Raw genomic sequence first — 72089 nt, 5'->3', positions numbered from 1 at the left:
GATATGAGCAGAGAAGTCATGAGCAGGCTGAGCATCCTGTGTTTGTTGTAATTTGACACAGTGTGAACATTCACAGAAATGTGTTCCTCCCACCATGCTCTCCCTTCCTTAATCGTATTGAAAAATGTTTCTCAGCATGGTGGTGGAAGGCGTATGTCTGAAAGCTGAAAATGTCTGAATCTCCTCCAGTCAGTGAATGCAGCTTGTGACAACACAGGAGTGGAATCTATTCAAGACTGGTTTGAAAATGCCAAAGGATTCTTTTCCTGTTGTCTAGAGATGGAGAGGATTGCCTGTGATGTAAATGAAGTCCTGTGGCCTCTGTAATATACTCTGTAATATATTAATATATATTTAAATGTACTAATAATAACATTTAATAAAGTTTAAATAAATCTTAATTGCCCCCTCATCCTACAAGTGCTCATACATGAGAATGTCTTCATTCATAGGTGGTACCTCATGAAGCTGGTTAAGAGAACACCAAAGGGTGGCTTTGAAGAACATTATTTGTTTAATTTTGTGATACCGTCACTGTTTTTCTAAAATGTTGAACCCCCCCCCCCCCCCCAACACACACACATAAAAACAATAAGAGTAGGTACACAACCCTGTTTTATACAGTACATAATTATGATTAAGAATGCTGTGTGTGAAAAATTAATTACTGTTTTTTAAATGAGTCTTTTGATTGAAATATCACATCCAACCTTCTCTTTCTCTCTCTGATGTAGATGGCCAAGAGTGTTGATAAGTTACATTATGTCCATAACCGCACATCCTCTAACTAAACCACACAAATGTATCTTCATAAACACTGTGAGAGATCTCTAATCTGTAGAACACTCACTAAAACACTGATGTGCATCTTGACTCTAAAATACTGAAAGTGAATCTGTTGGCAGGCATTCTCCGTCTGAGAGTTTTCTCATTAATATCAGCAAAGGCTTATCATACATGTTATAACATTGCATATCATATAATTAAATCATAATCCTCTGGATTATAGTTCATCACAGACTTGGTGTGTGTGCATGTGGCTACATCAGGGTTGGTAGACAGGCAAAGGTGAAAATTCAACTAAAGCGCCTCCATATGACATACAAAATCTATTTTGATACTCTGTTGCATTTTTATGACACCACTGCTGTGGTGTAATAAAAGTTTAATAACATACTGCACAAAACATAATCATCCATTACACATTATACATGCACATGCACACACTATTCTAACCTTTCTGGTGTTGGCACAGATTAGATGGTCAGTTTTTCATGAAAGTGCTGCATGCATGATACAATATTTAAATTTTTACACTTGGGACAAAGTTATCACATACTAACAGAAGCAGAGGAGCGGTAATAGTACAAAGAACATAATTCCGCATAGGTCAACATTATATCGTCTGTTATATCAAGACAATATTTTGGGCGACACATATCTAGATACAGTTGTCTAGTAAAGGCTTGTATCTGTCCCTAAAATACATTAATGAAGTTTTAGGGTAGTGCACAGGCAACATGGTCAGATTGGCTTCTGTGTTTTGACTGTTGTATTTGGCTTTACCGATACCTTAATTTCACACATTTTGCAGCATGCAGAAGTCCAGGAAGCAACACTGATAAAGGCGGAAGTTAATATTGACACATGACAGTTTCTCTGAGGCAAAATGAATTCATCTGTATGAACTGATTCACCATTCACTGTAAGATCATAATTGTTGAAGAGAGCAGAATGGAGACGACTGAGAATTTATATGCAAACACAGAAGTTATAGAGGTCGACAGGTATGATTCAGAAGACAGTGAGAATTCATATGAAGACATGAAGGATGAACTGGACAGTCACACGACCAGAAACAAGGGAGCTGAAAGCTCAGGTGAGTGTATTCATATATTTTCTCTCTCTCTCTCTCTCTCTCTCTCTCTCTCTCTCTCTCTCTCTCTCTCTCTCTCTCTCTCTCTCTCTCTCTCTCATATTTATATCTTTGTAACAAACTATTCAGCTAGACTCTGAACAATACTTTAGATGATGCATGTTCACATCATCTCAATCTCTGTCCTGAATTGCAGTGAAAAAGGTTTTGTAAATCGTACCAAACAATGAAATATATATTAATATATCATCAGCTTATATATTTGTAGAAAAAAGCAGACCTACAAAGAGAGTGCAACAAAATAAATGAAAATACTCACAGCAGGGTGTAACTTTTCATTTAAAGCATTAACATCAGTGCAGTATAGGTCACCTTACGTAGGTGTTATTAACACCAGTCATCATATTACTTTAAACATTTGAAGGAGTGTAGTGTAGTATCAAGTTTTACAGGTCCCACATACATACTTACTGTTATGGTTGCAACAGAACGCAATAGGGAGGCTGGACACAAACACTTAGAAGAGCAAGATTTATCCAGAGTTGAACAGATCCGGAATCATGGCCAAACCTGCAAAACAAAAAAAAACAAAACAAAACAAACACACAAACAAACAAAAAGTATGAAAGTAAAAGAACAGGACCAGAAACACAAACAAGCAAGAAACTAACAGGAAACAAGGCAGAATACCAAATGAAACACAAAAACAAATAAATGGACAGCTTACATGGACAGCTTATCAAACAATGTCCAGCAATAGGGTAAGAATCAAGATTTAAATAGACAGACTAACAAAGGCAAACTATGAACAGGTGAAACCAATACATGATGAATAAAACTTAAACAAAGAGAGCACCAGGAATGGAGTGAAAACAAAGAGAACATAACAGGGTTGTCAAGGGAACCACAATGCCAACGAGGGGAACCCTGAGAAAGGATTATTTTAATTAGTTCTTTAAAAAAACACATACGACATTGTTTCCAATTATGCTGTGATGTTAGCAGAGGGGAAGGATACCAGTGGTCTGAATTCCCTGATGTAACCTTCAGTAGTCCTCCCTGTTTCGCATGTAAACAACTGATATAATTTTTTAATTCTTATTTTTAAAAATGATTATCTTCCAGCTTCAGGAACCAACACTGCAAGGAGCCGATGTTCCAGACTGGCTTCAGTTTGTCTGGGGTTGCTGTGTGTTCTCCTGCTGGCTGCCATCACAGTGATGTGGGTTAAATTCACTGCAGAGAGAGACCAGTTCCAGACCAGTTACAACAACCTGACTATAGAGAGAGACCAGTTACAGACAATACTCATCAACCTGACTATAGAGAGAGACCGGCTACAATCCAGTTACAACAACCTGGCTATAAAGAAAGATGAGTTAGAGACCAGTTACATTAATGTGATGAAGGAGAGAGACAAGTTACAGAACAGCCAGAGAAACAAGAGGGCACAGTAACAGAAGGAGAATGACAACCTGCAGAAAAAGTTGGCAACTGTTGGTGAGTAACCAAAACAATAAATCAAAGCAAACTAGGAACTTCACTCAGTACCAAAAAGAAACCCTTATGCTCACTAATACACTAATATTGCAGAGTGACACGTGACTCTGAGTCAACTTGGAAGGTACTAGAATTTGTTCTAATAACCTTGCTAGAAGATGGTCCATCTGAGTATACACAGTCTGAGTACATCCGTCTTTTATATATTTAAAATAAAGTTAAAGTCAAAAGTCAAGGTCAAAGTCAGCTGTATTGTCATTCAGACTATACAACAAGTAGTGCACATCTGAACGAGTTTGCGTTTCTCCAAACTCTGATGTGCAAATATACACTTTACATAAAGGTAAGTGCATGAGACAAGACACAGTATAAATACACAATAAAAAAAAAAAAAATAATAAAAAAAAAATACATATATATATATATATATATATATATATATATATATATATATATATATATATATAGTACAAGTATATATATAGAAATTACTGACATTGTTCCAGTGATTATTGCACAGTGTAACCAGTATTATAACTCAGTACTGGAAAATGTTATATAAAGTTATGTACAGCCAGTACCTAGTTATCATATGTGGTCCCACGAATGTCATTAAGTCTTCACCTGGGACTTCATACAGTCGTGTTAATCTAGGACATTTACATTTAATAAGATGTAATATAATGTAATAATAAGCAATTAAATGGGATTTTTCCACTTGTACCAGTTCAATACACACTAATATGCAAACATCATGTCAGTGTCACTGCAGTGCTAAGAAATCCACCACCCAGATAATGCTGCTCTGCTGTTGTGTGTGTGTGTGTGTGTGTGTGTGTGTGTGTGTGTGTGTGTGTGTGTGTGTGTGTGTGTGTGTGTGTGTGTGTGTGTGTGTGATAATGCTGCTGTGTGGTAGTTGTTGTTTTTGTGTGTGTGTGTGTGCGCGTGTGTGTGTGTGAGACATGTCTGGTTCAGGGCGTGCGTGAGGTTCCACGTGCAAGCCTACAGAGGAGGTGCTAAGCAAAATGTGAAAATAAATTGGAGTGGGGTCATGCCAAAAACAAACCTCACAGTTGGAAAGTGGCAGCTTGACAGTGATGGGAACTTGCAATTGTCCAATTATAAATCAGTTACCTTAAGTGAGCTACCATGTCTAAGTACAGCAGTCTGAATTGCCTTTGTGTATAAATGTGTTCCACAAACCAACTTCCCTCTGTTCTATTCTATTCCATTCTTTAGAGAGATTTAGGTGGCTCCCATAATCACTGTGCGCAGAGTGTGAAGTTCTCTAAGGATTTCATTTATTTCAGCTCCTGAGAATTTTATGCAAAAAAAACACTGGAAGATTGATATGATACAATAGAAAAAGTTGTGCTACATGTTTATATTGGAGACAGAACTCCCATGATAAAGTAGAGCTACACAGCAGATCTTTTCCTCATGTAACCTACTGGATAGTGTGACACAGACCACGAAGCACATTGCACAACATGACCCATTCAAACTCTTTTTATAATGTCCTCCTCTGAAGGACTCAAAAATGAATGATGCATGATAGCAACAAAAGAAAAAAAATTGCCTATATTACTAAACAGCGCATGGAGTAAAGCTACATACTAGCCTTCATATATGAGGCTAATATGCTACATTTTTATGGTTGTTGATTTGATTTTGTCTTTATTTTAGAGCAAATAGACCATGAATCTACAGGAGAAATTCCCCACCAAAGGAAGCACTTTCAACACGCTGAGGCTAAAGGTTTCTTTATTCTTAACTGCGAGTGGGGAGTCAAGCTGTAAGAAGAGTCTTCACAACACATCTCCAAACTACACATATCTACCAGTTCCATTTATGACCACATGCTGATGTCACCCCAATTGACACCTGTCTCTTCATAGAATGAATGTCCTCACTAATTAAACTCCACAATGAAATTAATTTGAACACGCCCCTTTCATTAAATGAGTCAATTAAACCCAATTAGCAGCATGCATGTTGATTGCGTTGGATGCCCATTACTCGGCTACACCTAGTCCTGAATTTTTTCCCATGTTGTGTGATCTTTTCTACCAAAATCAGTAACTAAATACCTAAGTGATGTTAGACTGCTATTATTTTGCACATAACTGTATTTTTGATCATTTTACTCATTATAAAAAATACAAGTGAAGAAAATAAAGAAAGTGTGTCTTTTTCAACATTAACGTACTGACCGGAGGAATCAGTTGTTAATGTATTTATTAAAAATAGGCTATATGTTGGGTGGCTCATGATTGAAAGGGTCACCTTAAAAGATACATATGACACTGTGATTGTGGTCAAGTAACTTCAAGTTGGGACAACAATTCCATCTTCATTTTTCACGATTTTTATTTAAGGAAATTATTTGTTTTGCAGTGCTAGGGTTGACACGACTTCTCTTACTGATAATGTCCTCCCAACCTTACAAAAAATATGCTTTCACTGATGTTGCTGACAAACACAGATATACAGATGCAGATAAACTGCTGATTTTTCCCACCAGTATTCTACTGGATCTTCAGGTCTGCATATACATCTGTGAGGTATGTGATCTGTTTTCCAGATTTTCTACTGGGAAAACATTTTATGGTGGAAAAAGATCTTAAACCTTTGCTCAGTGTAATGCTTTGTGTAAACCCTGAACTTTTTTAAAAAGAAAGTTTCATACCTAGCAATACCGGCCTATAGGTCTACACCTTTATACAAGGGATATAGTCCTGCCCAGCTTCTTATGGGAAGATGTCCATCCATATCTGACATTTCCTGTCCACTTTAAAGAATGGGAGAAAAGGAAGTCAGATGTGCAGATCTTTAGTAAGCACCACAGAATCAGAAAGAGTCAGCTACATCTTGTAAGTGAAGTTTGGACTACAGACTCCAAGGTGTCAGGAACTGTACACCATTCTAATGTGATCTTATCTGGTGGATGCACCCTTTGGTACTGTATGGCAGAACTGCTAACACCTGATTTCTGTGAGGAAAAAGTGACAAGCTACAGCAACCTGAGGAGCCTGCTACACCTCATCGCCTGCATCTCCAGAGTGTATGCCCAGAACTGGTGAAGCACCACTACAGAATGCAGAAATCAAAACTAGATCTGGGTGAACAATAGTGAGGCCAAACAGACTGGACATATAGGAAAAAAAAAGAGAACAGGGAAAAACAAACAAAAACAAACAACTGTGGGCCAACTTTGAACACAATTATTACTAGAAAACGCAACAGTCTATCCCATAGTTCTGTTAAAATGTAGTAACAGTATGGCTCAAGCAGTTTTGGAATATACTTTGTGATAGTTTACTTAAACATCTAGAATGACCAGAAGTAGAAATAGTACATCTATATCAGACATCAGAGTGAGGTAATGGAAACTGATGGGAAAAGTTTAATTATTTCTGAACAAAGAAGAAAGACCCAACTTAGACTTACAATACTATATCTGTTACAACAGTGTGTGTATATATATATATATATATATATATATATATATATATATATATATATATATATATATATATATATATATATATATATATATACATACACACACACACACACACACACACACGTCACTTCCTTCCAGGAAGAAGAGTGTGAAATCTTTGTAACAGCATGCAAGTAAAATGATCAACACTATTCCATTTAGGCTCATCTTTCAAATGCTTTCTTAAAGGAGGTTTTCCTTATTTTTCCATATTACATTCTAAATATAGCTATATATACAAACATTTAGCACAGCCATTGTATGTTTCAGCTCCTTCACCAGATCAAGAATAAATTTGTTAATTTTATGCAAAATATGTGCATTAATTACAACCAGGTCTAGGAGGTTGTAAAAACACCAATACAGGCCAATGGTGGGTGCCTCTGTAACGGTGAGCTGTAAGGAGGCGGATGCATGTGGGAGAAGAGCGAGAATTAATTAGGGCAAATCTAGAGTCGTTGTGAGAGTAGTGCAGGGTCATTGAGCTAATACGGAGCTTTCGAGGATGCATGGTCCAACAAACAAAAACACACAAAGGCAAACAGGCTATAACAAAGATGAGAGAAAACTCGGGGCTAAGAAACACGAACGCTAGGATACACGAAGCACAAACTTACGGGTATACAGAGACGGGCTTTCAAAAAAAACATCGAACCTAACAACCACAATGAACACACGCACCGATTCAAATAAACAACAAGTAGCCAAGACACAGGGCACACAACAGGGTTTAAATAAAACGAACTTAATTAGGGACAGGTGTAGAAAATCAAACGGAGAAAACGAAACTACAGCATGGTACTAAAATACACAAGACAGGGAAAACACGGAACACGGAGGATAGGAGGGACTAATCGTAACAGCATCCCTTTACCGAATACAGCCATTTAATCTATAACATCAACGCCACATTTAGTGGTGTTGTTTCAGGTAGCTTCTTTGCACCATTATCAGTTGAAACTGTCCGAAGCGTCATGCTCGGGATGCATACATTTGGTTTTAGGTTTTCCTCGATAAATCATCTGTTATTTTCCTGCCCTCAGCAGCTTGGTGGAAAGTGATTCAGACTGTCCTGTGTACATGGGGTATCTCAGGTGTCAGCAGTGTCCCAAAAATGGTGGTTGTGTTCACCCAAAGGTTGCTTGCCAGTACAATGGGGTGAAGAAATTGTCTGACGTTACATCTCGTACTTTCCACAGCAAAGGTTCCATGTTTAAATGCAACACAGTGTTTTCTGATAACCGTTGACCAGCCGCTCTGCTGCCATACACCCCTAGATAGGAGGGAATTGTGTTCAGCATATATTTTGTTTCAGCATGAGCAGCCACACGGAATTTAATACCAAATTTATCAGGTTTATTGGACATGTACTGAATCAAACGACACCACGCCTTGTTAGCGATTTTTTAAAAGCATGTACTAGTACAATATAAATGTTGAAAAGGAGAGAAGATATGAAATTGTTCTTTGTGCATCCAAGTTCACTCAAAAAAAAAAAAGGAAATTATTGGAAAAAGTAATTGAAAACATGCCAAAATCACCGATTTATACCCAATTATTTTACATAATATATGCATTCACATAATAAATGGTGGCTGATGGCCCTCTGATCCTTGGAAAGAAGGAGGGGTTATGTCCTTGGGATTGAGAAATTTCCTGCCACGAAGTGTTAATATGATAAATACCAATCGCAGAATTCATGCAAACTGTTAAGCATTTATTAGGCAAAGCATGACACACTCAGTTTGAACTTTATTTGATTAATTTCATTTCTATATTTAAATCTTTATTTATAAAACTATGTAATGTGGGACATTTGTGGGAAAAAAAACCCTTTTTTTCATTACACAGACACATTTGGACCTTTATTTGATTAATTTCGTTTCTAAAAGTGTTGTTCTTTATTGATTTCAAATAAAGATTTATTTACAAGTGAACCTTTTTCGACACCCTCTGGCAGAAAAGAGAATTACAGCTTTGAAATACAGGCGATGACGGCAATTTCACTCAGATAAGGGGGAAAACAATTTAAACTGGCTTGCACAGGAATTACTTTAACAATTTAAGGATAATAATTTATATAAAAAGTACAATTCTAGGGGAAGTCATGAAAGGGGGCCTCTGGAATTTGATACAGGGAAAACAATTTAATGAATTTAATGGGGTTCGCTGCAGTCAAGTGACTGGCATCAGCACTTATAGTGAGACGTCACAGTGATCAAACGACCGCCTCTTGGCGCTTCTGGTTAACCTGAAGGAAGGGCCTCACTATTATACTACTATTATAGAAAAGAGCATAAAGAAGTATGAAGAAATTACATCGAAACAGCCGCAAGTTTGCATTTGTTAAAATTGTGTAAAACATTGATTATGCAATAAAATTGTAGAAATTATTCTTGAATTTATGTTTCTGAAATCAGGTCAGGCAGAAATGGATGTAAATGTGGAATTCTACCACTAACCATTCTGCTGTATCTTCCAGGTAGGATTTCACTCTTCACTGTTTTTGATTTATTTTTTTGGTGGGGGGAGGGGTTCTGTTTGGAACTTCTACATTTAATACACTAATGTTGCATTCACAAATATGGCTCACAGATATGGCTCAAAGTCAAACCTTGCTCTAACCTCGACTCAAACTCAAACCCTACTCTAATCTGCCCATCCAAATGAATGCCTAGTTATAGGTTACTGATAATAGTCTTTTGCAAGCTAAGAATTTGTCAATGTGTAAACATGTCTCTTTCCAAATAAATATTTTAGAAAAGGCAAGGTTTTTTAAATTATAAATTGCAGTCTGCTTATATTTTGTATGTGATTCAAGGTCAATGTGTGCGATTAGAATGTACATTTTAGATAAAGGACAAGTTCCCAATGTTGTTTTTGCACTGATGTTGCTACCAGAAGCAGTTTGGGACTTTGTGGTGAGTGATGTGACAGAGGGTGGTTTTTACACACTTCAGCAATCAGAAGCTCCGGTCTGTGAGATTCTGTGGTTTATGGTCTAGCTAGTTTTGGTCCTAGACACCACAAGAATGGTGTGTAGAGTTGACTGGGGCAGATGTACCAGGGCAGAAATTGTGGTAAAGGTGGCATCCTATGATATTGTCACTAGGCTCACTATGAAACTGAGCTTTTCAGTGCAAACCATTCTACTGCCTATGTTTGTCAAGTTTTATTTGTCACGTATAAAGTCAAACATGGTATAACTCGCAGTGAAATGCTTTTGTAGGTGCTCCTTCTGAGCTGAGGAAAGATACAGGAACTACAGTATATGTATAATATGTATATATACACAATGTCCTTTCTGCAAGTCAGGAAGTTCTGTGTGAGTGATGTGCTCTGCTGAACGCATCACCCTCTGTAGTGCTTGTCTGTCCTTCTTGGTGCTGTTCCCAAACCGGGCTGTGATGTTCCCTGTGAGGATGCTCTCAATAGTGCAGGTGTAGAAGTTCCGCAGCACTTTGGAGGGCAGTCTGAAGTCTTTTAGACGTTTGAGGTGGTAAAGACGCTGACGAGCCTTCTTTGCCAGGGTGTGTTGGGACAGGTCCTGCGAGACGTGAAATCCAAGGTACCTGAAACTGTCTACTCTCTCCACCGTGGTTCCATTGATCCTCACAGGTTAGTAGTGCTGCTCCTGCTTATTGCTGCAGTCCACAATCAGCTCCGTTGTCTTGCTGACGTTTAGGAGGAGATTATTTTCCTGGCACCAGTTCTCCAGATGTTTAATCTCCTCCAGGTAGGCCCTCTCGTCATTCTCTGGCCCACGACGATGGTATCATCAGTGAACTTGACAATGAACCTAGAGCTGGAAGTGGCCACGCAGTCGTAGGTGTACAGTGAGTAGAACAGAGAGCTTAGGACACAACCCTGGGCAGCTTTGGTGTTGAGGGTGAGAGTGGATGAGACACAGTTGCCCACCCGTACTGATTGTGGTCTGTCTGTTAGGAAGTTGGTGATCCAGTCACACAAGGATGGATGCAGTCCTATATCCTCCTACTTAGTAGTGAGTCTGGAGGGGATGATGGTGTTAAATGCTGAACTGTAGTCGACAAACAGCATTTTAAGATAATTACCCTTCCCTTTGTCCAGGTGGGTCAGTGTGGTGTGAAGCAGATGTGTCTATGGAGATTGTATGGCTGTGTGTTTAATTTGAACACCTTTTTGCAAAGGGTGTGTCCTTAACACCTGAACTCATGAATAATTCAGTCGTGTCAACATAATTGTGGTCATATAGTGTATATAATATATTGTTCTGACACATTAAAATGGAACATGTGATCATTCAGAAAGTAAAGCGTAGAGAATTTAAGTTCAGATGTAGACTACACAGGGCGTGTCAGTGATAATAAGACCACAGCAAACAGTTCAACTCCTTATATAACAGGCCTGAAACACAGACTCAGGGGAATATCACCTCCTGTGCATCACAACAAAAGCAGAGAAATATATAATTTCAGAAGCAATCAGTCTAACAGTTGTAGGAAATATCAACAATGCTATAATATGCTTAGTGATTTGGGATATTTCTATGAACTTGTAATAGACTGTGTCTCCATCCAGACCTGCAGGCGAGGATGACCTCTGATCAGAGTGGAAAGACAGTGAACCTCAACTGTAGCACTTCCTGCCAGCTGACCTCTGAACCTGATCATTATTATCGGTATAAGAACAACATTTACACACAATTATTTACAGCTTACAAAAATATTCAGGAGTGTTAATGGCTCAGGTGTGGTAGGAGCTGTTACAGAACAGGTGGAAGGTTGAAATTGGTAGTAATATGGTTTTCAAATGCAAAATTCAAATATTTTTATCGTTTCCTTGCTGCAAACTATTATTATCGATATTAATACATTAGATGGTCCAGGAAGCACGGAGAAAGGCCTGGATGAAATCATAATGTTGATTTTCATCAGTCTTTCTGGCTCTAGTACTCATTATAGGAACTCTGTGGGCGTGGTAGGTAAACACTGCAGTTTGCCATCTTTAAAGATGCATTCAAATAAATGCTTGTTTTTGTTCTGTATGAATATTGTGCTGTTGATTGTGTACTCATTAGGAGAAACTCCAGCTCAGCTAAAGGCCACAAGAGGACTGGGGCAGGTGAACAGGTAAGCCTGTTTAAGACCCTTTCCAGCCCATTAATGCCATAACTGGAGTATAAAGCCAGTCCATGACCGCTGTATTTACATTCATACTGGTTTACCAGAGCCAATCAGAACACTCTGCTCAGTTTGGCAAGGCCAAGGTAAAGCAAGTTTATTTGTACTTTTCACACACAGGATTCAAAGTGCAAATCAAAGATAAAAGCTTATTACAACGTGAGATCTATCACCTCAGGAAGAACTTTGCCACATACACTGTGTGCACAATTATTAGGCAAGTTGTATTTTTGAGGATGCATTTTATTATTGAACAACAACAGTGCTCTTGGTCACTCCAAAATGTAAATAAACTTCAAATCTGAAGATTTAAGGAAGGGAAAGTGAAGTTTGGGCTTTCTTAGGAGAGTATCTGCATGTACATAATTATTGGACAACTATTAGTGTGCAGAATTATTATGCAACTAAATGAAAAACAGAAAGTTTCCCATCTCACTTGTTTATTTTCATCCATTAAAGTGAGAATAATCAACAAACAACTCAAAATGTACAAATAAACATTTCTGACATAAAAAAAATAAAAAATCAGTGATCAATATAGCCACCCTTCTTTTTAATAACAGTCATAAGCCTTCCATACTGGCTAGTCATGCTGTGGAGTACTTCGATGCATTGTCCCACATAAAAATCATGGTATACTTGAAAGATAAAGACTTTTTCCTGTACCACTGCTTGAATAAAGTGTCTTCTAAAAACCGGAAGTTGGTTTGGGAGTTGATTTTGAATCCATCTTCAAAAGGGTGCAACTAGCTCATCTTTAACAATACCTGCCCATAGCAGTACCCCACCTCCATCTTGCTGGTGTCTGAGTCAACGTGGAGCTCTGTGCCGATTACTGATCCAGCCATGGGCCCATCCATCTGGTCTGTCACGAGTCACTCTCGTCTCATCAGTCCATAAATCCTTTGAAAAATCTGTCTTCAGATATTTCTTGGCCAAATCTTGGCGCTTCACCTTATGTGGCTTGTTCAGTGGTGGTCAGGTTTCAGCCTTCCTTACCTTGGCCATGTCTCTGAGTACTGAACAACTTGTACTTCTGGGCACTCCAGGTATGTTGCAGTTCTGAAATATGACAGCACAGGAGGATAATGGGTTCCTGGCTGCCTTATATTTGATTTTACTCAAATCTTTGGCAGTTAAATTTTTTTTTTCAACATGATTTCTTGTGACCCTGTTAACTATTTGCAACAAAATGTTTGATGGTTCTGTGATCATGCTCCAATATCTTAGCTATTTTAAGAGTGCTGCATCCCTCTGAAAGACTCCAACTTTTGACTTTTCAGAGTCAGTTAAATCTCTTTTTTGGCCCATTTTGCCTGAGGAAAAGAAGCTGTATGATAATTATGCACAACTTGATATAGGGTGTTGATCTCCTTAGGCCACACCCTCCCTTATTTCACAAATAAACATCGCCTTATATGCTTAAATCCAATAAGTATTCAAGTGTATACAGCTTGGAGTTGGAAAATATGCATAAAATAATCATATGGTTGAAATACTCTATTGCCTAATAATTGTGCACACAGTATAACAATAGGAAAATGTTAGAAAATGTATTAAAATTAAAAGTAGAATATTAAAATAAAAGTTAACATATATTTAAAGATATAAAATGAAATATTAAGCGATAAAATAAGATTGAATTTTAAAACACAAAATGATGCAATAGTGCCATCTAAATGAAAAACTACTTAAGTTGGGGTTTTAATTGTTTACTACTTAGAATTATATAGCCTTCTGACAAAAAAACATGCTTTATTTCCCACGGTAATGTTTTCTCTCAGAGTGATCCCATGTCAGCCCAGGCCATGATCTCAGACGCCTTAAAGAAAGCCTCATTACCTGGTGATGGTGAAATTCAGTATGCCAGCATTCATTTCATACCCCACTGCAGACAGGAAGAGTCCTCGCTCCCTCCTTCCAAGCTTCCTATAGACACCACAGAGGGAGACAGTGTTCAGTATGCTGCTGTGAACTTCAAACGGGACACTACTGCCACACAGTGAGCAAATCATATCATTATAATGACAATAATTCCAAAGTGCTTCTATGATGCTAGTTTATCATCATCATCTACATTATGTATAAAGTATTGACTTCATACTATAGGTTATCCTAGGCCATTTCTTTATGTTTCTTAATTGAGGAAATGTAACATCTCAGACCTAAAGTCAGATCCAAAACCTCATGCATCTTACTGCATGTACCTTGTTTCCTTATTTGATTGCTTCTGACCTAATATATATTTGGAACATCTATTAATCAGTTCTATACATTGATTTCAATTCAAGATGTTCAAGGGAATTTCATTTCAAGCTGAATTATTTTATTCATTGTTTGTGTAAAGAACCCTAAACTGCACATGCGTATGAAATGTTTTTCATAAATAAACTTTGTTTAATTTGAGTGTATTTTTCAGAGCTTTGGGATGAAAGGCAGGTCCTATAATCACTGTCCTCTGACCGTGAAGGGAGTACTCTAATTATTTCATTTATTAAAGCTCTCGTGGTTCCGGGCTTTATGCGTTTGAATTTAATAATGGGCATTCGTCTTTCTTCTGAAGCCTTATTTGAATATATCTTATACAGTGCCGTGCATGTTTTTCTGGGATTAGTAACAAAATGTATTTTATCTGCTTTATTCCCTATGGAAAATATCAGTGTGTTCACCTCATGTTCTTTCAAACCTCAGCCCATGAGTCACGTCCACAGACCTGAGCATTCCCCATTGTCATGGCACCCAATCACTTCCGGGTTGTCATTCGTCTCCATGGTTCCCTGTCTCCTCCCCTTTCATGCCAGCTGTTCCTAGTTTGTCCCTGATTGTAGTGTTATAAAGCCCCCCCCCCCTCCCTAGGGGTCTTGTTTGTTGGTCATTGTCTTTGCCATAGAGTGTCTTTCATGGTTTCTGGTTTAATTACCCTTGCTGCATGTTGCTTTCCTTGTTTAGTTCTCTTACCCGTATCTTCGTCGTCAATATTGTTTGTTCAACTTACGTTCTGTTAGCCTGTTTGTTCTTCATTCTATTCTATTGTTAGACTATGTCAGTTATTAAACTTATTTTTTATATATTCTATTTAATCCGTTTGGTTCGTTATGGCGTCGTCACTACGCACGTGTGTTTGCTCTCCACCCCCTCCATGATTACACCATAATTGCTTGCAACTCTAAATATTTAAAAATCACTGTAATAGATTCTGCTGATTTTGAAAAATTAAAATATCTGTTGAAGATTGATATGATACATTGGAAAATGATGTGTGTTGTCACAGCACAAAACACAAAACCTGTGTGAGCTCACCCATTTCAGCTCTGTCCAAGATGTTCTACTCTGAAAGACTCAATAATGAATGCAAAGTGGCCAAAAAAGCCACAGTTACCAAACAACACATGGAGCAGAGTTATATTCATATATGAGGCTAATGTGCTACATTTGTGTGTGTTTACTGGTTTGTATTTTTATTTATTTTAGATCAACGATCATGTATCAGCAACTGAGTTTTCATGGAATGTGGTTCACTGAGGGCGCACATCTGACAATAAATTACCATCCTACATTAATGTAGCACACTGCCTTTTTTGATTCTTCCTTTTTATAAGACACAATTGAACCATGATGTTTTTTTTTTTTTAAATTTCATACTACTTCATTAATATGTAACTACCCCGTACACACGCTGGATTAATTGTCTACGCAGTTATAAAGATGAATGAAATAATTTACTACTCATGTCAAGGTCAAAACAAAACCGAAAATTTGTCGTTTTCAATAACACCCACATGGGAGCCTTTAACACCAGAATGATTAAAGCTACGAAACATTTTGTAAACCAGCCACCCAGCAGCCCACTCCCCTGCTGAGAAGCAACTAGTGCCTGTTGTCTTGGTAATGACACCCACATCCACAGAAAGCTTGTACAACACTTAAAATAACCAATGTGACACCTGTAAGGCAAGCTAAGTTTATCTGAATAGCACGTTTCTTACACAACATCCAGATATTACAATCTGCATATGTGTATTACTGAGCTAGTAGTGCAACAGATAATTTGACAAATTGCTATGTTGGATAAGAAATGTTTGGTTTGAATCCCATTCATTACAAAAACATTGTTCTTACTGGAAATGTAAGACCATGTTTTATTCTCATCAAAACACTTACACTTATCTATTCACTTCCGCATGACTAAAATGGACTGTTCTACAGAAAACGGTATGACTGTGGATTGAGTTTCTACTAGTTTTTCTGAATTGCTACAACAGTACACCCCCTTTTTCAAAAACAAAATCACTGTCAAACTCTCAAAACTTCATTATTATCAAACACAGTTGGTAAAGCTTTAAACACTTTTCATGTGGTTAGACACAATTTGCAAATCTGAATCATCCATTTTTCAAAACCCTAAACACACTCTCATTCACAAAACAAATTTAGCAGTTTGGTGAACTTTGACCCAGAATGACTCACACAGGCCCCACAAGTTAAAGACAACTAACACACTGTTGTCATCGTTAACACACCACCACTCAAAATTGAGAACATGTGTTGAACCCAATGAGTAAACAGGCTATAAAGCAAAGTCAGCTACAAATGGCATATGTGATTTCAACACTGGAAGGCAGAAGAGGAAGAGGAGTGCAGGTCAGAGGTGATTGGGGAGGAGGAATACAATGAGGAAGACCATGACCAAGAGCCAAAACCTCAGGAGAAATCATAGCACCAGTCATAGACCATATTCTTTTTCATGGATTGAGTATGAGGGAAGACGGACTACCTGTTCAGCCTCATTTAAGTAGGTTCTCAGTGCCTTCCATAGTCAGGACCTTCAGAGAAGTAATCAGGTAAAATTATTGTAATTTTTGGGAAAAGTCTTCTTTACAGTAATATACTGTGTATAGGGTATTCCATAATACTATACAGTATTAGTGGAAACATGCCAGTGCAAGATTACAATAACAAATTGATCTTTTTGAAGAATATAAAGACTGCCACATGAGGGTGGAAGGACACATATATTCCCACAAAACCAGGAGACTCTCAATGTTGATATGGTTCTTCAAGATAATGCAATTTGACTGTGTGAAATACAATAGCAAGTTACTGAAGACAACTTGAATTTTGAAGGAATCAATAGAGTTTTTCCACAATTGACCATGTCCTGCAACACAACCTGATAAGTATTAAAAAAGCCTAAGGATTACCATTTGATAAGTATGAAACAAGCCTGGCATGTAATGTCATTTACAAAATGAACATAGTCTAGTTTCCCTGTGTATAGAGAATGTATGAATCGGACTCCATGGTGAGGCATCATGAACACTTCTTGGATGAAGATGGGTTCAGTGTCGTAAAAAGAAGAAGGAGACATCACAAAATCATTGGTCAACATGCCATGTATAGGTGTCTGAGCAGGGTGGTAGCAACGTGACCATATGTGCTACCATCAACTGTGCACTTCTCCACCATATGACTTTATGGCCATACAACACTGACCATATAATAACATTTCTAGATGGTCTACAGGATGCCTTGCTCAGATAGTCTGCAAGATGGCGCCGGTGAGGTCGGCTGCCGTCACGACTTCTCTGTCCACACCTGGCACTTTATTCGCTCTTTTCGCTCTTCCCGCTATCCCTGATATCTCCACAGCCCTTCTCTCTACACCACGACGTGCATCTCATACAGCAGAGATGCTCTTCTTTCTCTTAATCTAGGAAGGCGGTGGGACCAGACGGTATCTGTGGGAGAGTCCTCAAAGCTTGCGCAGCCCAGCTAGCCCCGGTATTCACTGACATCTTCAATCTCTCCCTGACGTTCGGTACCGTCCCATCCAGCTTCAAGCGATCCACCATCGTCCCTGTCCCAAAGAAACCTCGGCCCTCCGGCCTCAATGACTACCGCCCTGTTGCCCTCACATCAGTCATGATGAAGTGTTTTGAAAAGCTAGTCAGAGACTTCATCACCTCTTCACTGCCAGCCTCCATGGACCCACTGCAGTTTGCATATCACCACAACCGCTCCACTGATGACGCAATTGCACATCTGCTCCACACCACACTGACCCACCTGGACAAAGAGAGGGGTAACTATGTTAAAATGCTTATAGTTCAGCATTTAACACCATTATCCCCTCCATACTCACTACCAAGTTGGAGGACCTGGGACTACATCCATCCCTGTGAGACTGGATCTCCAACTTCCTAACAATCAGTACGGGTGGGCAACTGTGTCTCATCCACCCTCACCCTCAGCACTGGAGCTCCTCAGGGTTGTGTCCTAAGCCCCCTGCTCTACTCACTGTACACCTACAACTGTGCAGCCACTTCCAGCTCCACCATCATTGTCAAATGTGCTGAGGATACCGTCGTCATGGGCCTCGGACAACGATGAGAGGGCCTACCTGGAGGAGATTAAACACCTAGAAAACCGGTGCCAGGGAAATAATCTCCTCCTAAACGTTCAGCAAGACAAAGGAGCTGATCGTGGACTGCAGTAAGAAGCAGGATCAGCACTACCAACCTGTGAGGATCAATGGAACCACGGTGGATAGAGTAGACAGTTTCAGGTACCTTGGAGTTCACATCTCGCAGGACCTGTCCTGGTCCCGCCACACCAACTCCCTGGCAAAGAAGGCCAAGGAGACCAGACCAAGGCCAGGAGGATTGTGAAGGACCCCACCCATCCTAACAACAGGCGCTTCTCGCTGGTGAGGTCAGGGAAGCGCTTTCGCTCCCTGAAGACCAATACAGAGAGACTGAAGAGGAGCTTCTTCCCACAGGCCATTCAGGCCCTGAATCAGGGCAACTGATAAACTATGGGGACCACCACCACTGTAAATCTGTACATTTGTAAACTGGAATTATACATTGTGTGCATACACATATATCCATATATACATTGTACATTGTGTATATATACATATTATACATATATTGTACATACATTATTATATATTTTTTTGTATATATATATATATATATATATATATATATATATATATATATATATATATATATATATATATATATATATAGATAGATAGATAGATAGATAGATAGATAGATAGATAGATAGATAGATAGATGTATCTTTCCTTATGCACACCTGTTTTTTTTCCTCAGTTTGGACAGAGCATTCTCAAACCATTTCACCATGAGTTAAACTGTGAAATGGTTTGAGAATGAACTTGATATGAGCAGAGAAGTCATGAGCAGGCTGAGCATCCTGTGTTTGTTGTAATTTGACACAGTGTGAACATTCACAGAAATGTGTTCCTCCCACCATGCTCTCCCTTCCTTAATCGTATTGAAAAATGTTTCTCAGCATAGTGGTGGAAGGCGTATGTCTGAAAGCTGAAAATGTCCGAATCTCCTCCAGTCAGTGAATGCAGCTTGTGACAACACAGGAGTGGAATCTATTCAAGACTGGTTTGAAAATGCCAAAGGATTCTTTTCCTGTTGTCTAGAGATGGAGAGGATTGCCTGTGATGTAAATGAAGTCCTGTGGCCTCTGTAATATACTCTGTAATATATTAATATATATTTAAATGTACTAATAATAAAATTTAATAAAGTTTAAATAAATCTTAATTGCCCCCTCATCCTACAAGTGCTCATACATGAGAATGTCTTCATTCATAGATGGTACCTCATGAAGCTGGTTAAGAGAACACCAAAGGGTGGCTTTGAATAACATTATTTGTTTAATTTTGTGATACCGTCACTGTTTTTCTAAAATGTTGAACCCCCCCCCACACACACACACATAAAAACAATAAGAGTAGGTACACAACCCTGCTTTATACAGTACATAATTATGATTAAGAATGCTGTGTGTGAAAAATTCATTACTGTTTTTTAAATGAGTCTTTTGATTGAAATATCACGTCCAACCTTCTCTTTCTTTCTCTGATGTAGATGGCCAAGAGTGTTGATAAGTTACATTATGTCCAAAACTGTTCAGCACATCCTCTAACTAAACCACACAAATGTATCTTCATAAACACTGTGAGAGATCTCTAATCTGTAGAACACTCACTAAAACACTGATGTGCATCTTGACTCTAAAATACTGAAAGTGAATCTGTTGGCAGGCATTCTCCGTCTGAGAGTTTTCTCATTAATATCAGCAAAGGCTTATCATACATGTTATAACATTGCATATCATATAATTAAATCATAATCCTCTGGATTATAGTTCATCACAGACTTGGTGTGTGTGCATGTCGCTACATTAGGGTTGGTAGACAGGCAAAGGTGAAAATTCAACTAAAGCGCCTCCATATGACATACAAAATCTATTTTGATACTCTGTTGCATTTTTATGACACCACTGCTGTGGTGTAATAAAAGTTTAATAACATACTGCACAAAACATAATCATCCATTACACATTATACATGCACATGCACACATTATTCTAACCTTTCTGGTGTTGGCACAGATTAGATGGTCAGTTTTTCATGAAAGTGCTGCATGCATGATACAATATTTAAATTTTTACACTTGGGACAAAGTTATCACATACTAACAGAAGCAGAGGAGCGGTAATAGTACAAAGAACATAATTCCGCATAGGTCAACATTATATCGTCTGTTATATCAAGACAATATTTTGGGCGACACATATCTAGATACAATTGTCTAGTAAAGGCTTGTATCTGTCCCTAAAATACATTAATGAAGTTTTAGGGTAGTGCACAGGCAACATGGTCAGATTGGCTTCTGTGTTTTGACTGTTGTATTTGGCTTTACCGATACCTTAATTTCACACATTTTGCAGCATGCAGAAGTCCAGGAAGCAACACTGATAAAGGCGGAAGTTAATATTGACACATGACAGTTTCTCTGAGGCAAAATGAATTCATCTGTATGAACTGATTCACCATTCACTGTAAGATCATAATTGTTGAAGAGAGCAGAATGGAGACGACTGTGAATTTATATGCAAACACAGAAGTTATAGAGGTCAACAGGTATGATTCAGAAGACAGTGAGAATTCATATGAAGACATGAAGGATGAACTGGACAGTCACACGACCAGAAACAAGGGAGCTGAAAGCTCAGGTGAGTGTTTTCATATATTTTCTCTCTCTCTCTCTCTCTCTCTCTCTCTCTCTCTCTCTCTCTCTCTCTCTCTCTCTCTCTCTCTCTCTCTCTCTCTCTCTCTCTCTCGCTCATATTTATATCTTTGTAACAAACTATTCAGCTAGACCCCGATCAATACTTTAGATGATGCATGTTCACATCATCTCAATCTCTGTCCTGAATTGCAGTGAAAAAGATTTTGTAAATCGTACCAAACAATGAAATATATAATCAGACCTACAAAGAGAGTGCAACAAAATAAATGAATATACTCACAGCAGGGTGTAACTTTTCATTTAAAGCATTAACATCAGTGCAGTATAGGTCACCTTACGTAGGTGTTATTAACACCAGTCATCATATTACTTTAAACATTTGAAGGAGTGTAGTGTAGTATCAAGTTTTACAGGTCCCACATACATACTTACTGTTATGGTTGCAACAGAAAGCAATAGGGAGGCTGGACACAAACACTTAGAAGAGCAAGATTTATCCAGAGTTGAACAGATCCGGAATCATGGCCAAACCTGCAAAACAATAAAAACAAAACAAAACAAACACACAAACAAACAAAAAGTATGAAAGTAAAAGAACAGGACCAGAATGCCAAAGAGGGGAACCCTGAGAAAGGATTATTTTAATTAGTTCTTTAAAAAAACACATACGACATTGTTTCCAATTATGCTGTGATGTTAGCAGAGGGGAAGGGTAACAGTGGTCTGAATTCCCTGATGTAACCTTCAGTAGTCCTCCCTGTTTCGCATGTAAACAACTGATATAATTTTTTAATTCTTATTTTTAAAAATGATTATCTTCCAGCTTCAGGAACCAACACTGCAAGGAGCCGATGTTCCAGACTGGCTTCAGTTTGTCTGGGGTTGCTGTGTGTTCTCCTGCTGGCTGCCATCACAGTGATGTGGGTTAAATTCACTGCAGAGAGAGACCAGTTCCAGACCAGTTACAACAACCTGACTATAGAGAGAGACCAGTTACAGACAATACTCATCAACCTGACTATAGAGAGAGACCGGCTACAATCCAGTTACAACAACCTGGCTATAAAGAAAGATGAGTTAGAGACCAGTTACATTAATGTGATGAAGGAGAGAGACAAGTTACAGAACAGCCAGAGAAACAAGAGGGCACAGTAACAGAAGGAGAATGACAACCTGCAGAAAAAGTTGGCAACTGTTGGTGAGTAACCAAAACAATAAATCAAAGCAAACTAGGAACTTCACTCAATACCAAAAAGAAACCCTTATGCTCACTAATACACTAATATTGCAGATTGACACATGACTCTGAGTCAACTTGGAAGGTACTTGAATTTGTTCTAATAACCTTGCTAGAAGATGGTCCATCTGAGTATACACAGTCTGAGTACATCTGTCTTTTATATATTTAAAATAAAGTTAAAGTCAAAAGTCAAGGTCAAAGTCAGCTGTATTGTCATTCAGACTATACAACAAGTAGTGCACAGCTGAACGAGTTTGCGTTTCTCCAAACTCCGATGTGCAAATATACACTATACATAAAGGTAAGTGCACGAGACAAGACACAGTATAAATACACAAGAAATATATCTAAAAAAAAATTAAAAAGTTAAAAAATTATATATATATATATATATATATATATATATATATATATATATATATATATATATATATATATAGTACAAGTATATACATATATTGCAAATAGGAATAAAATACTGCACATTATATATAGAAACTACTGACATTGTTCCAGTGATTATTGCACAGTGTAAACAGGATTGTAACTCAGCAATGGAAAATGTTATATAAAGTTATGTATAGCCAGTACCTAGATAGTTATCATATGTGGTCCCACGAATGTCATTAAGTCTTAACCTGGGACTTCATACAGTCGTGTTAATCTAGGACTTTTACATTTAATAAGATGTAATATAATGTAATAATAAGCAATTAAATGGGATTTTTCCACTTGTACCAGTTCAATACACACTAATATGCAAACATCATGTCAGTGTCACTGCAGTGCTAAGAAATCCACCACCCAGATAATGCTGTGCTGCTGTGTGGTAGTTGTTGTTTTTTTTTTTTGTGTGTGTGTGTGTGTGTGTGTGTGTGTGTGTGTGTGTGAGACATGTCTGGTTCAGGGCGTGCGTGAGGTTCCACGTGCAAGCCTACAGAGGAGGTGCTAAGCAAAATGTGAAAATAAATTGGAGTGGGGTCATGCCAAAAACAAACCTCACAGTTGGACAGTGGCAACTTGACAGTGATGGGGCTGGAACTGGCAATTGTCCAATTATAAATCAGTTACCTTAAGTGAGCTACCATGTCTAAGTACAGCAGTCTGAATTGCCTTTGTGTATAAATGTGTTCCACAAACCAACTTCCCTCTGTTCTATTCTATTCCATTCTTTAGAGAGATTTAGGTGGCTCCCATAATCACTGTGCGCAGAGTGTGAAGTCCTCTAAGGATGTCATTTATTTCAGCTCCTGAGAATTTCATGATGGTCATTCCTCTTTTTTGAGAAGCATTGCTTGAATACTTGGTCATACATACTTGTTTTAGTCATACAGAATATTTCCTCTATTTTATTCCTTATGAAAAATATCAATGCATTCACCATGTTTTTAAAACCCAACCCAAGATTGCTTGTAACTCAAAATACTTTTAAATGTTTGAGCCATGTTTCAAATTTTGCTGATTTGGGAAAAAAAAACAACCCTGGAAGACTGATATGATACAATAGAAAAAGGTGTGCTACATGTTTATATGGGAGACAGAACTCCCATGATAAAGTAGAGCTACACAGCAGATCATTTCCTCATGTAACCTACTGGATAGTGTGACACAGACCACAAAGCACACAGCACCACTCCCCGCCATTGGTGAGTCAAGTTGTGAAAATAGTCTTCACCTCACATCTACAAATTACACAAATCTTTCACTTCCCTTTATAACCCATATGCTTGCGTCATCTGCTAAATTTATAAAATAGCTTGGTAGTTTCAAGTTCAAGTTCAAGAGGTTTTATTGTCATTTCAGCTATATACAAGTACACAACAAAAACGAGACAGTGTTCCTCCAGGACTATGGTGCAACATAAAAACAACAGTGCAACAGACAACATGCTACACAAGTGCAAACACTCCAATATAGTGCAAAATGTCATTAAATAAACATTAAATAAACAATAATAAATACAGGACAGGACAGGAAAAATACAAACTACAAAATGAGTAGACAGTGCAATTTAGTACAGTACACAGTACTGGGCATATGTAAAGTGAATTGTGCAAAGAAATCAGTGACATGCTACCCTGAACATAGCAGTCACCGGTAGCAGTCAGAACAGTTCAGACTACAGTGCTGGTTTAGTACAGTACTCTAGCAGCAAGTAGAATAATGTGCAAGACTGCAACAGGAGTGCATAGTTTATTTGTGTGAGGTTTGACTTCAGCACTACTCCGATGCAAAACAATGTGTGTGTGTATAGATATGTATGTATATTATGTATGTACGTATGTACGTACGTGCGGGCGTGTGTGTGCGTGTGTGACTGTCTATAAGCATGCATAAAAGTGCCCATTTTGGAATCTGAATTGGAATTGGAGCTAGCCAGGGTTCAGGAGTCTAATGGATTCTGAGAGAAAGCTGTAGCACAGTCTAGAGGTGCGGGACTGGATGCTGCGGTACCTTCTTCCAGATGGCAAAAGGGTGAACAGTTCATGTGAGGGGTGCGTGGGGTCTTTCACAATGTTGGTGGCTTTCCGTATGCAGCGTGTTATGTAGATGTTCGTGATGGAGGGAAGAGAGACCCCATTGATCTTCTCAGCTGTTCTCACTATTCTTTGGAGGGTCTTGCGGTCAAAGGCGGTGCAGTTCCCAAACCAGGTAATGATGCAGCTGCTCAGGATGCTCTCTACAGTACCTCTGTAGAAGGTAGTGAGGATGGGTGATGGGAGATGGGCTTCCCTCAGCTTCCGAAGGAAGTAAAGACGTTGCTGGGCTCTCTTGGTGATGGAACTGGTATTCAGGATCCAGGTGAGGTTCTCCGCTATGTGAACACCAAGGAACTTGATGTTCTTGACGATCTCCACTGAGGAGCCGTTGATGGCAAGCGGGGAGTGATCTCGCCTTGCTCTTCTGAAGTCAATAACCATTTCTTTTGTCTTGTAAACATTCAGATACAGGTTGTTGACCTTACACCAGCTCACCAGTTCTTGCACCTCCTCTCTGTATGCTGACTCGTTGTCTTTGTTGATGAGACCCACCACGGTCGTGTCATCAACAAATGTGATGATGTGATTCGAACTGTGCATCGCTGCAGTTAGTAATGGCCTGAATGCCCTCCCACATGCACCGTGTGTCACCAGTGTCTTTGAAGTGTCCATGGATCCTCTGTGCGTGTGCACGCTTTGCTTCCCTGATCGCACGTGACAGTTTGGCTCTTGTTTTCCTGAGAGCCTCTCTGTCACCTGTCCTGAAGGCTGAGTCACGGGTCCTCAGTAGCATGCGCACCTCAGCAGTCATCCATGGCTTCTGGTTGGGGCGTGTGGTCATGCTCTTGGAGACAGTAACATCATCAATGCACTTGCTGATGTAGCCAGTCACTGATGCTGTTGTATACTCTTCAAGATTAACAGTGCCACCGTCAGTAGCAGCCTCCTTGAACGTGATCCAAGTCGTCTGCTCAAAACAGTCCTGAAAAGCATTATAAACACGGAGGTGAATTCCCGCGGTAAATAAAAAGGTCTGCATCTGACAATAGCAAACTCCACCAGCGGTGAGCAGTACTTAACGACATGCACAGAGTTTTTACACCAGGACTCATTGATATAAATGCATACTGCTCCGCCGTTTTTTTTTGCCGGAGAGCGCATTGTCTATCGGCACGGATTAAGACTAATCCATCCAGATGAATGGCGGCGTCTGGAATACTGTCGCTGAGCCATGTTTCAGCAAAGATTAAAACACAGCAGTCTCTGAACTCTCGCTTTGTAGTCTGCTGGACTTTGATGCAGTCCAGTTTATTATCCAAGGAGCAGACATTTGAAAGGAATAGAGATAGTAGAGCTGGCCTGCTAGGATTAGCTTTTAGCCTAGCACGGACCCCAGCTCGCTTCCCCCGCTTCTGCTTCCTTGCACACCGCTTGCGGTGTCTGCCCCTTCGGCATTCGGACTTAGGCGACGCCGTGGTCTGCAGGCCTGGTACGCATAGCAACCCGAGCTCACAGAGCGTCTGAAGCGCGCCGTCGTCCAGGTAGGTTTGTGCATTATGTCTTAGGTGTAGCAGGCTATGGCGGTGGTATACATGGAGTTTGGTTGTTTGCATGTATGTGTGGTTTAAGTTGCTGTAAAAAAGTAGTATAGACGACAGATAGTAGCACAATAGCACCATTATCGGACCTGGAGTGGCCGCTGCGTGCTACCGCGCCGCCAGTGCAACACTGGTATCTCTGGTTTCTCAGAACACCATGTGTATCTTTTCTATTGCTAACAGCAGCTAATTATGTTACTGTTCGCACTGACAACATTTAATATTGGAACGAAATCAAGCATGCATGCAAAGAAACTGTTAACACTGAATCTGTTAATAATGTTTAACGCTTTTTTTTTTTTTTACACTTAAACAATCTTCTATTGCTGACATGATTCTAATATACTCTTCAGTCAGTATTGTTTCCATTCCTTGCTTTGCTGCCAAACAAGCTTTAAATTTAAACTCTATATGAATCTGTTAACACTGAATAGATCAATACATTCTCCACAGATCACCAACTGGCGCGTGCAGATTCTCTAGAACTTGGTCCAGAGTATACAGCTAAAACTGGTCCGTCTCTCTCACTGATGTATTGATAGTTGACGTTTGACAATAAAATAGCATCCTGCAGGAAATCAGTCTGATACCTTTTCTAATTCTTCATAGACTATTGTTTCTCAATATTGCACTTTAACATATTTTGTTATTGTATAAACTACTTTATATTAAATATCCCCCTCCCACCATTGGAATCAGATCTTATCTGACTAATCTTATATAAGGATCTGCACATGGTTTCTTCCAGGGGTCATATACCCACAATATCCATAAAGGAGCCCTTACACATTAGCTCAACAATTAAGGTAATGTCCACCTGATGGATTCTTACATTCCCTAGAGAAGGTCATGGACCTTCTCTAACACATAACCTTGGTGTTGCCAGTACATTACTCTATGTACAATTCAAATCCCCCCTGTGTAGCTATTTCAGCCAACAGTAATGAAGCCAGGCCAAATTTTACACATAGTAGACAATATTACCAGTGAATGCCTGGGACATAAATTGGAGCTGTCACGTTCCCTAGCTCGAACTCCAACTCCCAGCATTCATCTGTTGCCTGCTCTCCTGTCACTCACCTGTCTATTTATACCCATCCATTTCCCTGTGTTCTTTGTGAAGTATTTCCATGACATGTATGTGCGTACCAATCATTCTCTGTCTGACTTTCCAGTATTACGACTTGTTCTGTTTTTGGATTATCATCTCAGCCTTGTCCCTACCTCGTTTGTTTAGATATAGAAATAATTTCACTTCAATGAGGAAATAAATAAAAAAAAGGCTTATAGTTGTCATTCAAAGTTGTTGCAGTCCAATACAAATGCTGCTATGTAAGCCACACGCTCTAAGCACATAAATTTACACTGTTCCTAGTGGGACTTCATTTGATGCTAGACCTTTTCTCTGAGTTACACTCTGAACAGGTTACAACATGAAGAGATAACATTTCAAAATTCAATTAGTAGGTGACGTTAAATAGTGATGTTGACTCTGAATCATTGAAACCATTTGAGCAAAATGAATCAATCGACTCTAATGGTTAATTTGTTTTGCGACCTGGGATTCACACTTGACCTGATGTCACACACAATAGCAAGAAACCTTTAATACATGAGGTGACATGACTGCTCGGCTGAAAGTGTAATGCACGTTGAATTATTTCATATGTTAAATATGCCTAAAATGCACTACAGAGCTACAGCACTACAGAGACTCATGAAATAATCGTATGTTTACTGACTTGTCTATGTATTATGCATACATACATATATATATATATATATATATATATATATATATATATATATATATATATATATATATGTGTATATATATATATATATATATATATATATATATATATATATGTGTATATATATATATATATATATATATATATATATATGTATATATATATGTATGTATGTATGTATGTGTATATATATATATATATATATATATATATATATATATATGTATATATATATGTATGTATGTATGTATGTGTATATATATATATATATATATATATATATATATATATGTATATATATATTTATGTATGTATGTATGTGTGTGTATATATATATATATATATATATATATATATATAGTCCCCTAAACAACCTTGCCTACCTCAAACTTGTCAGCCACATATAATTAGGAATTCATGCAAGCTTTGGATCATTCATGTGATCTAGAATGACCAGTGTCTGATAATCCTTAAAATGTCAGAGTGAGTTAATGGAGACAGATTGAAAAAGTTCTGCCTTCTTTTAAACAGAAAACAGAAGTACATTAGACTTGCATAACTATATCTGTTGCAGTGGTATTTATTTACCTTACACACACACTTCTGACATCTCACTTCCTTCAAGGCAGAAGACTAGAAGTCTTTGCAACAGAATGTAAGTAAAATTATCAACACTGTTCCATATACAGTCTTCAAATGCTTTCTTAAAGGAGGTTTTCAGTAGGAATATTATATTCTAAATATAGCTATATATACAAACATTTGGTACAGCCATTGTGTGTTTCAGTTAATTTCTTATAAGAACCTGATCAAAACTGTCTGAATGAAGCTGTGGCCTATTATACACTTATTAAGGGATTCCTACATAAAAGCTTTGTCTGTCTGTATTAGTCTCACTGTGTGTCTGGATCTTTGCCAACTATGATCTGTTTCAAAGGCTACACACTATGTAAAGATCCACATCTGCAATATTCTGTCAATAGTGTTGGAACTGGTAGCTGCCAACACATTTGATTAACTAGACAGTTCCAGTATGAGAGGCTTTGAACTGTCACCGTTATTCAAAAACACTTTTCTTGGGCTGTCTTAATTTCATCTTTATTTCTTAATTACGTAAACAAACACCCCCCCCCAAATTATAGTTCATAGCACATCAGGTTACAGATACAGGGACAATAATTTAGAGTTTTAGCTTCTTTTGTACAATTCAGAAATCTCAGATGGTCACTTAGCAGCTCACACTATAATTCCATCCTTGAATTGTTCTATCCTGAAGCAAGGACCTCACAAATCCCACTGTAGAAAAACCATAAAGAAGAAATGACATGAAGAAATTGCATACAATTACATTTCCACATTTGATGTAAAATGTTGATTATGCAATAAAATTGTTAAAATGACTATACATTTTCTGCTTTTGAAATCAGGACAGGCAGAAATGGTTTTAAATGTGTACTTCTACCACTGAGCATTCTTCTGTATATTCCAGGTAGGAATTCACTCTTTAATCTTCCTTTATTTCGCGGGGTGTGAGGTGGGGGGGGGGGGGGTGATTTTACATTGTATATAATAATCTTCCAATTTTTGCATATGACCCATAGGAGTATAACACTCTGACTGCTAGCTAAACAAAATACCTACAACAAGTGTTTAATTTATACCAAATTTGTCGTAAGGTCACCTCATAGTCAGACCCTACAAAAAGAGAGCCCCCCCCAAACTTCTGGAACCCTGCTCTAATCTAAACTCAAATTCAAACCCTGCTCTAATCTAAATTCAAACCCAATCCCTGCTCTAATCCTGCCATCCAAATGAAGGCTCAGTTATAGGCCACTGATAAGATTCGTTAACAAGCTAAGAATTTGACAAACTGTAAACATGTCTCTTTCCAAATATATATTTTAGAAAATGTGTGTGTTTTTTTTTTTTTTGGTAATAAATTGCAGTCTGTTCATTTTGTGTATGTGATGCAGGTTCAATTTGTACATTTTAGATAAATAAATGACAAGTTCCCAGTGCAATTTTGCACTGATGTTGCTTCTAGATGCAGTGTGAAGATTTATGTGACAGAGGGTGTATTTTCACACACTTCAGCAGTAAGTAGCTCTGCTCTGTGAGTTTCAGTGATTTATGGCCTTGCTAGTTTTGGTGCTAGACACTTCTATTCCACAACAATAGTGTTTAGAGTTCACTGGCGCTGATGTAGCAGTGTGTGGTGGAACTCTGGAAATCAATCACACCTCAGTCAGAAGACAATATTTGAATGCTTTATTAATACGTTGTGCACAAGGGACTCAGGCTCTCTCACAGAGAACTGTCAGGAGAGCGAGCCCTGAACATCATCACGCTTTCTTATAGTTCCTCTCCACCCTCATGTTTTCCCTGCCCCCTTTGCTGTTACTCAATTGCTCCCTTCCTGGTAGGCAGCCAGCTCACTCTTGCTGTCATATTTGACATCTGTAAGCATGAACATGGTTCCTGTTGTTCAGATCTTGTGTTATGTTCTACCAGGGGTGAGAGACAGACTAATGTTCAGCAATTATTATACTCAGACATAAGCGCAGACAAATGAATAAATGCTTCAGACCAATGTTGCCATAACATTGATATGTTGGACAATATAAAGTAAGCAATGTGTGTAAAATTCCTTCACGCAGGGCAGAAATTGTGATAAAGGTGGTATTCTATGAGAGTGCCACTGGACTCACTAAGACACTGAACTTTTCAATGCAACCCATTCTACTGCCCATGTTTGTCTATGTAGACTGTATGATTGTGTGCCTAATTTATACACCTATTTGCAATGTGTGTGTCCTTAACACCTGAACTCCTGAATAATTCAGAGTGTTATCCACAAAATTGTGGCCATATAGTGTATATAATATATAATTCTGACACATTAAAATGGAATATGTAATCATTCAGAGAGTAAAGAGTAGAGAGGTCATATTTGCTCTCAGAATTCAAAGTCTGTTAAATTCTGTAAGGTTGTGTTAGATTTCACATTCGGGGATTATTGTAGATATAAAGGTGCACTGTTTCAGTTTCAGGTACTCTGGATAAGAGTGTCTCATGCCTTCGTCAGACTGTCTGTGCTCTGCGGGAGTCAGAAATAATTCTGAGATGCAATTACCCGAACATCAACATAAAAAAGAAAATCTGGATTAGCCCAAAACAGAAAGATACATGGAGGGATCAAGAACATCCAGAGGATTTAAGTTCAGATGTAGACTACAAAGGGCGTGTCAGTGATACTAAGACCACAGCAAACAGTTCAACTCTTAAAATAACAGGCCTAAAACACACAGACTCAGGGGAATATCACTTCCTGCTCATCACAGCAAATGAAGAGAAATATATCAGTTCAAAAGCAATCAGTCTAACAGTTGCAGGTAATATCAACAATGCTATAATATGTTTAGTGATTTGGGATATTTCTATGAACTTGTAATAGACTGTGTCTCCATCCAGACCTGCAGGTGAGGATGACCTCTGATCAGAGTGGAAAGACAGTGAACCTCACCTGTAGCACTTCCTGCCAGCTGACCTATGAACCTGATTATTACTTTTGGTATAAGAACAACATTTACCTACAATTATTTACACCTTACAAAAATCCCAAGCCTCTTGTTTTGTCTAGTAAGACTGATTCTGGCAACTACTCCTGTGGTGTTAACAGCTGGAATATCAAATCCCCTGCAGTTGGTGAGTGAAATGCACCAAGAAAGAACATTTCTCTTGAGCTTTTGTCCGATTATTGTTTCTGTTGATTATTAGCTACTCACATGATACAGTAACAATTTGGGATTCTTACAGAAGTCTCACTGGGTGTGAGTTACAAAACAAGAAATAGTGAATATAACATTCAGATCACCACTCAGTCTGGAAGGATATTTTCTGCTTCTCCTGGAGTCACAAGTAAGTTCCAGGTTTTACACTCATTGCCACATTTATATTTATTTGACACTTTTATCCAGAATGACTCACAATTATGACTGAAAACAATTTGAGTAATTGAGGGATAAGTGTGTTACACAGGAGCCCACAGAGGCAACCTGGTGGTGGGTCTTGAACTGGCAACCTTTTGATTAGTAGGCCAGTAACTTTAGCACAGAGCTACCACATAAAGTTAAAGGGGCTGCAGGTACAGGACTGTACCGTGAGAGAGAAATTGATGATATGGAGCTCTGTTGTCCTGCTGCAGTGTCTATGAATGTGGATGTCAGGATACAGTGTGAATCCTGCAAGACAGTGTATCCAAACCAGTTTTCTAGACCCCACAGATGGCCCACATGTGTTGTTCTTACCCAGCTCCCAATTCACCTGGAGCAGGTGTTCAGGAGTCTTAATAGCTCAGGTGTGGTAGGAGCTGTTACAGAATAGGTGGAAGGTTGAAATTGGTAAATTGGTAGTAATATGGTTTTCAAATGCAAATATTTTTATCATTTCCCTGCTGTAAACTGTTATTATCAATATTACTACATTGGAAGGTCCAGGAAGCCCAGAGAAAGGCCTGGAGGAAATCATGATGTTGATTTTTATCACAGTCTTTCTGGCTCTAGGACTCATTATAGGAGCTCTGTGGGTGTGGTAGGTAAACACTGCAGTTTACCATCTTTAAAGATGCATTTCAAATGAATGCTTGTTTTTGTTCTGTATGAATATTGTGCTGTGCTGTTGATTGTGTACTCAGGAGGAGAAACTCCAGCTCAGCTAAAGGCCACAAGAAGACTGGGGCAGGTGAACAGGTAAGCCTGTTTAAGACCCTTTCCAGCCCATTAATGCCATAACTGAAGTATTACTCTGCTCAGCTTGGCAAGGCCAATCACACACAGGATTCAAAGTGCTTCCCATCAGATGTAAAATAATGTAAAACAAGATAAAAACTTATTACAACCTGAGATCTATCACTTCAGGAATGACTTTACCACATACACTGTGTGCACAATTATTAGGCAAGTTTTATTTTTGAGGATTCATTTCATTATTGAACAACAACCATGCTCTTGGTCACACCAAAATGTTAATAAACTTCAAACCTGAATATTTAAGAAAGGAAGAGTGAAGTTTGGGCTTTCTTAGGAGAAAGTGTGTACTTAATTATTGGACAACTATTAGTGTGCAGAATTATTATACAACTAAATAAAAAAAACAGAAATTTTCCCATCTCACTTGTTTATTTTCATCCATTAAAGTGAGAATAATAAACAAACAACTCAAAATGTACAAATAAACATTTCTGACATAAAAAAATAAAAAATCAGTGATCAATATAGCCACCCTTCTTTTTAATAACAGTCATAAGCCTTCCATACTGGCTAGTCATGCTGTGGAGTACTTCGATACATTGTCCCACATAAAAATCATGGTATACTTGAAAGATAAAGACTTTTTCCTGTACCACTGCTTGAATAAAGTGTCTTCTAAAAACTGGAAGTTGGTTTGGGAGTTGATTTTGAATCCATCTTCAAAAGGGTGCAACTAGCTCATCTTTAACAATACCTGCCCATAGCAGTACCCCACCTCCATCTTGCTGGTGTCTGAGTCAACGTGGAGCTCTGTGCCGATTACTGATCCAGCCATGGGCCCATCCATCTGGTCTGTCATGAGTCACTCTCGTCTCATCAGTCCATAAATCCTTTGAAAAATCTGTCTTCAGATATTTCTTGGCCAAATCTTGGCGCTTCACCTTATGTGGCTTGTTCAGTGGTGGTCAGGTTTCAGCCTTCCTTACCTTGGCCATGTCTCTGAGTACTGAACAACTTGTACTTCTGGGCACTCCAGGTATGTTGCAGTTCTGAAATATGACAGCACAGGAGGATAATGGGTTCCTGGCTGCCTTATATTTGATTTTACTCAAATCTTTGGCAGTTAATTTTTTTTTTTCAACATGATTTCTTGTGACCCTGTTAAGTATTTGCAACAAAATGTTTGATGGTTCTGTGATCATGCTCCAATATCTTAGCTATTTTAAGAGTGCTGCATCCCTCTGAAAGACTCCAACTTTTGACTTTTCAGAGTCAGTTAAATCTCTTTTTTGGCCCATTTTGCCTGAGGAAAAGAAGCTGTATGATAATTATGCACAACTTGATATAGGGTGTTGATCTCCTTAGGCCACACCCTCCCTTATTTCACAAATAAACATCGCCTTATATGCTTAAATCCAATAAGTATTCAAGTGTATACAGCTTGGAGTTGGAAAATATGCATAAAATAATCATATGGTTGAAATACTCTATTGCCTAATAATTGTGCACACAGTATAACAATAGGAAAATGTTAGAAAATGTATTAAAATTAAAAGTAGAATATTAAAATAAAAGTTAACATATATTTAAAGATATAAAATGAAAGATTAAGCGATAAAAGTTAAAATAAGATAAAATTTTAAAACACAAAATGATGCAATAGTGTCATCTAAATGAAAAACTATTTAAGTTGGGGTTTTAATTGTTTACTACTTAGAATTATATAGCCTTCTGACAAAAAAACATGCTTTATTTCCCACGGTAATGTTTTCTCTCAGAGTGATCCCATGTCAGCCCAGGCCATGAGCTCAGACGCCTTAAAGAAAGCCTCATCACCTGGTGATGGTGAAATTCAGTATGCCAGCATTCATTTCATACCCCACTGCAGACAGGAAGAGTCCTCACTCCCTCCTTCCAAGCTTCCTATAGACACCACAGAGGGAGACAGTGTTCAGTATGCTGCTGTGAACTTCAAACGGGACACTACTGCCACACAGTGAGCAAATCATATCATTATAATGACAATAATTCCAAAGTGCTTCTATGATGCTAGTTTATCATCATCATCTACATTATGTATAAAGTATTAACTTCATACTATAGGTTATCCTAGGTCATCTCTTTATGTTTCTTAATTGAGGAAATGTAACATCTCAGACCTAAAGTCAGATCCTAAACCTCATGCATCTTACTGCATGTACCTTGTTTCTTTATTGAATTGCTTCTGACCTAATGTATATTTGGAATGTCTATTAATCAGTTCTATACATTGATTTCAATTCAAGGTGTTCAAGGGAATTTCATTTCAAGCTGAATGATTTATTCATGTCTGTGTAAAGCACCCTAAATTGCACGTGTATGAAATATTTTTCATAAATAAACTTTGTTTACTTTTATTGTTTTTTTTTTTTTGAGAGCTTTGGGATGAAAGACAGGTCCTATAATCACTGTGCTCTGAGCGTGAAGGGAGTACTCTAATTATGTGATTTATTAAAGCTCCCGTGGTTCCGGGCTTTATGCGTTTGAATTTAATAATGGATTCTTTCTTCTGAAGCCTTATTTGAATATATCTTATACAGTGCCTTGCATGTTTTTCTTAGTTTAGTAACAAAATGTATTTTATCTGCTTTATTCCCTATGGAAAATATCAATGTTTTTACCTCGTGTTCTTTCAAACCTCAGCCCATGATTGCTTACAACTCTAAATATTTAAAAATCACTGTGTAATAGATTCTGCTGGTTTTGTAAAAAATTAAATATATGTTGAGGATTGATATGATACATTGGAAAATGATGTCTGCTGTCTATTTTTTATATGGGAGAGGAAACATCCCATGATAAAATAACCAGCAGGCTCGCACATTTGCTGATAATTTCCCATGTGACCTACTGCTGTGCAAAAGATCCATTATAGCCACACAGCACAAAACACAAAACCTGTGTGAGCTCACCCATTTCAGCTCTGTCCAAGATGTTCTACTCTGAAAGACTTAATAATTAATGCAAAGTGGCAACTAAAGCCACTGTTACCAAACAACACATGGAGCAGAGTTATATTCATATATGAGGCTAATGTGCTACATTTGTGTGTGTTTACTGGTTTGGTTTTTTATTTGTTTTAGATCAATGATCATGTGTCAGCAACTGGGTTTTCATGGAATGTGGTTCACAGCGTTCAGCTAAAACTGGTAGCTGGGCTGTCCCTTTCACTGACCTACTGAGGGCGCACATCTGACAATAAATTACCATCCTACATTAATGTAGCACACTGCCTTTTTGATTCTTCTTTTATAATCTACTGTTACACAATTGAACTGTGATGCTTTTTTTTTTTTTTTTTTCAATACTAATTAATTATGTAACTACCCCCCCTACATGCATTGGATTAATTTTCTCAGCAGATGTAAAGATAAATTAAATAATTTACTACTCATGTCAAGGTCAAAACAAAACTGAAAATTTGTTGTTTTCAATGACACCCACAAGACAGGGTTTAAATACATCAGCTAAACGAGGGACAGATGTTGAAAATCAAATGAGGGGCGGAGAAAATGAAACTATGGAATGGAGCTCAAAAAATCAAGACAGGGAAAACACGGAACACGGAAACTGGGAGGGACTGATTGTGACACAAAGGGAGTGTTACAAAGTAAATGAAAAATACAGCAGAGAGTAACTTTTCATTTTAAACATTAACATCAGTGCAGTTTAGGTCACCTTACATAGGTGATATTAGCACCAGTAATCATATTACTTTAAACATTTGAACAAATGTAGTCAAATATCAGGTTTTTACAGGTCTCACACATATACTCACTGTTTGTGGTTGTAATGCAGAGCAATAGGGAGGTGGATGCAAATGCTTACAAGAACAATGTTTCTTCAGGGCAAATCCACAAACAAAATATTGAGAACAGTCCAGAGTCGAGCAACCAAGTAGAACAGATCTGGAATCATGGCCAAAAACAAAACACAAAAGTTAATTACAGAAGCAAAAACACAAATGGGCAAGAAACTAACAGACCACAAAGCAGAATACCAAACAAAACAAAAACAAGGAAGACACACAGATGTAGTACCTGCTTATCAAACCTTGACTAGCATCAAGGTAAGAAACAGGGCTTAAATAGAGTGACTAACAAAGGCAAACTCGGAACAGTTGAAACCAAAACATGATTAATAAATGTATAACAAGGAGTATACCAGGAATGGGGCCAAAACAAAGAGCACATGACAGGGTTGCCAAGTAAACCACAATATCAAGGAGGAGAACCCTGATGAAAGTTTTTTTTAAATTCATTCTTTAAAAAAACACAAATGGCATTGTTTCCAATTTGGCTGTGATGCTAGCAGAGGGTAAGTGTGATAGCGGTCTGAATTCCTTGATAAGTTCAATAATTTTCCCAGTTTAGCATGTTTATATATCCCTCCCACAAAACTTCCTATAGACACCACAGAGGGAGACATTGTTCAATATGATGCTGTGAACTTCAGAAGGGACACTCCTGCCACTCTGAGAATTTCATGTCATTATAATGACAACGATATAATCCATCATCAGCATTATATATAAAGTATTCATTTCATACTGTAGATTCTGCTAGGTCATCTCCATGTATTTTGTTAGAGGCCACTGACACTCATCTCAGACCTGACTTCAGATACATGCAGCTTACTGCATGTGCCTCATTTCATTATTTGATTGCTTTTGACTTATGTTTGAATTGTATTTTGAAGTATTTTGTGAATCTCTACTAATCAGTTCTACAAGCTCATTTCAGTTCAAGCTGAATGATTTTATCCATGTCTATATAAAGTCCCCTGAATCACATTTGTGCACAAAATGTGTTTCCTAAATAAACTTTGTTCAGTTGCACTGTTTTGTTCGTTATCTGGGCACTGAGCTTTAGGATGAAAGTCAGGTCCTATAAATCACTGTGATCTAATGATATCATTTATTACAGCTCCTGTGGTTTCAGACTTTATGGGGTTACATTTCATAATGAGCATTCCTCTCTCTTTTGAAGCCTTATTTGAATATATCTGACACTATGCTGTGCATGTTTCTCTGAGTTTTAATTTCACAAGATATTTAATCTGCTTTATTCCCTATGGAAAATATCAGTGTTCTTGTTGTGTTCTTTCAAACCCAAGCCCAAGACTGCTTGCAACTCTACATTTTTAAATATCACTGAGCCATCTCTTAAATTCTGCTGATTTTGGAAAATTAAAATATCCCTGGTTGATATGATACAGTGGGAAAGGTTGTCAGCTCTATGTTTATGTGGGAGACAGAACATCCCATGATAACCAGCTGGCTCACACAGCAAAGATCATTTCATGTGACCTACTAGATAGAGTGCCACAGACCCATTATAGCCACACAGCACAAAGCACAAAACATACAAATAAATTATAACTGTTATTACATTATGTCCAAAATTGTGTGGAATATTTTCTATCTAAACCATTCAATTTTACTAACATTATACTTATTTTATCATGTTTAAATTGGATTCAATCAGAGAAAGAATCCACTAGAAAATGTTTTTACTGGTGTAGCTTGAGAATAGAAGAAGTAAAACTTTTTGAGAATTAAACAATAATTGGATATAAAATGGGTATAATCTTGACAGTCCTTTCCTGGAAAGAGAGACATGTAAAATGCAACAGATTATTTACTGGATCTCATCACTTATCAGACTCTTCACAAACTCTTAGTTCTTCATCCATTAGTACAAAGTAACATACACTATCATACACTGGCTAATTGTGTTTTAACTCAATGGGCCCCTGCTGTGAAATAATCTTCCCGAGTTTATAAGGGCTTTAGGAACTACAATTGAGGAAATATTGACTTGCTTTTCATACTTTGTATTTACCCAGTGATCTTTAAGTATTTAGATGTTTTATTTACTTATACTTCTTATTGCATCTGTAAAGTTTTATTCATGTACTTAAACATGAGTAAAAAATAGATAAATTAAAAATGAACATATAAATACACTTTCATTACTTTCTAAAGAAAAACAAAAAAATAAAACAATAAAAAGGGTAACATTTTACTGAATAGCACTGTATGTTACCTACATAAGCCATCAATGACAACTGTCAAACATACATAATCATTTATGAATACATATTCCAACAAGCATCATGTGATACAGATTTTTTGTGACATTAGGATGGGTCATAACACCGTGTAGAGTGAAATTATGTGATATTGCAGCTCAGCTGTCTTTTGTATTTTAGGGTGAAATAATACACTGATTTGACACTACTTGCCAAGTGAGGATGCAGGTAAAATTGAACAAAAGTGAAGACTTCAAAAAATATTCACTGTAGTATTTCCTGTACTGTTTTAACAATGACATGACAAACTGCTGTCTAATACATATTTGAGCTAAGTGTTAGAAAAAAGCATTTTACTGCAAAAGCATTTTGAACATACATTTGATATCACTAGACTTTTAGTATTGAGTAGTCCCATCTGCGACAATCTATACCTATGCCAATACACAATTCACTCTTCTTGATCTAAGGCCTTGCAGTTTTGCAGTGTCATCTGTTACAAAAATGACATGAAATGATATGTGTCATTCCCTTAGTAGTACTGTTCCACAGAATGTGTACAATATCTGAACATCATGCCACAATCATAATATACTTGAAGAAGTTAATGCTAATTCAGTGTGCATGAAAAGGTCCCGTATTTGTAATGGGTGGCTTGCAATGCCAGTTGCCAGCCACTAGAGGGCACCAACAAGCCAAAGGTTTATGTAACAGCTTCTTAAAGACCGCATTTGTGAAGTCTTGTTGTGTGCTATACGTATTCTGAACTCGCTGGTAATTAGCGGAAAGCGTCTGACTCCCTGGGTTTGACTCTCCAGAGTGGGTAAATCTATGGAGCGTTTGTCCTCTTTATGTTTTTTTATTTTATTTTTTTTTATTTTTTATTTTTTATTAATTAATTAATTTATTTTTTTAAGTTAAGTGTTCACCTCTGTTTCTTCGTTCCACCCCATCTACATTTTGGTACATCTAGGAGGCCTATTTCTCCTAGTTAACCTGTGAGGGTGCAGACTGTCAAGGTCCTTCACTCCTACTCATCCCATCAGTCCTGCCACCCTGCTATATACATTTGTTCTGGTAATGACGTAAGTGTAATGTGGGTCACTTGAATCCATGTTTGTTTGGTTTTTTTTACTTTTGCTTCATTGTCAACTTAAATCACTTCACAGTCATGTTCACAATTCCATTATCTGTCCATCTCGTGACATGCTCGAGCTACTGAGCCATTTCTGCCGTCGGCTTCACTTCTCCATGGAACCTCTTGTAAGGGTTGGTGCCAGGCTGAGGCCCCCTCCGGCCACCAGAGGGAGGCCTTGAGGCAGGCACACCACTAATCAGGCTTAACGCCCAACTGCTGGCTAGACCTGTATAAGCCCAGTGACCTAATCATTCACTGCTGGGTTTTTGCTAAAGCCACTAGCTAGCAACTTCAGATACTGAGGTATGTGAGTCCTTGTGCCACACCTCACTTCTTGTCTGTGAGGGTGTTTGTGTTTTTACATGTCCCCTCCCCTCTCCAATTTTCCTTCTCGAGTCTGTATCTCTCCCAAGGCTTCCCTTAGCCATTCAAGTTCCTCCCCGTTTTGTTAGGGAAGTTTTAGTTTGGTTTTCCCCAGTGCATCGGGGTTGCCATTTTTTCCTGTGGCATTCTTTATTCTCCCTTTTTCCACGCTCAGCATGGGGCCTACTATTGTTAGAGCATGGTTGCTTACCCAGTAAGCTGTTGGTGTCATCACCTAGCTGACCTCAGTTTGAGCCCACCTTACACCTATTTAGATGTGTTTCTAAAACTGAAATTATGCATTTGGTGTCTTTTGTGTTCTTGTGGGTATATTAAGGAATAAATGGGTGTAAATCCATCATTTTAGGATATGTCCCATAATGGGTCATTTTTTTCCCATAATGGTTTTTCTTGGATGCACAAGGAACAACTTTATATTTCATATTAACATTGTGCTCTTTTGGCCAGAATAATACAGGATGCTGTAGAAAACAGCATTCTCTTTTTTTTCTCCATCTTTATGAAACTGTAACTTACTGTGAAACTGGGAACTTACTGTAAAACACTGAACTTACCCAACTGCCAGAAGAATGATGCAATACTGTGTAGTTTACCAGATCTGATTGATACGTTTGCCCTCAAATAATTGCTTTGTTACAGTAGTTTTTTCCTTTTTTTTTTACTTTGCCTCTTTTGTGTTGTCTTCTAGAAGGATGAAATTTCACACACCAAATATCAATCACTGTACAAGAGCAGTTACATTAGGGGCAGATTAGCTTTACTGAAAATCTCTGGACGCAGTTCAGCACAACACAACAGTGAAGCAATTGCTGTAATAGTGCCATTGCCACTATTACCTTCAGTACAAGAGGGGTAACCCATATCAGTGACTTTATATATATAATTTCGTTGGACTGCCTTTAGCTTTGATTACGGCACGCATTCGCTGTGGCATCGTTTCCACAAGCTTCTGCAATGTCACAACATTTATTTCTGTCCAGAGTTGCATTAATGTTTCCCCAAGATCTTGTATTGATGATGGGAGATTTGGACCACTGCACAAAGTCTTCTCCAGCACATCCCAAAGATTCTCAATGGGGTTCAGGTCTGGACTTTGTGGTGGCCAATCCATGTATGAAAATAATGTCTCATGCTCCCTGAAGCACTCTTTCACAATTTGAACCTGATGAATGCTGGCATTGTCATTTTGGAATATGCCCGTGCCATCAAGGATGAAAGAATCTACTGATGGAATAACCTGGTTGTTCAGTATATTCAGGTAGTCTGACCTCATTCTTTGGGCACATAATGTTGCTGAACCTAGACCTGACCAACTGCAGCAACCCCAGATCATAGGCTTGTACGGTAGGCACTAGGCATGATGGGTGCATCACTTCAGCCGCCTCTCTTCTTACTCTGATGCGCCCATCACTCTGGAACAGGGTAAATCTGGACTCATCAGACCACATGACCTTCTTCCATTGCTCCAGAGTCCAATCTTTATGCTCCCTAGCAAATTGTAGCCGTTTTTGCCGGTTAGCCTCACTGACAAGTGTTTTCTTAAGGCTACACAGCTATTCAGTCCCAATCCCTTGAGTACCCTTCACAATGTGCGTGTGGAAATGCTCTTACTTTCACTATGAAACATATTCCTGAGTTCTACTATTTTTTTTCTAATATTTGATTTCACCACACGTTTAAGTGATCACCAATCATGATCATTCAAGATTTTTTTCAGACCACATTCCTTCCTCTAAGATGATGTTTCCCCACTGTCCTTCCACTTTTTAATAATGCGTTGGACAGTTCTTAACCCGATTTTAGTAGTTTCAGCAATCTCCTTAGATGTTTTCTCTGCGTGATGCATGCCGATAATTTGACCCTTCTGAAACAAATTAACATGTTTTTCATGACCACAGGATGTCTTTCGACATGGATGTTTAACAAATGAGAAGCTACTCACTGCATCAGTTAGGGTTATATAACTTGTTGCCACCTGAAACATAATCACCTATGCAGTAATTATCCAATGGAAGGCTCTTACCTATTTGATTAGTTAAATCGAGGTGGTGATCTTTGTTTTTGGCCAGGCTGTATGTGTGTGTGTGTGTGTGTGTGTGTGTGTGTGTGTGTGTATATATATATATATATATATATATATATATATATATATATATATATATATATAGATATAGATTGAGCTAAAGGTGAGGCATATCTGAATGTAAAATACCCCATTACTAAATCACTAGATGGCAGTGATGGAGGTTTTTCAACTGTGATAATCATAACAAATGGAAATAACTTATCTAATAGTCTTAGCAAGATTTTGCACTTCTATCAGCTTTTATCTATCTCCTCTGTTTACCACCCTAATAAATAAAACTGTGTTATAAATAAATTAAATTGGAAGCAAAATCCCTTTGTGACTGTCTTGCTTTCAAGCCACTGTGAATACACTATGCACGTGTAAATAAAAAAGATTTTAAGGCCCCATCTAATCCATCTCTTTATTAAGGTGAATGCTTCTTTAGAGTTGAAAGGCATAGTGCACCTCCACCTACTCCATTAGAGAGTAAATTGCATCCTTACCTGATGTCATCATGGCCTCTGGTCAACACCAGATGGCAAACTAATAACACATAATGAATAAATTAGCTTTTGCTTGTAATTTTAGCTTGCTGCAAAACTTCAAGTTTCAAGTTTCAAGTTTGGTTTATTTGTCACATACATAGTCATACACAGTATAACTCGCAGTGAAATGGTTTGAGAGTGCTCTGTCCAAACAGGAAAAAAATAGGGGTGTATTGGGAAATATCTATCTATCTATCTATCTATCTATCTATCTATCTATCTATCTATCTATCTATCTATCTATCTATCTATCTATCTATCTATCTATCTATCTATATACAAAATATATTAACAATTTATGTACAATATATGTATATGTTTATATACACAATGTACAATGTATATATGGATATGTATAAATGTATGTACACAATGTACAGTTCCAACTTACAACTGACATATTTACAGTTACATGGTGGTGGTGGTCCCCACAGTTTATCAGTTTCCCTCATTCAGGGCCCTAATGGACTGTGGGAAGAAGCTCCTCTTCAGTCTCTCTGTCTTGGTCATCAGGGAGCAAAAGCGCTTCCCTGACCTCAAGAGAGAGAAGAGCCTATTGTTGGGATGGGTGGGGTCCTTCACAATCCTCTTGGCCTTGGTCTGGCACCACTTGTAATAGATGCTCTGCAGGTCAGGAAGTTCCGTATGAGTGATGCGTTCTGCTGAACGCACCACCCTTTGGAGAGCTTGTCTGTCTTGCTTGGTGCTGTTCCCAAACCAGACTGTGATGTTCCCCGTGAGGATGCTCTCGATAGTGCAGGTGTAGAAGTTCCGCAGTACCATGGAGGGCAGTGTGAAGTCTCTTAGGCATCTGAGGTAGTAAAGATGCTGATGAGCCGTCTTTGCCAGGGAGCTGATGTGGTGGGACCAGGACAGGTCCTGCGAGATGTGAACACCAAGGTACCTGAAAATATCCACTGATCCTCACAGGTTGGTAGTGCAGCTCCTGCTTCTTGCTGCAATCCGCGATCAGATCCTTTGTCTGGCTGACATTTAGGAGGAGATTATTTTCCTGGCACCAGTTTTCCAGGTGTTTAATCTCCTCCAGGTAGGCCCTCTCATCGTTGTCCGAGATCAGGCCCATGACGACGGTAACATCAGCAAACTTGACAATGATGGCGGAGCTGGAAGTGGCTGTGCAGTCGTAGGTGTACAGTGAGTAGAGCAGGGGGCTTAGGACACAACCCTGAGGAGCTCCAGTGCTGAGGGTGAGGGTGGATGAGACACAGTTGCCCACCCGTACTGATTGTGGTCTGTCTGTTAGGAAGTTGGAGATCCAGTCACACAGGGATATATGCAGTCCTAGATCCTCCAACTTAGTAGTGAGTAGGGAGGGGATGATGGTGTTAAAAGCTGAACTGTAGTCGACAAACAGCATTTTAACATAATTACCCCTCCCAATTGCATCATCAGTGTAGCGGTTGTGGCGGTATGCAAACTGCAGTGGGTCCATGGAGGCTGGCAGTGAAGATGTGATGAAATCTCTGACTAGCTTCTCAAAACACTTCATCACGACTGATATGAGGGCAACAGGGTAGTAGTCATTGAGGCCGGAGAGTTGAGGAGCTTACTTACAAGAGGATCTACTATAGTACAAATTAGGAGCTAATGACTACAAAAATATTTGGCAGAGGTACTGAGATTTTTCAGTGAGAACCAACTAGCTATAAGTTCTATTCAGAATCTGCACAGTAAACATTCAAATATAGTCTTACAGGAGAGCTAATGGCAATGGTGATGGCCTAAAATCTCCAAGGCATCCAGGAACAGTGTTTGATGTCATCAGGTGAGTAGAGCAATCTAAGACAAACCAGTCATGTTAGTGAACAGGAATTTACCATGTGCTCTGTACCATCTGTCCATGCTCTTTTCTGGCTGGATGTGCACCTGCTGACTTGGAGTTTGGCTACTGAAGGACATGGTGGCATTCTTTTGAGTTCTAGCAGTTCTATGGATTTGATGACAAATTGTAACAGGCCAAGGGACCTCTCTCCTACAGTAAATCAATGGGATTTGTGCTTTGAAATAAGGGATTACCTTAATTCATAACATATAACATCACGTTTTTTCCACCAAATAGCCATTGGGTGACGAGTTTAGCAAATTAAAGTCAACACAAATGATTGTCTTGGCGTTACAGGTAATGCCACATCATTGGAGATATCCATCCATCTTGTTAACAAATTTAACTCTGAAATTCCTTTTCATCACGAATAACAGGTGTTCTCAAGGACTGTCTATTATCTCTGTTCAGCTAATACATTTTTTTATAAATAATTTTTCATTGCTATGTAGCTATAAAATTTGAACACCTGTCAAACTTCCTGTTTTTGATCCTGGTTCACCATTTGACCATATTTGGTCAGCTTCCATAGCAAATTAATCTCTTTCTGCTTTTAATGCTGTGTAAAAACACTAAAACACACTCCAATAGAATTAGTGTACCCCTGAGGATTTTCACAGCAGGCATCAATTTAAACAACAAATATGGCATACTAGCAGATACACATTTTGTGCTGCAACATATTTCAGCTCAGTTAGCCCACAAATAAGCTGTGAAACCATGGAAAACAAGGGGTGGTGGAAGGGCTAAATAAAAGAGCAGTATGACTTAACACACCCGATGCAACAATTAGGAACAGTATATTGAACACATAGTTCTAGCAAGTGCTTTTGCTATAGTGAATGCTTAAATGCATTTTGAGGCCAGGGAGTTGAAGACAAGATGCTAACACAAAGCTGTGAGCTGTGATTTCTGCTGGGGACATGCAATTTTGGGCAGGGTGCTTGTGATCGTGCGAGGCAGGGGAGCGAGATGATGAGCGGTTAAGTGCACTTTATTTTTTATTCTGTTAATGAATCCAAACATGCCCAACAGAATAACAAAAAGGAAAACAAACAACATGTGAAGAACTGAAGGGACTCAGTAGAGAAATGGTTCATATCAGGAAACAAGCAACCATAGCTTTAGGCTGGCTGGCAGGATAATGTGAAGCATTGCGGGAAGTAACTTGTTTGTTATGAAGCCCTGGTGAGATTGGGAACAGTTGTGTGTAATCAGTACTCAGGTCAAGGGAAATAGTGAAATATGTGAAGCAAAGGGGAGGTGTGTTGTAACCCAGTGCGGTGATTGCTGCTCGTGGGGGTGTGTGAGCTCACAATGACATGTAACTGGCCATTGAGTCACTGCTTTGACCTTGTTGGGTTGCACGCAAGTCCCACCTATGATGTCCCTAAGAGGTGCACCTGCTGTTCACACTTTTCCTGTTCACAGTGGATATTGTTCTATAAGAGGATATGTTGAATCTGGTGTACATCATGCACATGGCACTCTCATAGGTACAACTCTAGTAGGATGTCATTAATGAGTGCCTGAGACAGGAAGGAGTGGATGTTAGGCCATATGGAAGAATCAAGCACTCAAAGTCCATAGTGAATGCAGTTTTCATCTCCCTCCCTGATCTGAATCAAATTATATGTGCTGTGTAGATTTAGTTTAGTAAAATACCTGGCACCTCTTAGCTGCTTGAGACCTGAGGGAGCAAGAGACAATGGATAAGGGTACTTCACTGAGATGGCATTTAAACCCCTGTAATCCACACAAGGTCCAAGCCCCATCCTCCACTTATTCACAAAACAAAAACCAACCAACCAACCAAACAAACAAACAAAAAAAACCACTTGTCATGGTAGGAAATGTGGAGGGAGATTGTAACCTTGCAACTAAGGCTTGTGCTGTCCCCATATATAGTTATTGTTATATGTTTATGCTGTGTTCCCTGTCCTAATATTGATGCATTTTGGAGTGTTCGTACAAATATTAGATGTAAAAATGCATAGATTTTATGTAGTATGCCACTGCATACCACCTTACGCTGCACCCTCACGTCTGGACAACTGAATGGGGGTACACGTAACAGCTAAACATGTAATAGGTTAAACACATAACAGTTAAACATGCCAGTGATATTGGGTGTGATATATTCTGACGACTGCTTTCTCATGTCCTAAATGCTGCATTTACTTCATTGTTAATTTAAACTTTAAACAGTGCTAGCAACCTTAAGCTTTACTAATGTATTTTTACATACTGTATACAATTAGCAACTTTAAATATGTTAAAAAAAGTAAAAATAGTTACTGGAAAAAAGGAATATAAAGCAGAAGTGGTATAAAATATAATTTCCAGAACTTGGTTTCCAGCACTAAACCCACCTCATTCCTTGCCCTATTACAAACCGCTCTTAACAGTGAGCCCTCATAATTGAGCCATAATTTCTCATCTGTGTGAAAAGTGAACATTTAAAAGACTGCAAGAGAAATAAAGAGATGTTAACCATGACCTTGCTATTATATGCCTGTGTGGGTGTGTGCACATGCATTTAGTGTTTAATAAGCACTACAGTTAAATTTTATTCTTTTTAATTCTTAATTTATTCTTTCATTTTTTAAATTAATATTTATTTTAATTCAGGTTTTAACTCTAATATTTAATTGTATTATTATTTTAAAATTAACCTTATTTTATATTACCTTTATTTTAATAAATTGCTTTTGCAACATTTGTAATCTGACATCATACCCCCTTGTACATTCGGATGTCAGTATGCACTCAAGTATGTTCAGTCAGCAACAGCTCAATGTCACTTTCATCCAGATCTTTTTTTTCTCTTCCTGTGGTTGCTTTCAGTTTTTGATATGTTAGGAGACTATTCACAGCATCCTCGGACAAGAGAGTACACTCCAAGAGTGAATAAGTAAAAGAAAGTGGCTGGTGTGGGGTAGGGAAGTCCTAAGAGGTAATGCTCAAAGTCTGGTCATTTATTATAATAATAATTATAATCTTGCAAGTTTATTTTATTACTTCTTTTATTATTTATTTAGTAAAGCTCAGTCATGTTCTGGACACTGAAAAGTGCCATGACGATGCTTGTGTTCAAATCAATGTCATATTAAAATGTTCTGATTTTCTAGTGTTAGCATTTCAGACTGAGCAAGAGGCAACTACAAGAAAATGGGCACCTTAGGGATACAGGTAATTTCTTTCAAATTCCAAAATATATTTTGTTCCATGGTAAGAACAATAGATTGCAAACTGCTGCTTTTTAAATAATACAGAAAATTGCCAGCTAAATAAAGCAATGTTAGGCCAGTGAGACTTTTTTTTTTTTCATTTTTCATTTGGGATAGCTGAATCATTTTTTAAAGTTTATACTTATTTCTAGGATGAAGATATGTGCAGTGTGAAATGCAAGCCTATATGCGATGCTGATACAATTATTTCGAGTTGAAAAAAAATGAGTAAAAATTTTCTCCAGTACAATATTTAAATCATTGCAGAGGATGATACTAGATAATCACATTTCTTTCTCTTTTTCTGACGTGCAGAATGTTATTTCTGATACACACACAAACTGTAACTTTTAAATCCCTTTATTTAATTGTATTACTGCCGTAATAAGAGCTCCTCCTTCTCCTCCTTCTTTTTATATGAATAGCCAGATGCTTCCTGCTGGGTAGCCTGGACAATGGATTTTATGGGTCGGGTTTCTTGGCACCGGTCCAAACAAAAACAATGTATTTATTTATTTGCACTGCGAGCATATTTAATATTACTAACACCAATAAGTAGACATCTTAGTAAATTGGTGAGTTGTTTCTGGAAATGAAATCTCTTATATGTATTTTACAGGTGTTGAGACCAAAAGTATGAATAATTCATTTGAAGGCTCTTGTCATTGTAATCCATACCTTGCTCATTATATTTTGTGTTAATCCTATCCACTGTTGGGGTTCCAAGCCTCATTTTCTCTGCCTGTTATGTGATATCCAGTGTTTAGAGTTGGCTGTTATCGTTGCTTGTGTTGTCATTGTTATAACCTGCTTCCCCTTTTTGTCATAGTGTGCTTCGTTTTGGCTCACTGACCCTTGACTGTTCTAATGACTCTGATTGTGGATTTGCAGATTGTGGATTTGCTTAATAACTCTTGCTCTTTTCAGGGTATGCGCCTGACTCATGATCACTTCACGTTACACTGCTGCTAATGTCTTTAACTAGGAACAGGTGATATGGGGTGACAGCCAAAGGAAGGGTGCTGAGTAATCTGTCCTCATGAACTGGTGTGACACTGTGATACTGGCCAATCATGGGTCTATGAGCTCATGCATCAGAAGAGGGCAGATAGTGCTATCCTCTGAGTGTGTTACTCTACCCCTGATATGAGCTGCAGCTTGAAAAGATTAATATTATTATTATTAGTTGCATTTATATAGCACCTTTCTCAAACTCAAGGTCACTTAACAAATATTCCTTTAAATTTTTTTTTAAAACACACTCACACACCTGATGAGAAGCTCCAGCCAATTTGCACACAGTGTACTCTCGAACAGAAACCTCCGCCCCTTGGGGGACTGCACTGCACTGCAGTGAAAGGGGAGGAGATTAAAACCAGGACAGATGTCATGATTGGCTGCATGTGCCTCAGAGGAAGCATGAGACAGACCTTACCCTCCCTGGTTGGCAGCTGTTGTGTGACCCTTACCTGAAGGGTTTCAAACAATTCCTGCAAACGTTTCAGGTGCACATTTGTGCTATGAATAACATGTTTTCACAAAGGTATTCTATTGGGATCAGATCCTTTGACTATCAGCATCACTGAAAAGCACTGAACTCACCGTCATGTTCAGGAAACCAGTTTGAGATGACTCTTGCTTTGTGACATTATACATTATCATACTGAAAGAAGCCAGGACAGATGTTGTATGAGCGTCTTTGGGACATTGACTGAGTCAAACCTCTTCATCCAGCACAAGAACACACACTCACTCCAAAACCTATCCTAGGAGAGGAACAACAATTAGCAAATAATAATAATAATACGTTTATATATATATATTGTGTGTGGAAAATGTTCAGGAATTTGGCCTTAATAAGGCTTATTATTGAATTAATATCATCCCACATGTTTATGATGAGTGTAACTACAACTTGTATACCTAAGAGCCATGTTTTATCCTAAATTTAGCCTAATTTATCCTAAATTTTGTGTTAAAAGTTAAATGAGAGCAGTGGTTGTAGGACTACCATTGCATTTCTTACATCCACTCAACTTTTTCACTCATCAACCTTTTTTGTTTGTGTTTGTTTGTGTTCTGTGGATTTCACAATGAATTGTCATTTAATTTCAAAATAACATCGTAGGAATAGAAAAATCGTTAACTCTAATAGAGTGACTACATTCTGTTGTGTGCTATCTTTACCTGCAAAAACACAGTCCAGTTCCTTCTCTTCTGTAGGCGGAGGAATCAGAGAACAGTACAGACACAAGCATGCTGGGTTATCTAATAATGTACTGTTGCTCTGTGTTCCAGTGAATGACTCAATGTGCTGGTCACCAGGTGCACATATCTACTGTAATGTTCAAAGGAATGGAATCTTTATGGAATTGAATTTTAATCAAAGATAGAACCATCAAAATCAATTACATGTCTGCCTCGCTCTTTGACATTTACATTTTACTCTTGCCAGTAGCATTGGAAGGGATGTATTAAGGGCAAATACGTATAGACCATATGCAGAGCTCAGTGTATTGCCAGAAAAAGGTCAGAATGCTCTGATGACATTGGAATTTGCTGATAAGCATTCTACTTGCTTAAATAAATGACAGTTTAACAACATTTCTCATCAAAATGAGTCAGTATGGTAAATGCCCCAAAGCAATAGTAAATATTTTATTTCTTTGTTGCATTTACAGATGTATTTATTCAACTTTAAGACAGCAATGTATATGGAACACAGATTACACTGAAAGTGCTGAATACCTGCTGACGATTGTTTTTATGTTATTCTGGCAATGAAAGCCAATTTGAAACTCAAGCAGTGGAGTTGCCCGAGCCCTCATGCATAAAATGAACCAAAATATGAATATGAACCAACGAGAAATGGAGATAGAAAGAGAGAAAGAAAGAAAGAAAGAAAGAAGACTTTATTGGCGCTAAGGGGAAGTTATTTTGTTACAGCAGCATACATTGGACACAAAGTAATGAGGATTGCAAGCTCTATATCCTACAATAGCAAACACTGCCAGAAAATAAGTAATAAATTGGCACATGGTAGAATGTAGCGTGATTATGTGGAATAGAATAAAGTTCAATAATAGCTATTAGAAATGCCTAGACAAATTCACATCATTTTGTTGTTGGGCAAAAATTAGCACTGCTAAAGCCATAATGACAGGATGAGATGGTTTGGGCTGTGATTGTTGATATTTTATGAGAAAGGCCCATGTAAAAACCTTTGTAAAGAATCATTGACAACATCTGGCAGGAAGCTTGTCAAAGGCCCTCTCCATTGGCATGAATGCGTGCACCTGGCTTACTATGTGCGCTGAATGTCCTAAGGCATCAAATACACAGACGGACACTGACCGTTTTGGGGTCTATTGTAACAAACGATGCAAATAAAGTAAATGTGTCACATGGGCAACAAGAGATGCTGTTCCGATGAACTGGAACAAGCTGTACAAAAATGTGGGACAGGCTCGTTGAGAAGGTAGAGAACACCAAGTTCATGGGTCTGATGCACATACTGTCTACTGATAATTGTGTGCACGTTGATCACAACTTCTAATGTCAAGGTAGGCCAGCCATCCAGCAGGAGGGACACACCCACTCCTGCTCAGAACCACACCACACAACTGCCATGGTCCCAATCACCCATGTATTAACCTTATTCACCTGTTCCTTAGTGATCCTCTCTTTATTTACGCCCACAGGTTCCTGAAGTCAGTGCTGCCCATTAGTGGACCTATGAGCAATGCACTTAGCCAATGCTTTAAGCTAATCAAGCCTATGACTGTTTCCATTAAAGAAGCTTTTCTTTCAGCATCACATCTTGCTACCTCAGTGCTGTCACCATCACAATAAATGTAAGTTTGGCATCTGTCCAGATTTCGTGTCAACCATATGAATTAATTTCAGAGCAGTACCTGAAATCTTTGAAGGCACGTTCAAATTAATTTGAAGGCCATTCAACCTAATCATGTAACCTAATATTTTCTGACAGCTTTATGACAAGAATGGGCAAAATAACTAAATTCATGCAAAAACATACAATATTTTTTTTAACAAAAAGGGAACCTTTCATGCTGTGAAGCTTAAAATAGTAAAATTATGATGGTGGGGTAAAACAAATGAATAAATAAATGAAACAAAATGTCCTTTTCCAGAAGATTACAAATTGCTGTAATAACAGTAATTTTCTGCCTTCTGTGCAGGATGAACTGCACACATCTGGTGTAGCTACACACCATGCTAGTGCATGTTTCCTAACTAATGTAAAGTGATTAACCCTAACCATAATTTATATAAGTATATAGTCTACATGCACTCCTTTCTGTAACAGCCCGAGTGCCGCATGGTGGGGAGCAGGACGCACAGACTCCTTCGACGCAGACAGACGTTTATGTACATATAACGCAGAACGGTGGCACTCACACAAAGTATTCAGTGAACATGGATACATATAACTATCTCGAACAATGTGGATATTAACAAGGCGATACAAACATAGACGTTTAACATGGATGCACATCAACATGAACAATGACCAACGAGGAGGTGCACACTGACAGTGGTTTAACTAGACATACAAGCACTTAATATCTAAATGCTGTACAGGTGTGTGCCCTCACGGAGGGTGTGACTACAAACAAATGAACCCCCTGCATGCGGCAGGCCGTACCACGTGACTCGTGGGGGGGAGCGTTCCGTGACACTTTCCTTCAAAAATAAGACCATATACAGTAACTACTATATTAAAAGCTATTTTGCAGTTCTTGACACCATTGCCAAATAATTGTTGACGTTTCTTGCTCATTTTCTGAGAAGATAAAAAAGTATTAGGACTTATCAATATACACTGATAATTACTGTGAAGGTGTGAGTGACGGACCGCATGCAAGTGAGCTTGAGTGAATGGTTGTTTCTGCAAGTACATTTCTGCAAATAAACACCGATTTCTGCAAATAAATGAAACTATAATATCCCTTGTTTTTGTTCGTAATAACTCCAGCACAGTCTTCTTGATCCAGGGCCCCTGTCACTCTGACTTCTCAGCTGTAAATGTATCTTGTAATAATGTAATAAATAATATTATAAATATATATTTAATACATGAATACAAGGGAACTGCGAGGACTGCCAGAATGCAGTGTATCTCCCTGCAGGCTGTATCTTGTTTACAAATGACATTTAACGTTTTTTTTAAAAAAGATTGTTGTGTGCATGTGCATTTATATTGTTTGTCACCCCTGGTGTAATGAGATTAGAGTATCACCCTCCTGGCATCTAGCTTGCCTCCTTCTGCTATCCCTCTTAGTCTTTATTAATCCCTTGTTCAGCTTGGTTTTGCTGTGTGTGAGCCTGGTACTGTTCCACACCATGGCTAAAATATTCATATTGTATACAACTTCATACAATTCTCAAGTGTATTATCCATTGATGATAAGTTATGAAACAAGGGTGATATGTTTTAAATTGAAAATAACAATATTGCATGATTTATGCTATAGTTATTTTAATAAGGTAATTGACAGAAATAAGCAAACTATATTTGTCAAAACATTAAAAAGAAAACATTGCATAATAAGGGTGAGAATCTAGGCTATAACAGAGTTGGCAACTATAAAATTACCATTAGTTAGCTACTTATCTAAAAGTTTATAGCTTTTATAAAAATATCATCTGACCTGCCCTTTTAGCTGTGGTCTTCTTCTTGGTTTTCCCTTCCTTCTTTAAAAACATGTGGAAGAAGTCCTTTGTCTGTATTTTTGACTGGGTCATGACTCACTGTTCTCGGTCGAGCTCAAGTTAAGAACCGTGCCCTCTTATAGCCCTGGGTTCTCAGGGTCTCTACCAGTGGCTCTGAGGCATGTTCCCCTACAGGAACGATGAACTGCTTCTGCCCCAATACCTCTTCCCTGAAGATGACTGTGGTAGTGATTGTGACAAAGTCAAAGGCAATGAGTCTCAAACCCAGGTGGTAAACATATATATTATTCGATTATTATTTTACTCATTTTTGTCCATGATTGTGTTAACTATTATGATGAATTCATTCTGTGTCTGGGTGTGTGGCCTTTGTTCCTGCCTTTGCAGGAGAGTACACCCTGGTGTCAACTTGAATCTCACCAAACTGGAACAGAGATAATGCAAAGATTGATAGCCCTTGAACAAAGCAGAAATCCTTTTTGTAACTGCACAGAAATTTAAATGGAGTATCATATCTCTTTTTGTAGCCAACTGGTCTTCTTTGGTTATGATGAGCAACAAAGGCTAATGACACCAGGTGAAGAACTTTAAAGATGTATGTCTGAAGAGTTTTCTTTGAAAGTTTATTCTTAAGGTATGCTCCCAGATCTATGAGTGCTAAAGTTTTGCGTTTCTTAATCAAGCCTACAGAACAGGTATATCCACCACAACTCCCTGCTGGTAAAGCTGCCAGCGTTTTACTTGTCTGCTTCTGTCCTGTGGTACAGTAAATCATGGCAGTTGTATTCCAGAAAAAAATATGCACCTTTTAATTTACAAAAATTACACCTAATAAAATGATTGCCTTCTAAGGATTATCTTCTCGTGAACCCTAAAAGGTGGAAATGTTTTCATTAACAAATACAGTGTGTTGTCACCTTAGTTTTCTTCAGTGCATCATGGAAAATTTACTTCAGCCAAGTTCCCAGTAAAAACTGGTGACACTGAATAATATCCCCTCGCATTTCTGACATTGGATTTTTTAATTTGTTCAATTTGTTTAATTTCATTCACCCATTGTTCTGTTCCACTTCCCAGACAGTGGAGATGCCATTGCAGAAGAGGCCTCCGTTTCTTCCTAAGGCTGTCAGCATAGTGGATAACACAGATGGTTGGTTAGAAAGTGCTTCAGCCATGAGGCTTGACCAGGACCATGCTCTAATTATAGGCTCCCCATAATGTAAATATAATGGATCAAATGTATAAATAATGGCTTGTATTTGTTTGAGCAGTCCAGCAAATAGGGAGCTAGGTAGCTAGCCAAGCAACTGAGGGAAATACTAAGCGAAAAACATAAAAGCACCAGAAATCAAAAGTATAAGAAGCACCAGAACGTTTGCCAGAAATATAAATTAGATAAAGTAAAATTAGATAATAGCAAGCACTCAGCCAGCACCTTTGATGTGAAACTTAAATAGTTGAATATTAGATTCTTTACTTCTTATTTGGTTTCTTATTCACGTTACTTAATATTCAGTTCTCTGCCTCACAGAAGCTTGTATTAAACTAAATTAGTATATAGGATTAATTCAGGCTAATCCAGAATACAACTATTCACACTGACTAGGGGAGGCTTAGTAACTGTTCCCTCCAAATGTTTAAGGTGTGCTCAGAAGTTACGCTTTATATTCAGTCCCTTTGAAATACTTTAACTTGATGTGACATATCTAAATGTGAATGGGAAGTCTTAATTTACCTCCCTAACATCTATAAATGTGCTGCCATGACCTTCCTCTGAATTTCTATAAGAATTTGGAGAAAAAAGGGGTTTAGTGACTACGCTTCTAACATATATTTTAAGATTGCATAAAAAACATTTTCATCATTTATTGGTCTTCACTTAAAGCACAACACGGGCCCACCCATTACTGTGGACATATGATTGATTTACTAATACGTTTGGAAAAAAGTATAGAAAATATAGTAATTTCCCTCTTAACTGAGGCTGACTGAGACCATTATCTTGTTTTGTATAAGTAATGCACTTGCTCTGATACTGCTTCAACTGCTTTAACTGCAACAGTGCACAGCTTCATTGAAAACTTCATATATTCTTTGACTGTTACTTGGTCTTTCTTGCGAGCCCATAGACTTTGATCAGGTGAATGCCTACTTGGCATACTACCTTAGGTAATTTTGCCTATTTCTAGATAGTCCTCCTTCAGGATGCAGTCTAGTTTCTGAAGTGCATCATGCCCTTTCTAGCAAAAACAGTCCCATGACATGAGGCTGCCAAACCTATGCTTCATAGTTGTGATGGTGTTCTCTGGGTTTCCTCCATGCATAGTGCTAATAAATAGGTCACACAGTTGAATTTTTCTTCACCAAAGAACACTGGTCCAAAAGATGAGATCTTGGTGCTGGCCATCACCTTGTTTTTATGCTAATCTTAGTATAATCCCTTTCTTTCCTGTGTGACAGCCGCTCAGGATATTGCAATATAACTCTTAATGGTGGGCGTAGATAAATTTGTACATCATGCCTTCAACTCCCTGACCATTTCCTTTGTTCTTTTCTTGAAATCCATGCGAACCTTTCTGATCAAATTTCATTCAGGCCTGGGGGTTAATATTTACAACCTTCCTGAATATGGCATTGCCTGTGTGCTTCTGTAGTTTTCGTTGGCATACAATTGTCTGAACAGGTGCTTGTGGTACTGTAACAAAGGCACACACACACGTGAAGTAGAGCATCCGATGCTAGAGGTTTTATTTAGTTTACAGGGGAGGGGGGAACTCAAGGGAGAGATTTTAGGGTGTTGCAAGTCAGGTAAGATGTTTAGCTGGTAATCTTGATCAGGTCGGTCCAAGGTCAAAAATGTGAGGCAGACTCTAAAAGGCGTCGAGGGGTCAGGCAGGAGATGAGGTCTGTAAAACAGGCTGATTTCAGCAACCAGGAAGATGTACAAGGAAGGCTTGGTATGTGACATGAGAGTGGCAATACTTCGCAAGGAGAGTGAACCAGAATGGAGATGTTGGTGGGAAGAGGTTGGCATGGCAGTGCTGGGATGAGCGTGGTTCATAGAATTTGTGGGAGTTTCTCTTTGACTGTTTTGACTCGTCCTGTTTATAACCACACCCAATTGTCAGCACAAACCTGCATCTTGTTTAGTCTTATCATGATTGTATGTATTTGAACCCTTGTTGGTGGGTGCATTGTTGCCAGTCATTGCCTTTGTTCATAGTCACAGTGTTCATGGTCACTGTTTACGCTATGTGTGAGTGCCAATGTTGTACGCATCATTTAATAAATGTCTGTCTCTGTGGAGGGAGTCTGTACGTCCTGCTCCTTGCCCGGTGGCACTCGGGCCGTTACATAATAGTTATAACATTATTTTCTGGATTCTTCCAGCCTGTTTAAAGAGACACATAACTTGGTGTATGCTAACGTATTTCCCAATTAAAATCTACTAGAGTGATTTAAAGTTACTATAATCTGTGTCTGGTGGTGAACAAAGTAGATTGCTTTAAATGACTTGCCAAAATATTTATGGAATATTTGTGCAAACATGAAGTATACGAGGAATAGCAAAAATTTGAACAACTGTATGTCTGGGGATATGTAAACATTCCACCTCCACTGCATACCTAAGCAGCATGCCACACAAATATATAATACATATACAGTTCAAATATACACTATATGACCAGAGGTATGTAATGTTTATCTGGACATCATACCTATATGATATTAGCTTGCAATCGATGTTCCCATTAATCCCAAAGGTGTTCAGTGGGGTTCAGATCATTGCTCTGTGCTGGCCAGTGCAGACCAAACCAATCTCAACAAACGCTGTTGTTATTGACAGCTCTGTCTGCAGGGGGATAGTAATGCTGGCGCATGCTTTAAGTGTATGCTTTAATGTGCATGATTTAAGTGCATGCTTTGATGTGCATGCTTTGATTTGCATTCTTTAAGTGCATGCTTTTATGTCTAGTATGAAGGCTAATATGAAGTCTATTTGTGTCCTAAAAAATGTCTTGGAGAGGATTAAAGAGGAATGTGGGGCCACCACTGGCTGCTGTGGGTGTTTAGCAGAGCACAAACTAGCCAAGGGGAGGCTTGGCATACGACGCAGAACTTACCTCTTACCTCAGTGGCACTAGTTTCCTAGCAACCATTGCTCTGGCATTATTGGTGTCACAAAGGCTCATTTAATAGCCATTCACATTTAAGGAAACAACAAACCTTAAAAAAACCTCAGTTAATCTCAACTCACTAGTCAGCCCTGTGCAATTTTTACAATGTATACATTATAATGAAAAACAAAAACCCACCTTAAATCACTATCTTCTTTCTACCGATGTTTATAACTTCCAACTGAGTGAAATGTATTCTGCAGTAGATTGTTGCATGGAGTAGCTCCCCAATAACAAAACACATCCAGAATATTAAGACATGAAGTAAGGGATAATAACTCTCCTATAAAACACCTTTTAATTTATACATTGGTGTTATTCTTGTTCAGGCCCATTATCCAGTAAGGTGGATAATGACATTATATTCATGTTTTGTGCCAAATGACACCAAGAGACATTCAGATAAAATAGCACTAGAGCAGTTTTATGGACGTATTTGGTTACAAGAAATCACCACATTATATACAGGTATGGTAATGACAGATGAAATGCAGAAACAGGCATCTATATATGAACCATGAGGGTTAAAACAGTATACTAGCTATTTAAATAACTTAAAAGTAAAAACAACAGTTTTAGAGCATGCTTTATTAACACACTACCCTGGATGAAAATCAGTGTGTAAAAAAAGTATCACTAACCACAAAAACTTCATCCCAAAAAGTACCTGAATTGAAGGCACAGCTTCCTTACAAAAGTGTGAAAGTAAAACTTTTAAACAAACCTTTGAGACTTGTGAGAGGTATCATGACCTTGCACCGCTGGGCACTGGGCTAGATAACGACTATTAAATCTCTCTTCTGCCTAATGGAAAAGGATGAGGTGTTGCCTTAACTCTATGCAAGGCTCCCATCCAACTGTATCTATAAAAAAGATATCATATCTTCCTGGTCCTTGTATTCAAAACACTTATTGTATCAAAAGCATATATTTTTGACATTTTTTCAGTGACACAGTGTACAGTGTATATTTCAGGTTGACTTTGAAAAATATAAACCTTCATACTTTTCCTCAATGTGAAAGGCCAATCTTTGAAAATATTTTGGTGAACGCATTTTATTTCAAATTACCAACACCTCAGATAGACATAATACCTCAGTCCTATAAGTGTACTGTATTCTCAATGTTGATTTTAATGTGATCTGGCCTGGTTTCTCCATGTATTTCATTTGGTTTCTTCACGTGTCATCGACCCAGGTCTTTGTACACATGCTTTGCGAATCATGACTGTGCGGCTATCCAGAGGACAGCAGAGAAGGTTAACAAGGCAGAATGCACCTAGCCATGACTTCTTTGTCATGTAAATGTGTTCTTGGTGATATGTCCTATACATTTCTTTCAGTTCATACTCAAATCATTTCAATAACTTTGTGTATTGTTCTTTAAATGGCAAAGGAGGTTGTAGAGATACTCTCTAAGCCCAATGGATATTCCAAATGGATATGTGCCCTTCTGTGGAAGGGACAGATGTGCTCTCAAGCAAATTCTCAGGTGCTCAATATAAATCAAAATGAAAGCTGGTATATTTGTGTCATTGTCAATCCAATTTTGACATTTGCCTGCACATGTTCAATGTTGCGTTAAGGTCAATGCTGTTTGCTGTGTGCTACCCAGCTCTTCATGGTCACTGATTTGGTTTACCACTCCAATCAACCACAGTTGTCATAGTATATCTATATAGTAATCTGTTTCTATTGGCCAATCAGGACCAAAATAATAAATTAGTAAAATAGTAAAATTTACAAAATATTAAAATTGTTCTATCTGAGTCAGGTTCACACTTACTATGATTTTTCATGTTGTTAGATGTTACAGCATTGCATTTATTTGAATAGTCGATGTCACCAATCGAAAAAGGCTAGGTGTCTCTAAGACTCAATTTACATTTCATTGTTTCAGACATCTTGTATTTAGTTTGCATACAGATACAATTTTAGCCACATGCAGTTACAGTACATAGTCAGTACATAGTCAAATGTGTCTCAAAGAAGCTAATTGTTGTATGACTTGAACTTTGACCAGAAACTGAACCGGATATAATAAAGACCTGCACACACTCAGGTTCCAGGTCCAATCTCAACACAGCAACGTCTTCACTGCCAGTCCTGATTATGATAGTGACACCCACCATGTAGATCTTCCACCCCCTAATCAGGATCTGATGCTTGTCTGAAAGCTTGGTAGACTAAGAGAGTGAGAGAGAGAGGAATAACTGGAACAAGCACAAAATCAAACTAATGCCAACCACAGTCCTCTGTTACGTATTTGGTTTATTGTTGGGGCATCCTGGCTATTTCCCTTCATTTCTGTCCCTGTCCCTTACTGCAGGATTCAATTATCAATGCCTCATCACCAATCTTACAATCACTGTGGGCTGATTGAGGACCGGTGGGCGGACCTCTCATTGACAAGCAGCATCGCAACACCCAGAGAGGAGGACTATCACCTGTTATCACTTCTGGTTTGACTTTGGCTGTGGATAAAAATTCAGATTTTGGATAGCGATTTGGGTTTGTCAGCATTATACATAGTCACGCATTTTTTTGTGTAGGTTTGTTCACCAGGTGTCTACTTGGATTGAGAACAGGTTAGAAAGTGCATACACCTAGATTGTACACCACATAGATTTGTGCATATTATCTAAACACATCAGGTAAGTGCCAACCCCTGTATTTTTTTTTTTAGCATAGACTAGCATAGTTATTTATTTATTTATTTTCTCTGTATGCTAGGATTAGGTAAAAGGGTTATAATACAGGGTAGTGAAGAGTTTTGTTTTTTTTCTTTGCTTGGGTACTGTCAAAGTTCTTTTTCCAGTTTAGCACCTGTTTTTGGGTTGACCTTTTTTTGTAAGTTCATGTACATGCATTTGTATAGTTTGTGTGGTATTGGTATCACATTACTGTGTTATTATTGTATTATACACCTGGTATCCCATCAAATGTACTTTGACCACTATATTCCGTGTAGGTGTGCAGGCTCCCCTCTAAAATACTAGTTGCTCACATTCCCACTTTGCCGCCTAAACCAGAGTGGATAAGTTGGGATGTAACATCTCTAGAAACAGGAGTTGGGCAGCTGATTTGAAAATGTGTTCCACAGCTTTAAATACATGTGTTAAAAAATGGATTACTTTATGAGGAGTTTAAAACTTCATGAAATTAATATGATTAATACATACCAATATGTATCATAAAAGCAGAAATAGATTGTGATTATATACTTTGGCTCAAAATATGAACTAATGCTGGTCATGATCAGAGGGAGTTTGTATCAAAATGTATTGTTTTCAGGTAGACCCAGGAGTCATCTCCCCAACATCACAGCCTATAGTCATTGGGACCTCTGGGCCACTTAGCCTAGAACTTGCCCCATGCCTGAACTCTTTACATGCATAACAACAGCTATTACAGTTTGCCTGAAATTCTGAAGACAAGTCTCTCTATAGCACTCTGTCAGAATATAGCTGCCATAGCGTCCTGGTCAGCATAAACTATAGGAAGGTGAAAGCTCCTCTAAAGTGGAAGTGCACACAAACCACTAGAAAATAATAAAGTAAAAAAAGAAAAAAAAAGGACTTACAATCACCTTCTCCGTCCTTATTCAAGATTTGGCACATCCAGTTGAGAACCACCAGAAACCAGTGACTTCAAATTCCAGTTATGCCACATGCAGCTGATGCAAGAAGTCAATGAGATCATGAATAGCCCATCCGCTTGGAGTGGGTGGATGGCTGATGCATTCTGATCTTTAAATAGGACTAACAGGAGCATTTACCCAAAGATATGAGTGGCTTGCATTGCCACTGATTGCACAATGTAACAATCAGATTTTAATATAGTTAACTGGAGAAACTTTTGAATCCAAAGTGTGAATGCATTTAATCCAAATCCAAATCTCATAAAATGACCAGGTGTAAAAGGAAAGGAAAATTTCAAGGAAAGTTTGGACTTGCACGTCACGGTTGGCCAGTCATCCAGAAGGGAGGACAGGCCCACTCCTTCTAGAGATCGCACCACATACCTGCCTCGTTCCCAATCCCCTGCCTATTAATCACCTACACCTGCCCCTTGTTCTCTCCCTCCCTCTATTTAAGCTCACAGGTCCTGAGTGAAGGCGCTGCACATTAGTGAAAGGCTGGACTGCTCACTTCCACGTTGTAGATCGCTACACAAAGTAGTGGACTGGGTATTGTCTCATCGTTGTTGTGGTTTTGTCTAGTTTAAATAATGGAGAATAAAGAGCACTTTGGCTTGACCTTGCCTCCTGCCTCCGCTGAGCCGCCACTGTCACATGGCATACCTGGATGAGCATGCTCAGAGGAAAATGCATTTAGTAATGTTCTTCTCTAGTTTGTAAATTGCAAAAATAAGAAAGAAAAATAATCAGATATGTTTTTATAAAAACCCATCTATGTTTTCCCAGAACACCCATTTCGTAAAGAAAAAATTACTCCCCGTTTTAGGTAGCTAGCACCAAGTAAACATGGGGAAAGGTTTATGTGTGTAATCACAAAAGTTCTTCAAGATTATGATAGAGATTAGGATAAGAAAATCCATTTTGCTGCTGACAATCTGCAGGGAAGCCCGATATGGTCCACAGGGAACATACATATTCCAGAGGGCAAATACAAGGAGCTACCTGGTAGTCCCTATGACCACCAGGTGCCGCTATGCACCTATTGTTTTAAGAACCATTTGTCTTTTGACAAACGTCAACCATCTCCTTTTGGTATTGGTTATGTTACTAACACATACACTGAGCTACCATAACCAATACTGACCAGCATATAGACGATCACAGACAAGGTCCATGAGATGAGGAAGAAGGTGGTCTTCGATTCTAATATCTGTCTGTGTGCACAGTTTGCAAAAGTGACATGAGTGACAAGTTATGGTAATGACTGAAAAGGCTATTGTTGGTTATATTCCAAACACTGATGTACAGGTGTTCACCCATTTCATGCTAATGAACAATTATAGGGTAGCATGGGTCAATTTATAATACAATCAATAGGCTAAATCCATATTGGATGTTAGAATATTCAAGTTTTTTAAGCTTTGACCATTTCTGAACTGGATTAATCATTAGTGATAATTGGTGTAGTAATTACATGATTACACATTGTCCCTCAGGCTTGCATTAGGCATTCAAATTAAACGTATACATATTGTTTAAGGCACTAACTGAACATACACATAGAGATGAACCATTTCCATGACCAGCGATCACTGATCAACATGAAACTGTCTGACTAGACTTTAAAAACAGCCATTATCCACTACAGTACACATTTATGCAATAGGCTCCATTGTAGACGCCAAGGTCTCCGAAACGAGATGCTTCAAATCTGCACATCATAGCAACAGGGAGCAGTGCTTACATAATTTCATAACTCTGAGGATTGCTTTCCTGACATTTGGAGTCAAAGGGCTCCTAATCTCCTTTCATTAGAATGGAGACAAATTGCAGCCGTAGTTGAATGAAATTACGCTGAATTACTACATCAGGCAGATTCGCAAAAGCACAGGATGCAATAACGTCCTCAGTGCTCTTTATCCAATGGAGAGAGAATTCAGCGATACAAAAGCAGTCAGCAATTTTGCTGTTTCTGTGTGATTTAACCTATTATGCCGAATGTATGCGAAATGTAGCGTCGCCTTAGTGTGGCTACACGGTATGCATGAATCCAGTGCTGTTACTTTTGCTGTATACACTTGACATCCTCAGCATATATAAAAATCATAATGTCATCTCTAAAATAGCCCCTGAATGAACTGACTCATTTGCTTGATACCAACTGTTATGTCTTCTGCACACCATTCCACTCATCATTGTCGCCTTAGTGACCATCATCTGACTCGTTACCGCACACGTTTATTGTCCCATCTCATCCATCCTCCCTGTATAGTCTCTTAGTTTCCACTCAGATTTTGTAAAGTTTTGCCAATTTACAGTGTGTAGCCATTATGATTCTTTGATTCTGATTCAGGTTTGTTAACTGTTCATTACAGCAATGGCAAACCAGAGCCTATCACAGATGTGTATGGATGGGGTTAAGCTTAGCAGCACTGTCTTAAAAAGCTCCACATCACCTTAGTAGAATGATCTGCCAAACTACTGAAGTATATTAATAAGAAGAGTAAGGTGGCAGCTGTTGTTATGGTATCAGAGAGGCAGTTCTGGTGAAGATCCTGCATCAAATATTTTCCCTTTCTTTAAAAAGAGAGAGAGAGAGAGAGCTTTCTGCTATGATGTGCTATAGCAGATCATAGAGGCTTATACAGCATTCCCCTGCAACATACTAACTTCAAAAAGGAGTCAACTGAGAACGACATCAAGTAGTTCCCCTGAGGTGGTTCCTGTTTTTCTCTGCATCTGCCTGGTATAATGCCACTAAATGTTACTGGTGTGCTTCTGGTGTCATTGGGGCATTTTGGACTGACCCATTTGCAGGTTCTATTCAACTCCCTAAAAAGCCTCAGCTGGATGATTTATTAGTACCTTTAGGCTATGTGTGAACTATTGCCCGGTTGGTGTGTTAAACCTACAAAATTTTGCTAACCATGTTCTCACCTCTAAAATCTTAAATGTTCAACATGGTCAGTAATTCACTTTATCATGATCAGGATTTTAACATTTTTTTCCCTGTGTGTGTTCAGAGTACCAGCTGTGTAATGATAAGTTTGTCATTTTCATATAAAAATCTCACTATAGGTTTTACCCTATTTGGGATCCCTATTTGGGATCCCTTGACATCTCTAAGTTTCTTCTTCATACTATGTTAGAAAATGTTCTTCTCTCTCTTGGCTTACTAATATGGGTTCATTCATTTATTCAAGATTTATTATTTTTTGTATGAAATTTCCTTTTTTAGCTAAACTTTCTAAATTGAATTTGGACATGAAAGCAAGAACTAGAATCTAAATATTTTTAAATGTTTAAATCAGTTTTACACAAAATATTTACATATTACTAATATAAGAGATCTCTGTCTCTATTTATATGCAAATTATTTATTCTTCAACCAGGGATTATTAAAGATTTTTTATTCATTAGTCTAGTTGTTTAAACTTAACTGCCATGACATGGTCCCCTCCTTCTTGACTGTGTTTGTGACATCGTGTGGGTGTTCATGGCTACACTGTTACGGTTGGCTGGTCCACCACAGAGAGTGATACGCCCACGTTAGACGAGGGCCGTACGGTGTGTCTACCACGTTTCCAATCACAGGAATACTGATTGGAGACACCTGCTCCTCATCATTGTATCTCCCTATTTATGCACCTCCCTATTTATGCAGAAGAATAATGCTGTGTATTAGTGGTCACGGAAACTACTGGATTATCTTGGTGCAGTGCAGCTCGGCTTCCATAGCATTCCTGCAGATAACTTTACTGAGTATATTGTTTATCATGGATAATAAAGAGCATGTTAGCCCAACTTCGCCTTGCGCTTCTTTTGTGCCACCAGCGTCACACACACCCCTCTCGTGTATCACACCTGTACCATGTTTTCCATTGTTGACATATGCATTTAGGATTTTGTGTTGTCAATAGGCTTTGTCAGTGTTTGACCCATGTGTGCTGTGCTTCAGCTAACCTTAATCATTGATTGAACCTGTTGTTTGCCTGCTTTGTTTTGTGTTGCTCACATTCATTGTCTTTCTTCTCATGCTTTTGTTTCGTTTTGTGTGTTAATACATGTTTATCATGTCACGGTATCGCCTCCTGACACATTAACTCATCCGTTACCCAGTCATTTAGATCTCAGCAGCCGACATTTTTCCTTAATAGGCTGCACATCTCTGCAGCTAGCGCGCGTTATTAAGCAGTAAAACATACAGATTATGTGGAAGAACTAGGAACAATTGATTCAGATCAATTGATTTGAATCATATGAATGACGTGTCATTTAGGTGTGCTGTGACAACAGAGTGGGAAAACCAGGTATTGATCAAAGCATTGAAGCCTATGTTTAAAAATGGATGTCAGGTGGTCTGAAAGTGTTATCTCTCCCACACTTTGTTGGTCAAACACTTTTTAAGTCTTCATAAATCCACTGCAGAAGCCACTTAGATGGTCTACATTCCCTGAGGTTAAAGTTGCACAACAGAAAAGAAGAAACGCTTTCTTGATAAGCCTCATTCAGACGTTATGTGACCAGACAAATGTTTGCCTCATTACGATGCCAAGCATTACATTTTGTGGCAGACAGAAAGTTCCAGCAGGTCAAAGATCTAGATTCAGCATGACTCCCTTATAGACATAATGAAGAATCGTGCCTCAGACAGTTTTCATGGGAATTTAGCACACTAAGAGAAGCTCAGCCCACCTAGCATGTCTGCCTGACTAAAGAGAACAAAGACTACCATACACTGACCGAAACTGTAAAATGGCATTATAAAGCACACCAAGATTCCTGTGTGTCATGGAGTGATTATGCTGAACTGATATCCTATAGGAATACCCCTGTATCTTAGCTCTCATCAGTAGACAACTATAACAGTGGCCATTATCAATAAACACACATATTCTGACAATAAAAATGATTGTTTGCATTTTGGTGTGTATTATTATTTTTTACTATCATTACTACTATTATAGTATTGTTGTAGTATTTTAGTAGTATAATATTTTTGTGCAGCATTGTTTTGTTTTTACATGCAAAGTTGAAAAAAAGTGATATAGTATTGATTTTGTAGACCATGACAAATGATAGGTGCTAGATGATCTTAAATACATTTGCATAATGTAAATATACATTTATTAGTAATAATATGTAGCAAAGAAGCAGTGTCCTCCTGATTAACTTGACTGAAGGGGAAAGTACGGGTAAAAAAATATAGTGTTACGGAGCATGAGTCAGGGCGTAAAGAGCATTTGCTAGCTCCCTTTCCATTTCAGTCACAGCTATAAAATTCAGAAGGTGCTGCTCCTATCAGAAGATTATATGCAATGTCATTCATATCCTTCCTTCTCTCCTCTTTGCCCTGCTGGGGTTTGTAGCTGGCTGGCTGGCTGTTGTTCATTTGGCATGTGGTTCATTACCTTACCACTAAGCTAAATGTCAGTTATCTGCTATCAAATGGCAAATTGGGAGTACTCATGGTAGTCTGAAAGATTATGACTCCTTACAGATGGATATCAGAAAATAAAACCCTATATCAGAGCAATAGCTTGTCAACACTCAGCCCTCTTTCTGCAACACTGGGGACTTCATTACAACACTATGGGAATTTTACAAATCTTCTTGGAATTTTACGCACATAATTGGACTCTCACACAACATGAAGTACTAAAGTACTATAAACTGTTAATAGAGTGGCCAACAAGAGAACTTAAACAAAAGAAGGTTTAGGGAGGACATTTCATCTCTGCAGTTTCTGCAGGGTTTTATCCACCTGAGGAAAGAGGTATCTTGACATACTCAAGCTCAGGCAGAGGCCAAGGCTGTGCTTGGGTTTTCACAATGGTGAGCATACATGCGTGGGGTGTGGTAAAATAAAGGTTGTTTACTGAATTCAAGCTGGTTCTCTCAGGGATTTTTGAAAGCCTGCCTACATATTGGCCTTCATTTGAACTTTGCACATACATCGAAGAGAGATGCTAAACATTGAATGTATCTTGCTGCATTGTCCACCTGAATATTCACTTGTTGACTGAAGATACACACTTGGCAATGGGTGGCAATGACAGTGTTCTTTTCATTGGGAAATTAGTTGAGCCACTTCAAGGTTTCCCTGTGCCAATTAAGGGCTAAAGTTCAATTCCCCAACAGGTAAAGAGATGTTGATGATATCTTTGGTTGATAATATGGCATGTTGATCTGGAAGAATTAGTAAAATACAGAAAGAATATTGCCTTCTTTATTAGAAAGGCAGAGACTTGTTTTCTAATGCATGGAAGAGAAGTTCAGCACAAAAGGGAACATATTCTGTAACAGACAAATCATAGTGAGAAGAAGAAACTACTCTTGCAGTTTCTTTTCAGTGTACTGTTCATATAAATTTCATAGCTTATTAGATAAGAATACTTGCTATCAAACATATTTCAACAACTTTTTTATTATGCTGTCTCTGTTAACAGATGATTTCACAACAGCTGAGAACTTTGATTTCAGTAAATACTGGACTACTCAGAATTTATCAGCAAGTACTTTGAAGTTATGAGTCATTAAAAGAAAAAAGCCTTACAACAAGAATGTACCAATTTGTTAGACTCCATTTGGCAATATTCCAACAGTATTGTTTCATGGAGTTCAATGTGACTCTTCCCTTATAGTTTACATATATAGCAAAAAGTTCAATTCAGTAGTTTTGAAGGACTAATCTGATATCTTGAGTTATCTGGGAATGCAGCAAGGCTTGCAAGTGTGGTCTGTTTCTGCTTGCACATTCAGCAGAAACTTAACAAAGCACCTCTCTCTTTTACAGCAATATTTGTTAAACCCTTAGCACGTAGAGGGGCAGTCCTTTAATCATGTGGAACTTCAGATGAGGTCAACATGCTTTGTTATAAATGCTCTTTTGGTACATACATTTACCCACCTGAGTGATGGTCTCTATCAGAAGTGTGATGTTGCGCTTGTGGTAGCGAAGCTCCAAATAATGAAAGTGCGGGAATGGCTGGAACTGGGAGGCGGGGCCTACAGGAAAAATCTGTGGGTGGAGGAACATTTGAAACATTTCAACACAATCCTCTGACATGTTCACACTTGTATGCTGCGCAAGACTAATCTCTTTTAGGTACCATGACTGTAAGGTTTGACAGATGGCAGTGGTTTGTTGATAACTGGTTTACCCTCATCTATACAGCAGGAGAGTGATTAATAATTAATGAATTATGTTCTCCATTGCTTCTGCACCTGCAGGGCATGTCTGAGAGGTCAGTAGCCGCTGGAGTCACTGAGCACGCCGGCGTGCTCAATCCACATGACTGGTTCAAGAGGTCACAGCATAAAACCACAGCCAAGTTGAGCACTGCTACCTTGAAACGCCATTCTAGTTTTTGTTTGTTCTTGATAGACTGAGTAGAAATTATATATACACCAAAATTAATATAGTTTAATTTTATCTCAATTTTACATTTACATTTTCACATTTGCAACTTGTGTTTTCATTTTCAGGCTTTAAAATGGTTCATTGAGTAAGAGTTTTCAATTCTGATTTTATGTGTTTTGTGTTTTTTGTTGTTTAATGTGACAGCCCGAGTGCCGCAGGGTGCAGAGCAGGACGCACAGACTCCCTCAACTTTGTCAGACGTTTATTAATATATAACACATATGACGACAGCACTCACACAGAACATAAACGGTCAACATGAATACACGTAACACTGGCATGAACACTAACGACGGCACCATGAACAAAGGCAAACATGAACAGTGACCGACAATCCTGCACACACCAGCCTGGGTTTAAATACATAGACATAACAAGATTAAAGGTAGTAACAGAAACAGCTTGTTTAATTCTAAGGGGTAAGCAGAGTAGTAATGGGGATAAGCAGAGTAGTAGGTTGGCTAAGGGAGGTGATAGAAAGCTCAGTCAACAATGCCTTCAGGTGAATGATTTTTACTTTATTAAAGAATACACAAGATGAAAAAAAAACCATGCAAATTCAGGGTCTCCTTAGGAGCAATAAACAAAAATCATCCAAAGTTATTCATTGCATTTGATTGTCTTCTTTAGCACACTTATTGACAAGGCTCTGGCGCTTCAAATAACAAAGCCCATGTTAGGGTTCCCTTCCTCTCCCTCTCAAGCGAATGACTATGTTTGAAATAGCCTACTGGAGATACGGATAAGGAAACCACTCAGTATTCATGTGATACTCAAGGCAATACTTCACAAGGAATGGCGGGGGGGGAATAGGCAGGTTTAAATAGACAGGTAAATGATGATGAACAGGTGAAAACAGTCAGTAATCAGGGGAGGCAAATCTGGTGAGCGTGTGCTGATTGGAGGAACTGAACTGAGTGGCAGGGAGCTGGCCTGGAAACACTCTCAGAGTTCCTGATGAGGTCAGAGCTTACAGATCCAGTGCTGCTCCTGCCGTGGGCCAGAGCTGCAGAAGCCAGACGGACCAAAGTAGCTCCAGGAAGCAGAGGAGAGAAACAAACTCTCCAAGCTCCTTTCACAGCTCCAAGAGGGAGAGCAGCCCCAGCAAGATGAGAAGACGAGAGAATGAACGGGAATAACGTCACTTCAGTCAAGCAATATTAATAAAAACTTATGCTTGACTTTTTGTAGAAGTAGTATAGATAAAACAAATTTTAATGATTGCCTGTGTTTAATTTTTAATTTATTTTTTGAGGGTCCAGCAAATTTTTTTTGGGGGGGGGGGTGGGTACTGTCACGGTACGCGCCCCTTCCCACTGGCCACATGGTTTGGCCTGCTGCGTGCAGTGGGAACTCATTGATAGTCTTGTTTGTAACCACACCCCTGTTGTCAGCGCACACCTGCACATGGTTAAGTGTTTTGATGTCTGTGTGTATTTAAACCATACATCTTTGTTAGTTATTACATTTGTCATAGCCTATGTTAGTGTTCGTGTTTATTTTCACAATGTTCCATGTTATTTGTATTTGTGTTCATCGTTTTTGTGAGTGCTGTGGTTTTTCATGAATGTTAATAAACATCTATCACCATCAAGGGAGTCTGTATGTTCTGATCCTTGCCCTGCAGCACTCAGGCCGTTACAACACCAAGCATATTTAGAAATATGAAATTTGAAGGGTCCTCTATATTTTACTCAGGCACCAAATGTAAGGGTGCTTATCGAAGGACCCAAATCACAGAGAACTTTATTGTTATACTTTTTCACGGTACGGCCCCTCAAATGTGTGCGTGTGCGAGCATGTGCGTGCGTGTCTGTGTGTGTTCGTATTGTCACACCCTCTTGTGTTGTGCACCTGATCCTTGCTGTGTGTAAATGTCATAAGTGTATATAAGTCTTGTATCATATCCTCAAGGTTGTGGGTGTTTGACCCATGTAGTGTGTTTGTGCATGTTGAGTTGTGCTTATGATTAAAGTGTATGTTCTGTTTAACGTGCCTCATCCCCGCATCCTCGTTAACCCGTTAAACGTCACAGAAACACAGAACTACCAAGGATGCCTGGGAAAGGCAAGAAGAAGAAGGGGAGGAAAGGAAGTCAACGCCCTCCCACAGCACGTGCAGTGAAGTCTCCCGTGTTCTTGGGCACCCTCCTGACTCCAGGTGCGGACGCAGGGGAGTCATACGGAACCCTGGCGGATGACCGGGACTGGTATAACAATTTCCAGTCCTGGGAGTTGGACACTGTGGACCCCTACGTTCCAGCGGTCAGACCTTCCCCCATCCTGGCCTCACTTCATGGAGCTACCGGAGGGAGGAACCCGCTGATTGATTTTTTTTGGGGGGGGCCCTGTGTATGGTCTGGGATCGGACGGTGCAGAGTCCTGCGGAGAATAGCCGGACCAGGAGGACCGGTACTCGGAGATGGACTCTGCTGGGTCCTACGATCCCTACCTGGATGATCATATAGGAGATACAGAGTATGGAGAGACAGAGGAGTGCAGCGATGTCTGTCTGCAGTTGGAAAGGGGTTACGTTTGTGAGGAGGAAACTCCTAGGGAGGTAGAAGAGTACCCTCATAGGGATCTTCCCTCGCATGGCAACGCCAAAAGCTCAGAGAGCAAGGAGCCTCCAGCACCCAAGGCACCACCCAGAGCACGCCGCCCAGGTGCGAGCTGGTGAACGTTGGCAGCTAGCAGGGAGGCACTGTTGCCAAATATGGACACTCCCCCGCCTGAGGCGAGGAGCTCTAGAGCATATGCGCCTACGCCGAAGCCTCGTACAGGCAAAAAGGCAGCGGCACCAGTACCAGAACCGGGACAGTCACCGCTACCTAAGTTGGCGAGGAACACTTCCTGCCAGGCTTGTCAGTCTGTGACCCAGCCGATGACTGGGGGACTGGCTGGAGTTCCTTCCCCCTTCCCCGGAC

General features: G+C 38.7%; 1 protein-coding gene across 6 annotated transcripts; it reads left to right on the top strand.

Moving 5' to 3' along the window:
• The first annotated feature begins 25787 nt into the window (after positions 1–25787).
• On the top strand, positions 25788–36209 carry LOC113590183. 6 transcript variants are annotated; one of them, XM_035533281.1, is made up of 11 exons: positions 25788–26387; positions 28824–28853; positions 29626–29687; positions 31243–31590; positions 31670–31769; positions 31878–31903; positions 32015–32116; positions 32689–32788; positions 32892–32946; positions 34725–34942; positions 36069–36209. In XM_035533281.1, coding segments are annotated over exons 2-11 (1074 nt in total). In that variant the 5' UTR covers positions 25788–26387; positions 28824–28851; the 3' UTR covers positions 36130–36209. The 6 variants fall into 6 exon arrangements, with proteins under 6 accessions (XP_035389174.1, XP_035389173.1, XP_035389172.1 ...); XM_035533280.1 differs by having other exon boundaries at positions 31839–31903; XM_035533279.1 differs by adding an exon at positions 30192–30294 and having other exon boundaries at positions 25790–26387; positions 31670–31903.
• The last annotated feature ends 35880 nt before the right edge of the window (positions 36210–72089 follow it).

Source organism: Electrophorus electricus, chromosome 14 (assembly GCF_013358815.1).
Source record: "Electrophorus electricus isolate fEleEle1 chromosome 14, fEleEle1.pri, whole genome shotgun sequence".
NCBI lineage: Eukaryota > Metazoa > Chordata > Actinopteri > Gymnotiformes > Gymnotidae > Electrophorus > Electrophorus electricus.
This window is presented reverse-complemented; position numbering and strand designations above follow the sequence as displayed.

Excerpts from the sequence above, each read along its gene's own strand:
- LOC113590183 (XM_035533278.1), top strand. Across the intron at positions 31,904-32,014 it reads TATCAAATCCCCTGCAGTTG|AAGTCTCACTGGGTGTGAGT; the intron begins GTGAGTGAAATG and ends GGATTCTTACAG. Across the intron at positions 32,789-32,891 it reads ATAGGAGCTCTGTGGGTGTG|GAGGAGAAACTCCAGCTCAG; the intron begins GTAGGTAAACAC and ends TTGTGTACTCAG.